This window comes from Trachinotus anak, unplaced genomic scaffold (assembly GCF_046630095.1).
Source record: "Trachinotus anak isolate AG129_WGS33_773 ecotype Australia unplaced genomic scaffold, CSIRO_AGI_Tana_v1 ptg000004l, whole genome shotgun sequence".
In the NCBI taxonomy this organism is placed as follows: Eukaryota; Metazoa; Chordata; class Actinopteri; order Carangiformes; family Carangidae; genus Trachinotus; species Trachinotus anak.
The window spans coordinates 17,038,973-17,111,061 of record NW_027273855.1 but is presented as its reverse complement, the minus strand read 5'-3'; the positions used below and the strand labels follow the sequence as shown (position 1 = coordinate 17,111,061).

Genomic DNA, 72,089 nt, shown 5'->3' with positions numbered 1-72,089 from the left:
GCTTTGCAACTGAGAACACATTGCTGTGGAAACAAGGGGCTCATTGTGAGTGCGTGTTCATCTCAACACACCTCATATTTTCTGCAGACCATTGACCTCCACCAGCTCTGCAGCATTTACAATAAAACACCAAGCCGGCAATTAAAGTACTAAGTGTTTGCATGCACGCTCACATGCAGACACTCTTAACATGTGTGACGGCACTTCTATGTGCTGATGTATTACAACAGCCGGTCAAGCTGCTGTATGTCTGTGTTTAGGCACTGAGGAGCGATGTGAAGTCAGTTTGCTTGCTGGAGGATGAAGTACAACATTGTGCTTCTGTGTTTCACTCTGAAAGAGCTGTGCATGATGAGGTATTAAAAATGAGTGCAACTGAAATGTGTGTGTGAGTCTCATGATAGTTCTATGTTGGGTGGTGGTGGTGGTGGTTTGGCTATGATGTAAACCAGATGTGGACTGGATGCAGACTATCGTACCCACTGGAGGGAGAATGAAGCCTATGTGTGTGTGTATGTAAGTTGCAGCATTGATTACAAATCCAATGTAATTTTGCGTTGTACCAACCACATTTGGCAGAGCGTGGATTCTGCGCTAGCTGAAATGAGCTCATGCTTCATATGACTGACCCATAAATCATACAGACTGCATACAGCGACTGCTGTCACAGAGCTCAGTGGTTCAGAGTATATTGATATTATTATGGTCATTTGAAAGCCGTGTTAGATAAACTATGTCAATACACGCTGATTCTGTTTAGCCTATAAACTTCCAGGCCTATGTGTATTACATTTCAGGTGATGTAGAGATTAAGAAATGATCATGAGATTTATTTTAAAGCCATTTTTCTCAGGAAGGCCACCAGAAGAAAAAACATCTGAAACACTAAATGCAATTTAAGAACAAGACTGACTGTTAAAAGCCAAAATTCTTTGCTGAACCTCTGAATTAGGGAAATCTAATCACTATCTACCCTGGACAGAGTGCACTGTGTTCAACTGTAGAACCACTCTGATAGCACTGACATTAGTACAATGCCACATGTGTATTTGAGCACAACTCCAATTGCCAATCTCTTCAAATTGATGTATCCTGCATTAGTTCTATTTTCAGAAAACACTGTTGGAAGAGAAAGAATAGACTCATTCAAGTGGTCAGATGCTTTCAACTCATGAGAAAACAAGACCAAGGACAGCATGAATGAACTGGGATAGCTGTGACCAAACTCACATGGAACATATTCAGCATTATATGAATACAGAGTCAGTTTAGTGCATGTGCAGCTTTTATTTTGAGTCTGTTCTCTGACCTCATCACTGTCTACAAGAACCCACGCGGTAAACCCCCTCTGTGTGGGCTGGATGCTGTGTGGCTACCTCCAGCCACTGAGGAAAATATACTGCAGAGAGAATTATTATGTAAGAAATAGCAATCAATAGCTTACATGCCAAAACTGACAAGACATGCAACTATACAGCAGTTAATGATTAACTGATGCACTCTGGAGCAGACAGTCTCTTCCTATTAAGTCTTTTGCTGTGATGATAATCAGCAGATGACCATCAGCACATGGATACAGTCTTCAGGTTAGTATTGAGGACAAGGGTATTAGAGCAGAAGCAAAATCTGTGGAACAGGAAAATTGGCCATTTAGATCTAATAATGACTTTAAGAACAGGCCATTATATAAACACAATGTTAAGTATTTCTCTATGTGTGTGGGGAAAATGTGAATTTCTACCCATCATATGAGTGACACAGAATTTTCCTTGAGGATCACATTGCAGGAAAATTATTACGTGAATGGGCTGTGTATTTACATCACCAAAGTCAAATACACAGTGTTACCCTTTATTAGAGTGAGCCAATGGGAACCCCACCCTCAAACAACACTATATGTAAATATACCCATGATCGGTTCAGCACAAGTGTAAATATTACCATTCATATCAGCATGAAAAATATCACAATCATAAGGAACCTGTCAAATACCATCCAAAAGAAAAATTACATCAGCTGCTACCAGCGATGGACTGAAAGTGAAAAGTGGTCTGAATTTTTGTCTCAGAGCAGCAGCTCACTCCATTTGATTCTCCCCCTTGGAAAATTTCTGGTCACTTCAACAAATTAATTTACAATTGATGCAAATAGCTGGTTATATGAAGATACAGCTGCCTGAAAAGAGCAGGATTTTACGGGCAGGAAACCAATGCTTTGTTCACAAGCTGATCAGAGCGCAACTAAGCCTCATAGGTGAGAAACAGCCACCAACTTTGCCTGCTAACTACTTTGTCAAGCACACAAACTACTGCTGAACTGATACAACATCCATTCAGGAGAGGCATGCTAGCAGGAGCAGCAAAGTTAAATCGTGATATTGAGAATTTCAGTGAAGATACACGATTAAGATGCAAGAACAGCCCAGTACAGCATTTTCCACCTCACAATTTACGTCCAGTGACTACATTCAGTGCCAGGGCTGGACACATATGGCTCATATGAAGCAAATAAGACTCTGGAAGTTTGGGTGGGGGCAGCACAGTGGTGCAGTGGTTAGCGCCGTCTCCTGGGTTCAAACTGTTCAAAATTTAGAGCAAAGATCTATTGCAGACTATGACCAGCTTCCTTATTTCTCCCTGTTGTTGTCACAGTCTCGCAGCCAAGATGCTGCTGCCACCATAGAGTCAAAGAAGTGAAGAGAACATACGACCTTCCCTCTCTCGCTCTCTCTTTCTCTGTGGCCCATTCACACACTTTTGCTCTTATTTGAAGACCTGGGCAGACGGTAAACACCAGTGCATACCTGACACGGAGTGGCAATGACACTGAGAGCTGCTTTGGGACTTGCGTGGATGCAGAGAGAAGAGGAAAAAGTGACTGTGTACACTCTGAAATGCCATTCCATTCCCACACCTACATCTTTATGAGTTCATATTCTCCTGGTCCCATTGTGGAAATAGAAGCTGTTTCCATCACAGCAAGGCCCCTTTGACCCCTGTGAAAATCTTGTTTTGTTTGTTCCCCTTATTTGAGAGCCTGTAATGGCTCAATCCACAATGCTTGCTCTTTGCTGTGTTGTTTGAAAGGACCACACTTCAAAATGAGATGCAATTGTTTCTCTCAAATAGTTTAAATAGGATTTATTTAAGATCAAAGCCTTTTTTCATGAGTATCAAAGATTAAGTTCCCATTTTTCCTTGATGTTAAAATCACCTCATGTGTTCTTGGGACGATGCGTTTTTTTGGTACACTCCATGTGAAATCTTACCATCCTCAAGCCAATACAGAATACTTCCTCTCTCTTTGGTTGGAACCAACTGGTGGGTGTTTACTGCCCACAGAGTGGAGAGGGTGGTTAATTTATCACCAGCCATCTTGAACTGTGGTAGATGGAGGCCTGATTTTACTGCTGGTGTCACATGTTAACAAGCAGGTTTTACAGTGGAAGTGATGGAGGGTCACACCACCTTGGCCTTAACACACCAAGTGGCTTAATTGCATGAAAATTTCTTTTAGTAGAGGTCGGGTGGTTTTTACTTAAACTGCCTCACCTTGCTCGTTGGCAGAAGCTCTAGCATATCTTTGACTCTTAGAGATGACTTTGTGTACACATGTGCACCAACTCTTGTGTCTTGAGAATAGAAAAATAAATGACGACTATTCTCCTCGTCTTCATTTCTTTATGAAGTTTGGGCTGCTTCCCAGGTCACTACTGTAAGAAAGGATCAAGTGTCCTTCTCATTGCTAAGTAGCTGATGTCACTACACTGGAATTCATCCATTTTCTCTGCTTCTCCCTCACTATGTCTGTGCCCCTGTGCCTAAATCTAATAAAAGTGTGTCCTGTAAAAAATCCTGGAGAGGACTGATAGCAAATGATGGGGATGGTTCATGGAGGGGTTAGGGCAATGAAACTAATTGAGCGGTGTCTTGTTTCACTAGAGTGGATTCATTAACTTTGTATCTTATCACTGCTGGACCAGAGAAAAAACTGGACACAGGCTATAGACTATGTCACTTGGAACAGGATACTACTCTCAGTTGTCAGTTTATTAGGTACACCTAGCTAAAACTAATGCAGTCTAATACAACAGTGCTGCAATAAAATCTCTCTCGTCATCAAGGCTGTAATGTTCAGTTTTTGCATTAAAGAGGCGTTAATGTTGGGTGCCTCGGTGGATCACCTGGTAAGAGCGCACACCATTGGGGCTTGTACCTGGCCGCAGGTTCGGGTCCGACCCGCAGCCCGTTGCTGCGCGTCGTCCCCTCTCTCTCTCCCCAGCTTTCCTATCTGTCCTAACTAATAAGGGCACTAAAAAAAAAAACCCAAAAGAGGTGTTAATGTGATCATTTTTGAGCCTGCAATTTGTTCAACTGTATAATGTTATGTTGACACACCTCTTTGCATAATGCAATACAGTTCAACTGCACCACAAATTGCAGCCTTCAGCATGATAATACACTTGACACAACACTGAGTGTAATCCTCATAAGGAAATTGCACATCGTGCAGTTTAATATTTTTGGTAACTGTCACTGACTTGAATTCAGTACACAGGGCAGAGTATTATATTAGCTCAATGCTCAAAAGGTTAGAGATTTTTGAAAAGGTGCATGCATTTCTTCTCCGATTTCCATCCAGGATATGGAATTAGTCAAGGGGAGCAGATAAGGATACTTATCTGAAACTACTCACAGATGTAGCTCAAAAGCCATTAAGTCCAATACTGGCAGAATGACCATCTATTCTACACAGAACACTTGGAAATGAAAAAAGAAGAGAAGAAGAAACGAAACAAACCCAGACTCATGGGTCTGATAGCCAACAAAAACTGTTTTGGTTCACCAATTAATAATTCAAGGTGAATGTGAGTGCATTAAACACTATAAATTATCATAAACTGGCATAGGTGAGAGATTCACTGATATCACTCCCTTTTCCTTAACATCTGGACAGTGTGCTGGAACACACATCTGTTTAAAATTGTGCCAGTCATTTCTGTGAAAAATGGTATTTCAGAGCAGAGTTGTCTGCCAGAATAGACAAAGATTTAGAATAGTTTCCTTCTCACTGTTTCACTGCTTATGTGAGGTGACAGTTTCTGAGGCAGCTGGATGAATCTTCAGCAGTACGCAAAACACTTCAGCTTCTCACACTAAAGATGTTTGAATCAGTCCAGCAAAAACACAAAACTGCAACAAGGTAAATATGATTCCACACTATAGTACATATCCTGGAATAAGATGAAAACTACAACCCACTTTGCTTGATAGATCCATCATTTCCTTGGCTGTTTGAGTGCTCTTGGGTGTATATTTGGGAACTCTTCCACTTACGTGAAGTGCCTCTTTGCATACCGGGAAGCTGTGTGTTGTTCTTTCACACTGACCTTTAAATGAAGAGTAAATAGAGAAGGGTAAATGATGCATAGTCCACACACAGGTGAGAAGGACCGTCCAAACAAAGAGGTCCATTCAGAAACCTGCCTCTTCCTACAGCTTTTCCTTCTCAGGTTTGCTTTGAAAATCAGTCACACACATCAGCTCCCCATCTGGTCACTGCCTACTTGTCCAGCATGAGAACTGAGGAAAGACAAACCAGTTAACAGTGACATTTCAAATGATTTCAACATTGTGAAACACTTTGATTGGTGACCCAGTTTTATGTATCCCGGCAACATTTTGCCGCACACAAATATGTTCGATACCAAAGAAGTCATTATGTCCACTTTGCTACTTCCTGGGCACTAGAAATTCTGGACTGAGGATTTGTGTAGAGTGGACTAAAGATAGGACTAAAAGATATTCCTGAAGGGGATAAATATTATTGTAATCAGAATGTACTTTTATAAATTGGGTTTCTTCCCAAACTGTGTCTGTGACAAGTCATGAGTGGGTATTAAAAAAATCAGCTTCAAAACTGGGAGGGAAAAAAAAGCCGTTAACAATCTCATTTCCCTTGTAGTAAAGATTTAGAGAAATCCTTTAGAGTTCAACCACCATTCATTCAGACACTGACCAAACACTGACACTGTCTTTTATAGGAACTGAACTGGTTTGCGTAATTCCCACAGCAAACTGTCTGAAAGACACAGGAGGCAGTTAAGCATGAATTCAAGAACTACAGCAGAAGCGCGGTACGACATAAGCAGGGGGTCAGGGTGTGGACCGCAACCGAAGCTGTGGCTGGGATTTTTAATGACTGACCGCGGTGAAGCAAGGAGGAGGTCCATTGTGTCCAGCTCTGCAGCATCTTAGCCGGCTGCGGCCACAGCCATGCACAGGGCACTGAATGAACACTGGTGCTGTGCTTTGATGTACAGCCGCTCCCACAGGGGATGGAAAAAAGAAAAGGAGAGGGTAAAGAAATAAAATTGTTAAAGGATTAAAGAGATTTAAAAAAAAAAAACAAAAAAAAAACTGAGAATTGTTGGAGACTGGATGGATATGAGAAAGAAGATGATAAAAAGAAACAGAAAAAAACTTTGTATTTCAGAATCTGATTTCAAGGTGTGTACTTATATGTGTTTGTATTTGTGTGTGAGAGAGAAAGAGGGAAAGAGTCACCAAATCATATTAGCAGCCACCCCACCCCCCCACCCCACTTTTGCAGAGCAGCCAGGCTGGAGTTGGGGTGGGATATGCAAATCCAGGCTGCCTGTCTGCCGGCCCCTTCAGAGGCAGCAGAGCAGCACACTGCTTCTTGTACACACACCCTCACTCATGCACAGTGCAGAGGACTTGGAGGGCCGAGCATAGTCAGCAGGTCTCACACTAGCTTGTGTGTGTGTGTGTGTGTGTGTGTGTATGGAGCTGAAACTTTCCTAGAGACATACTCACAAGTTCTCTTCCCTCCTTCTTTCCTCTGTCCTGCTCCCCTATTTCTCCTTTCCCCTCCTCCAGCACACCTTTGTGTTGTTTTTCCTTGCCCCTCTTCCTCTCCCCTCCCTCTTCAGCCTCACTAGTTTTCCCTCTTCTCTGTCCTATGTGCTCAGAGTGTGGTTAGTTGCTGAGCTGAAGGCACACAGGGCAAGATGCTGCTGATGCTACAGCTGTTTGGGCTCCATGTCTCCTTCAGGGCCCACTGAAGAAGACAAGACTGCACGTGTGCCGGGAAGCTTCAACGCAACACCCTGAGGAACCTACAACTATCACTTTTACCCCGTTTTCTTCTTCAGCCTGTTGCTTTTTTTTTTTTAAAGAAAAAAACAATGAGGACCAAGTTGTGTCAACTGGTTGCACAGTTCTTTCTCTTAGGAGTGTTGCTATCTGTGGTGGACAGCAAAGGAACTTTCTATGGAGGCCATGTCAGCCCCTTCTATGGAAACAGATACAACCTGTTCAAGGCTGGACTCAACCCTCACCACTTACCAAACAAGCCTATGACCCGTCACAAGTAAGTGCTCTGTTTTGGACATGTCACAGGCACTAATGCACATTTTATTTCCCTTCCTATGCTGCAGGAGATTGAATTCAAAAAGAATTCCAAATATCTAGAGTGCTTGGAAGGAGGACCCACCTCATACTGTATTCCCCCTGAGAAACACATGTCACCAGCGAGTTGCAGAAATATGGTTTTAGTTAGGGAATCGGCTTGGTAACAGACCCTTGAATTGACTCTCTGTTCCTCTCTTACTCACTATCAGCGCTTTTCTGTGGTTCACACCTAAAACCATCTGTGGCTGGGGATAAACATCGTGGAGCAACAATGACATGCAGCGTTATTATGAAAACAAAGCCGTCATTATGGTCTTTACGGTGCAGAGAGGCGGGTGCTGAGTTGATGACAAGGGTATAGATACATCGCAGCCGCTGTGTATGTGTGTGTGTATGTGTGTGTGTGTGTGTGGCGAGAGGGGGGCTCAATTAGAGGCAAGACTTACAGTACAGCTGGGCACCCGCAGCCAGAAGGGAGTGGCACAACTAATCCTCAATCGATCCAACTGAATTTACATTGAGATTACTGTTGTAAACTTGTTTTTCTCTCCTTAATTCTTCCAGTCTCAACAAGAAGGATCTTCTTCTGTTTTTAATCAGTGATCTCTGACGTATGTAAATACACTGGACTGATAATTTCAGTACAGTCAAACCACATGAGCAGAGAGGAATAATAATCCCATACTATGCGTGATATTTGAAAGTCATGAAGCTGTGAGATGAAACAGAGCCCCGTGGATATATTTTGGCTGGATAGAGATGGCTGATGTTTGGCCTGCGGGGCTCTTTGGGTTTTTTTCCTCCCTTTTCCCCATCTCTTTTGCTTGGCTTCCCCTGAGAGTTGTTATGTCTTTGGACAGCTCCCCAGCTACCTGCTGCTTCACTCAAACTGCCAAAGAAGACGGCTGATCACCAAACCCTGTTTAGTCTCCCATGTACCTTCACCTCCAGGGAAAAGACTCATCAGCATCCTTCACCCTGAATGCAGTGCCCATGTTCAGTCTTCACCTTCAACTTTCTCACCAACCCTCATCCATCCTTCTTCTTACCTTCATTTCCAATCAGTATATTGTCATGTACACTGTTTAATCTCCCAGCACTACTTCTAAGCCAACGTTTTTCTCACTTGTGATCAAAGTCGGGCAAATTACTTGAAAACTGTAATCAATTACTTATTACAGAACTCAATTTTTTTTTTACTCAGTACAGCTGTGTCAAATATGCATTTAAACAAATACACAGCCACATATGACATATTATTAACATACAGAAACAAAACAATACAGTGTGTGGTGCAAGTAGCCACCATGTTCAAAAATATGTACTGACCACCACCAACTAGCTTGACGTTAGCATCCAATATGCCAGAGGTCTCATCCACATCCTCGTCCAGTCTACTGCATGCTGGTGGCCAATGACATCTGTACATTTTTCATTAGTGGTGCCAAAGAGGTATATTTACATTCACACAAGCCAATATATATAGATACATCTTTAAGCCTGAATCCCAAGATGGATCGATCGGCGAGATGTTACAGATCGCTCTATTTAAAACTGACTGCTGAAGAATGACAGATGGAATGTAATTGCTTGTTGCTAGTAGCTGGTTGATGTTCCCGCACATGTGTCTGTGAGTCCAACTATAGTGTTTATACAAGAGTTGCTGACCCATCTTGGACACAGTGGGCCCCGGGGACGTGTCAGTGTCAGACCACCACTACAGATATATGAGCTCAGTTGTTGTCTGCCTGACTGGTCAGTGGAAATAGAGACTTAAAAATAACACACGTGTTATGACGTGCGTGTGTGTGTGTGTGTTTGTGTGTGTGTACATATATGTATGGATGTATGTTTGTTTGTGTGTGTTTTTGTGAACTCATGCTTTTACAGCTTGTTGATGCTTACTCTTGTTTCTTACCAACCACGCTGTCACACGGACAAAACACGCCTGTTTTTAGTGAAACATTTAAAAAATTCTCAGCTGTTGATCCACCAAAGACTTTTTTTCTACATGTTGAATTATTATGTGTATTTTGGCAGCAAAGTGAGTGAATTGATTTCACAGTCATTCCTTCATTCAATACAACCACTTGCTGTAATAGCCTCTGGTCACTCTGGACTGTCACATGTCAGAGTATCTACAGTTACAATACTCTACTTACCACTCTATTAACTGCGCCATGGCTAAAACTGTGCATGGATGGAGAGTTCAGATTTACTGAAGTGTGTTTTGGTCAATTTTTGAAGTTATCAATAGCAAATTATATAAGTCTATATTATGTGTAACACATGCACAACATAACTGAATACATCAAAAAGGAAAAGAACAAATATAAAGATGTGCCTAGCATCTCACAAGCATCTCTCTCCATGTTGCACTCTAACATACCACTATAGCGCAAAATGCACACCAACAGGTGAAACATAATGCAAGACCCATATACCCATTTCTGGGAAATGGGTGTTGTATAAATCAATTAAGAGCCCAGCAGATGTCACAAGTCTTCACTGATCAGATTAGAGACATATCTGAGGGCTTTTCAATGATGTATGAGACAGAGGTCAAGGGAGAAAGGTCAGTGAGTTGGCCAAGGTTAGAGGTTATGGGTTGCTGTTGTAAGTTTGTGTTGAGTGTCCAGTGGAGGACAAGAATGGAGCCAGTCTCCTGCTAAGGGTCACAGAGGCTGGGCAGTAAACTCCCAAACTCCCAATCAACATGTATTTATGTTACTTGCTTCTTTCACTGACCTTTCTGCTAAAATATTTGGGATTTTTATGCAGTGGATGTGGATTTTATCAATTAAAGGTTATTCTAATGAACTATACAATATTAGAGTTTCAAGTGAGGCTGTACGACTATTCAGCATTATTGTTCATTATATTTTAATATCTAAATGAAATTGTCATATAGTATTGAAGATGCTTCCAAATTTTAATTAAAAACTGTCAAAATTTTTGATTTTGACCTTCTGGTCACTTTCTTGCAAACAATTATCTAAGAAGATTGATGCCACTCTCATACCCGTTCATTAAATATTGTGCTACAGCTAGTCGTGATTAGCTTCACTAAGTATAAAATATAAAACAAAAAACTAGATACAACATGTTAATAAGTGAGCTTTAGAAGTGTTGCTAGGCAGATTTTTGTTTACCTTTGGGACAGCTGTTCCCTCTGCTTCCAGTCTCTAAGATGAGATGAGCTAAAATAATAGCTGTGCCAGTATATTTAGCTATCATACAGATGAGTGGTGTCCATCTTCTCATCAAACTCAGCAAGTGTATTGCCTAAAATATTCCTTTAAGTTTTTCAGATATATAACATATACCATACTACATACGTACATAAGTACATAAGTACATAAGTAAATAAGTAACGTAATATATAACAATGGAAAAATATCACAAGGTAGGATACATATTAGATAGCGCCTAGTGTTTTTAATATTTTTAAAATAAAGCATATTTTTTGTCGTGTCTGAACATTACCTCAGTGTTATGCTGTGATTGATCATACTCTCATATTTCAGCAGTGTTGCATTGGTTTGCTCAGCATCTACTGTCTGCACACCTTAGTAAAGCATCACGACCCAATGCTAATGATTTCACTCCCAAGGTATATACAGTACAGTGAGTGTAACAAATCTAGCAATTCTGTCTGAAAACCCTTTTATTTAAAAAGTACAGAGAGCCATTCTTACTCAAAGAAGATTATGTGCTTTAGGAAATGCCTGAGGGTAAGTCATTGGTGTGTTTTTTCACTACTGGTGTTTGAGCTGCTTTCTGTTTTCCAAGAGAAAAGTACAAGTCAACAAAACTTCATGAAGACAAAAGCAAGTCCAATAAAGCAAGTGAAATTTTGTGTTTATCCAATTATAAGAACTAAAAGTAATCTATATTGAATAGGAGCTAACACAACTGATGATTTCATTGCTGCAACAATGAAATTTTGGCCGATAGCCCAAATTTTAGCACATGTAAAAGTAATGGTCTGCCTTTAAGCTATAGTAACCAGAGCTGGCTCAGATCTGACCCTGTCTATGAATGAAAGAGTGATCCCCTTGGTCCTAGAGCTGGGAGTATCACGTCTTTCCTTTAACCCTAATCAGTAGCCACATGAGCAGCGTCAATCAACCCTGCACCATGGGACCCTCAAGACCTGCCAGTTGGCCCGAAATAGGATTCATTAAAAGCATATATGGAAAGACATGGGCCCTGGAGGAGAGCTGTTAGCTCACAGACACGGTTGTTAAAGCTCCTATTAAAGATTGCATGGTTTTCTATCTGGCCTGCTCCAGTCATAAATCTGTCAGAGGCAACAGCAGTGGCCTGAGTTCAAACAGTCAGGAACCCTGCAGGTGAGAGAGCGGTTAGTAATGAGGAGGGTTAGCCCTTTAGTGCCACAGTGTCAAAACAAGCAGGGCGAGGGTTGGAAAAGTGGCAGGTTGAATGGCTTGAGATGTCAGGGGCATGATTAGGTAGCACAGAGAGGCTTCACAAAAAGTAGAAAGCAGACGAAAAAAGATAATATTAGAAAAAAGGCAAGGGAAGGATGGTATGCTTAGATAATTAAACAGAGATAACCTGCAGTTTGCAGATTTTGCAGGAAAAAAGGGTGAGGAAGGTTACAAGAAAAAATGGATGGAAAGGTGAATTGTTTTGGTCCCAGCAGAGGGCAGAGGTCTAGCAGTAATAATATTTGCTGAAAACGCTCCACATGAGAATCTGAGATGGGAATTCTGCTTTCCCCCTGGGAGGCTGTGAAGTGATTTTGACTGGAAATATTTACAGTGGGACCATACTAGCAGTCAAAAAGTGTCATGCTCTAATGACAGAAAAAAGACAATATTTTGGTGTTAAGGGGGGAGGTGCGTTAGGAGAGAGAGAGAGAGAGAGAGAGAGAGATAGAGGAACAGAGAGAGGCAAATGAGACGAGAGGAATAGTAAGTGTGGCTTTCCTGTCATGGCAAAAGGAGGTGAAGAGTTTTTGATATTCACTGGAGAGGAAGAGAGTAAGGTCAGATGAGGGTGGGAGGTGCACAAGAGAGTTAAATACACTGAAGAATTTGAATCAGTTTAGGTCAGTTGGGGTTGGGTGGTTCAGCGAGGGTGGATGCAGCTTCTAAGTTTCATATAACACACAAAAGAGAAGTGTGGAAAAAAGGAAAATGTCACATATCATCAGAAACATTTCCTTTCACATTTACATTTGCATTATTGGGGAATAAAGAGCATTTGTACAGTGAAGGAGTCAAATAGGCAATGAATAACATTTGTCTCTGACCTGGGTCAGTTAGTATGAGGAATCTTCAAGGCCTAATTTTGTTTCAAACTGCTAACCAGACAAGTGGAATGTAATCACATTAGATAAAAAAGGTTGGTAACTTCAGTCAGAGAAAGCATACTAATCTGAAGGAGTTAGTGCTTGTGGTGTGGATCTTGGGATGGCAATGTCGGTTGATACTGATACTGCCATCATCATGTCAGAGTCTTCTTTTCTACAATACTTGTTCCTGGTTTGATTATGGTTCATAATCAAACACATGCAAAACTAATGACATTCCCATCAGCCTCAACTGTATTTTTGTATGTAGTGCTAATTAGCAAATGTTAGCATGCTAAAGCTCTAAACTGAGACGGTGTGACATAGTAAACATTATAACTATTATTATAGATACTAAACATCAGCATGTTAACATTGTCATTGTGAGCATGTTAGTATGCTGATGTTAGCATTTAGCTCAAAGCACAATTGTGGCTAATTGCAGCCTCACAGAGCCTCTAGCGCGGCTGTAGCCTCTGCTTGTCATGATTTATGAGGTATGTTTGCAACTTCCTATTCTTCCGACCTTCTTCACTGTTTCACCTCTGGGTCACTTAGATCCTCTGACCAGAGGATCTAAAAGAGTTTGTCCCACAGGCACAGTTAAAGTTGAAGGTTCATCATACCTTTGCTGTTGTTGTCCCAAAGCTGAGGCTAAAGCTAAATATTTCACCTAATGCCCTCGGATTTGACATTTAAAAAACTTAAAGCTTAATCCAGTCACTTTAATTTTATATCAAACAATCCCAATGTCTGTTTTTACTGTGACTCCACTTGTGTAGCATTGTGACCAATGCTCATTTCTAAATGTGAGTCATAAATAAATTTGAGGTGACCTAAGTGACATTTACTGTCTAACACTCACTGGGTTATTCTGTGTGGCCAACCCCTCCCACCTGTCACCCACGAGAGCTAAAACAAACATGAGAAAGTAACACCAGTCTCCTTGTGCCACATTAGTCAAGAGATGAGGTGTGAAAATAGCTCAGAGTGGGCCAGTGCGTCTCTCTCTCCTCTTCTCCTTCCTCTCCATATTCCCCTGATCTCAGATCATACTGGATCAAGACTTCGCATCCTTTTTCCGCCCCAAGTGTCCATAGTAGCACTGCCTTTTGCAGGCTGAAGATCTTCCTACACAAGCAGCCTAAACAAAGTTCTCACCTACCCTGCAGCAGCTGCGCCTGGCTGAGACAATAATAAACACTAAAGATGGCCCTATTTTTCTCACATATGTCCACTCACGCATAATGGGTTCATATTTCTGGCGATAAAGCTTGTGTAATCCTCATCCCGCAGAGCTGTGTGGTCTCTGTGGATCTGAGATGAAAGGGCCAAGAGCTCCACCTTGGATGTGTAAAATGTTCACATGTGTGAGTGTCTATACAGCTCAAACACAATATCTCTATCTCTCAAGTTGAAACTTAACATTCGCCCTATAAAGATGTGTTTTTTCACAACAGAGGAGGTGACCTGCTGTTGGCCTGACAGACACTGCAGCGCAGAGGGACAGGATTTATCTCAGCACTCAACGTTGATTCACATAAAGCCAGAACCCCTCTGTCTGTAAGACACCGAGGATAAAATATCACTCACAAACCCAAATGACATTGACAGATCTGTGAAAACAGTCAAAGAGCGGGCTGCGGGGAGAGAAAGAGAGGCAGAAACAGAGACCTATGCACAGGAGAAACTTTTTTTTTTTCTTCTCATGTACATCTGGATTCCTGCACTTTTCAGCCATTGTGTGTGAGTCTGAAGGTCACTGGCTCGTCCCAGATGTGCACCTGACAAACAAATCGGTGAACATGGTCACTTTTCACTCCGCTGACCGGCCCTGTGTGTAAAATGAGAGGAATCACACACTTACTGTGCTGTATATATACGCACACACTCATGCACTGAGTCTGCTCTGTATCCGCTGTCACAAATCCTTGAATGCCTATAGAAGCTTTCCCCCAACTCTTCCTTACACAAAAACAAGTCATAAAGCTCCTTATTGCTGTCGATAAATCTGTCATTTATGAAGAGGGAACCATGAAACACTATTTAGATTTTACAATATAATACTTAAAGCACTTAGTGAAGTGTTGATATTCTCTGGATGAAAGTATCATCACTTTGTCTTAATCCAGGAATCTCTACGACCACCATGTGACTGTGATCTTGTACAAGCATATTTGTGCCAGACTTCTCGCATGTTAAAAACTGGAGAAAAAATTTCATTTATTTTTGTGCCAGAGGGTTTGTGTATTCTGTGAGCAGCAGATGAGAGCAGAGGGGGTGATCAGTCTTAACCCCATCCCCTCAGGGATCATAAACAAAAGAGCTTGCAGGTGGGGTGGTGGTGAAACAAATGTAAATAGAACATTATTTGGAGCGATGTAACAGTACACGAGTCAATCTATTTGTTAGCAGTTTAAGGGAGAAGAAAAATATACCAGAAATGATGATGCGGCACAATTTGTGTCATCAGATAAAGCATGCAATTTCAATCCATATGCATATAAACCACATGACACATCAAATCAAAGTTTCCATCCACATTTCCTTATTTTTCTTATACTAAAAAATCCTCTGCAGCGACCAGTAAATTGCCTGTGTGAGTTTGAAGTGCTTTAAGAACTCCCATCATACCACATCAGTTCAGGTCGTAACCACCACTTCCTTAACGTCTGACCTGGCAGCATGTTGTCAGGCTGGTATGAAAGGAGCTCTGTCATTCTGACTGCTGCCCTTTTCCTTCCACTGCTATTAACATATGTCAACACAGGGAGAGTGGTGACACACACACAAACGCTGTCAACACAGTCAGCAATTTGCAGAAAGTGGCGGCGGCAGCGGCGGCAGCAGCAGCAGCAGCAGCAGCAGCGCCACGGTGGTTTCTCACAGACTCTGACAGGCCGTGCTGTCTGTTAGCCCTCTGAACCTGTTAACTTGGCTTGTAGACCCTCCTCAGCCCCCGTGTCCCTCCCTGCTCCTCAAAACACTTCTATTTGTCCTGAAACAGCTGTGGAGCAACGTTAAGTACTGCATGTGCTGCTAAATGCTCCCTTCTGAATGTAAGAAATGCTTCACATGTGAGCCTAAAGAGCCCAGATCATCATTTCCTGTGTTGCACAGGGGCCAGGGGAACATTTAGCAGTTGCTATAGCTGCACTGGCAATGAGGAAAGAGGAGAGAGAAGGTCCAGCTTCAGCATGATGCAACAACTGCTCAAAGTAGTTATAGTGAAGCTATTATGTGTTGGAGTCTGGATACATCTGAAAACAGTCTCAGCAATATTTCCTGGTGCTGAATTACCTCAAGTAAAACGAAGCAAAAGGCATATGAAAAGCTCCCAGCAAACATCCTCTGTCATCATTCTGACTAATGCCAGTGGTATGCATAAATGTCTATTTCTCAAAATTAAAAAACATCACCCATTATAATTTAACCATATGCAGCATTTAGCTCTTCTGTGAAAACCATTTGAAAGCTTCTAAGATTGAGATGAATAAATATTTTCCAACAGAATTCTTATCTGAGGATTACACAAGATAGAAAAGTTGGATGAAAACTAAACTAATGACACTGAATGAAGGATATGAAAATGAGCAGAACCAAGTGTAACACTGTACAACAGGACATACAACAGTATAGTAAAACTTAGTAAAACACAGACTGAGCTCAAAGGAGGCTTGAATAACATATTTGTCGGGAAGAACTGTTGATGCAACGTTACATCTATCATGCTGGTATGAGCAGTATTATGGTGGCTAATGTTGCTAAATTAAGAAAGATGCTGTGTAACTACCACTCCTGAGTGAGTTAACCAATGCCATGACTCCTGACACATTTTATTGTTTACCCTCATCAGTCACTTGTAGCTAAATTGGTTGCTGTTCAGCAAAAACTATGCAGACTCACAGATGCAGAGCAAAAGACGGGCTGTTGTCATAAATCAGAGGTATTCTAGCGTTTATTTGTCAGTAATGTAAGTTATTTAACTTCCCACAGAAACCACTGTGCCTACGTGGTCCAGAAGAACATCACATGCACAATGCAAGATGGAGTGTCTACCTATGTGAAGGCTGAGTACACCACCAAGTGCATCTGGGGTCAGAAGTGTCCTGTTGTCATGTAAGTTTTTCAACAAAAAAAAAAAAAGAAAAAAAAAATGCAAACAATGTCAAATGGGACAAAGTTTCTCAATTCAGCTTGAGTTCTACTACTTTGGTTGCAAGGATTTAAATGTGCATGGCACACATTGTAGAATATACTCTATATCAATGCTGCCCTCTAGTGTTCACCTGATATGCTGTTCAGGCAATAGTTGTGCAGCCCCTCTGCTGCATGTTTCCACAGAGAGATGTCACTTGGGGGGTATGGGGTTAATGTTTTCAATTTTAATAAATCCTTTGATTGTTTATTCAACTGGTTAAGATAAGTTCAAAGGTCACTGGTTATTAGCACCATTTCTTTTTCAGCAGATTAAAAATGTTAAAAGCCCCTCCTCATTAATTGATTATTCAGGTTTAGATGTAGTTACACTTGCTTCTTACCTGCCCACCTACCTTTATGAAAACAACACAAAAGAAACAATAATTAGAATAATGTAATTAATGAATCATGAAACAAACTGTTGTCTGAAGTAAGATGAGATCTTTAAGCTAGTGTGTGTGATTTTGTAATTATTTTTAATGTGCCCCCACACAGGGGAACTTAAAGGAGTAGATTTTCGCCTAAAAAAGAATGAATCACTGTGTGTGTGTGAGAGAGAGAGAAGGAGAATTTGATTCATAATCAAAATTCGGTTTATACAAGATAACGCTGAAGTTCAGTGCTCACCCTGGTTCAATCCCCTGATACCACGTCATTTACACTACACTTTATCTTAATCTCCTAATCTTTCTCTAATCCACATTTAATCCCATAGAGAACAAATTCATCCCTTTATTTCTGCTCGCCAACGCCCATCTTTTCATCCTCGGCCCTGGTTTTGTGCTCTTAATTATTGAAAACAACTGCAATGCTTCTGATATACTTTATAATTATAACTCGATACTCTTCTGATAGTAAACATGTTTTTTTTGTTTTCATGTTTCCTTCAGGTACAGGACATTCTACAAACCAAAGTACAAAGTGGGTTTTAAGACAGTGACTGAGCTGGAGTGGCGATGTTGTCCTGGCTACTCTGGAGAAAACTGCTATGATGGACCCACGCCATCGCCTGACGCCATGATACCACCTTTCAAAGGTGCTGGTTTTCCCCATCGCCCCGGGATGAAGGGCTTCCCCCATGGCCCTAGACCCCCCGTGGACCAGAGGCCTGGAGGAGGCCAGCTGGAGCCAGGCAAACCTTTCCCCAGTGTGCCTGACCACAGACCAATACCCACAGGACAGCTGCCTGCTGGAAGTGGAAAACCAAACTATGGTGAGAATAGACTCCAACTTTACTGTTAAGCTCATACAGTTTAAACCTCCACTACTGCTGTTTTTGTGTGGAAGTGCATGTTTTTGTGCATCTGAAAGTATTTTCAACTCACTGTAACCCTCTGAGCTGCATCGTTTCCTCTTCAGTACTGACACACTCTTTCATTTCTTCTTTTATCTTTGGAAATACAGGAAACAAATTTGGGATCTCTGGAGTAACTGGTGAACGTTTGGACCGCATGGAGGAGGACCTGCGTCGCCTCACCCAGGGTCTAGACACTCTCAATGGGGTGGTAGTGGGCCTTGAGGAGCGACTGCGTACATCCCTCCGAGAGGATACCAACAAAATCCTTGTGTCTCTTTTGCCCAACGGTGCCCGGGTGCCTGACTCTAGTGTGGGATTTGGGGTGATCCCAGATGGGACTCCTGATGGGCTGGACAGAGGAGAAAGATTCCCTGGATTTGGAGACTTAGCAGGGAGAGTGACAGAAGTGAGGGATGAGCTGCGAGCCAAGACTCACATCTTAGAGGAGATCCAGGTACTTTGTAGAGTATATCTGCACAGTTTGATCAAATATGACCTCAGTTTCTCTCTCCTTCCTTTATTGAATGCTTTTTTTTCTCCTTCTCTTCAGGGAATGGTCCTAGGTCACGATGGCCAGCTAAAAAGGCTGCTGGAGGGAGCTAGAGGCAGGCCCATCCCTGGCCCCGGCTCCACTGCTAATGTTGATGAGATCCTGGATGCCAGGCTGGCTGACATGCGCACTGAGATCCTGGATGGCTTTGAACGTCGCCTGACCAGCCTGGAGAACCAATGTGAGCAGAAGATTGGAGAGGTGCAGAAGCAGTGTCATAGGGAGCACATGGATGGCCAGGAGCAGATGCAGCAGTCTCTGGATGGAAGAGAGACTGGGCTCAGGGAGGAGTTGGGTTCCTTACAGGCTCAGATCCAGGGCCTGACTCTGACTGAGAGCTGCTGTGGGCAGGTATGATATAAATGGGTGTGATATGATCAGCATGCAGTAAATGCATCTAATTTGTCAAGTGAACAGCACTTCAATGAATTTATTTGTGTGATTTTGATTCAGGCTATGCCCTAAGGTAACTTGGACGCTTGGTATTTAAAAATTAAATTAAATTAAATTAAAATTAATTTAAAATTATCTTTATTTAAACTCACTTCTGTACATTTCAGATTACGCTACTTAAAGAACAACATGACTACACTGTAATCGCATGTGATCTGACTTTTTATTGGGTCACTAATGAACTAATAAGTTATTGATTATTGCAGGTTAACAGTCTGTCCCAGCGTGTGCTGCTGCTGGAGGAGTCAGTGAAAGGTTTGACAGAATCTCAGCGACAGCTCCAGACTGCCCTCACTGACCAAAGCATCCACGTGGAGACGCTGATCGAGACCCGTTTGGTGGACATAGAGGGCCGCCTCAATGCCACCGAGGGTGGACCTGATGGAGTAGGAGGGCTCCCGGGTGGTCTGGATGGCTTCAAGACCATGCTGGAGGACAAGTTGAAGACTCTGGAGGAGAGAGTGTTTGTGGCTGTGGAGGAGCTGAGTAATGCCACGGCCCCTGCACTCCTGGAGGGCCAGGTGGTCCCAGCACTGGAGACGGAGATCGAGTCTGTGAGGAGGAGAGTGGAGGGGGACCTGGACGGCATTCAGAAACAGTTGATAGACCTAGAGCTCCTCTGTACCTCTTCCTGCTCGCCTGCCACACCACCAGCAGGGGGTGTCAGTGTCACTGAAGTGGAGGAGGAGTGTGAAGGGATGGAGAAGAAGATGAAAGACCGTCTAGACACCCATTCTAAACAGCTGGACCGCTTAAACAACACCCTGCAGAATCTGCTCTTCAGGATTGCCCAGGAGGACACAGAGGGCACAGTCCAGGGAGAGATCACCTTGCTGAAGGTCAATATCAACTCTGTGAACCGCACTCTGAAGGGCCTAAAGGACTCTATAAGCTTCATTGCCAGTGAGGTGGGCCACGCTAACGCCACCTGGGAGCAGAGAGAGCACCAGCTTGTCAACCAGGTGCAAGGAATCACCAAACTAGTGGGCCACCAAGCCTCCCTCCTGGGGGCCGGGGAGAGGCGGCTGGCCCAGCTCAAGGGAGAACTCGTGGCTTTGAAGAGACGGCTGGCCGGGGAGCTGCTGGGCTGCAGGAGCACAGCAATAGAAGTACAGAGAGAGGTGAAGGACTTTGATAGCAGGGTGAGCCAGGTCGAGGGCCAGTGCAGCAGCCTGGGAGAGCTGGCAGAGCACCTGGAAAGGATCAGGGCAGAGCTTGAGAGACACTCAGACTCGTACCTGGCCCAGGTGAATGGTACCCTGGATGTCCATTCAGAGCAGCTAGCTGAGCTGAAAGGAGAGGTCAAAGACTGCGTGGCCAAGGAAGCAGCCAACCAAAAAGTAGACGAGTAGCATCTGAGCTACAAAATTTTTAAGACAGACTTAATGTGTGCTTCTCATTAGGCTCAAGTGACTTCCTCTGCTTCTCTCCTCTCTTTTTCAAATCCCATCTGCACAGATGCAAATTAACTGAACCGGTGAAAGTCATTTCCCATAAGCTCCCCAGCCCAGTGCCTCCAGATGTCCTGGGTATTTAGTTTAGTGAAGTGAGGAGAAGCAGACACAGAATACAAAGACATACCTATGGTTGTATAGCTGGGTAATATTTTCCCTTGAGATTTTATTCTATAGGGCATTTGTTTTTTTTCTCCGATCATGATTGTTTTGTTTTCATATTTTACCTTTTTTTTTAACTTATATGAAGTGACTGCATTGTTATGATGTTAAACTGTTTGTATTAGAAAAATAATAACAAAACAAAGTGAATGATATGGGACTAATACGCTGCTACGGGTTTCTACTGACCAGCACACTCGACATCCCCTGTGTGGACACTCGTCTGGTCTTTCTAAAGAATACTGTATGTCAACTTGGTGCTATTTACATTTTTTGTAAACTCCTGTTTTACACATGTTTAAAAATGATATATGTATTTCTGCTTTGACAGTTTTGTTTGTTTCCTGCCGCATTGCTCCAAGTTGCAGAGAAGTTCCATAATTCACCATTGGGGGACAGTGACAACACATTACATGGCATGGTAGATGGAAAAGAAATAAAATCTAAAACACTCAAGGGCTGTGTTTAGAATGGAAGTGATTTTTTATACACTGTTGTGGTTCTTTTTTCAAAATTCATGTGGGTTGTGGGTTATGTTCTGACTAAGACAATTCATTCAGATCAATGCAATACCACTCTATTTATCCATGTAAGGAATTGTATGCAGTAGCTGGCCTGGGAAGTGAATGTGAAGTCTATTATGAAGGTATTTGGAGTTAAAATTAACTCTATCCTTCCCTTTCATTTATAGCGTGCCAACAAATACACATATAAATAGGAGAAATAAAATTTAAAAAAAAACACTGTTAGTCACAAAGTTAAAACAGTGAAGGGCTATAAGGTTAAAAACTATAAGATAAATTGATCATAAATGTATTAATAAACCAACAGAAATATACAGAAATATCTCAAAACACAGAAACCAATTAAGAATATATATAAAAATCATCTAGCTGAGAGGAGATATTGGTGTTACACCAAAGACTGTGACCCATTTTCAGCTTCAGTGTATTGCCATTACAAACATTGTTTTGTTTTTTTTTCTATTTTTGACAGCAACTCTGACTAAGGATTGTGCCTCCAAAGTGTTTAGACAGGGTCACAAATTTTGAGAGCAGTAAAGAAAAACACAAATGACAGCAGTGCTAGCACAAACACTATAGGTGTCACCGCTCTTTATGTAATGACTCCTCTAATGTTGTGTATATCAGAATACCAAATCTGTCACAACTTGTCAACATATTATGGCACCACGTCTGGTTACAGCTAAGTAAATAAAGCCTTACAGTAGTAAGTATTATGTGATGATGAAAACGTCTGCAGTGGCCGATGGAAATTATTTATTAGTTCACAGAATACAAAAGGTTACAGAATTTGGTGTAACACCAGCATGACTACTATTTTCTCACAAGTAAATCTATCGACTGAATGTTTGATTAGCTATTTAAAAAATGTTGTAAAAACTGACAAAGAGTTTCCGGGAAGTGAAAGTGGACTGTCATCAATGAAAGTAGTTAATGTTCAAAAACTACAACTAGTGGCTGAAAATGAGTTCTACAAAAAAGCTGCATACATTTATTTCAATTCATATCAATATCACAGAATGAGGACAGCAAACAGAGTCTGAATTATGACTAAGCCTGTAGTCAGGCTGCACTGTCTGCAGGTTTCACAGAACATCAGCACACAGTTTAAGACAGCAACATCTCTCACTGATTAACTGGATGTCAGCCTGTACTAGGGACCAGAAATGTAACATTCATATATATCGTGCAGCATATTAGCTGGAGGAATGAGTCTGAGGTGTGACTGCACTGAGTAAGCAGTTTTTTTTTTTTCTCTGAGGAATTCACTTTTGTGCAAAACCCCTGACTTTACCAAACTGATACATAAAAGAGACTGTGCTCATTTCAAAAGAACGTAATTGTAAATCACATCTTACTAAAGTTGCAAAAACACACAAGTTCACAAGACTGTGGTCACATGAAGCACACAGATGATAAGATGAGGTCATTAGGGGAAAGTGTAGAGGATATTAAAGTGTTTGTAGAGTCAGAGGTTAGGCAAGACTCAATGATAATGAATGAAGCTGAGTGAAATGAGTTGAAAAAATGAGTTGACCTTGCACCGGTGAAGCACTGTCAGCAGGTCTTCTGTGTAGCATCAGCACATAGTTTTTAAAGACAACATCTCTCAGTAACCACAACAGGATGGAGCAATCACAGCATAATGAAAACCAGAGGTTAGACATAAAAATAAAAACGCTGGAGTGGCAATACAGAGTGGATAGAGAGGGTGGAGGTCACAGGCGAAGGCAAATATGGATGTATGGGGAGACAGAGTTGGCTCCTGGAACAGGAAGGGATGACAATTGAGAGCATGTAGGATAGATGTAATGAGAAATAAAAAAAAAATAGTACAGTAATAAAGTGTCAGAGAGAAAAATGAGATGAGACAATGGATGAGTATGGCTGTGACAGTCGGTGTAGGATGGAGGCGAGCTGAGAAGATGAGCCCAGCTCGCTGAGGAAGAACACTCGAGCTGAAAGACGGGGATGTGACAAGGGCAGGGCGGGTAGGAGAGCAAAGGATGAACATTGACACAGAGAGCACAGCAGTGTCAAGGAGGATGAAGAACGTGAGAAGTGGAGGCAGATGTGTTTACAGCCTCCTCGTCCCTGGGCTGTATCCTTTACATTCTGACAGGGAGGCAGGCAGGAGTCACAACAGGAGCTGGAGAAAACACATGTCTGCTCACACACATATGTGCAAGTGCACAACACAAACAGTACTCCACAGCAGGCCGAACAGCAGCAGCGTAAGTTTAAACCCCAGGGCCCGACAGCAGCTGGAGGCTCTGCCGTCCCTTGGGAAGCAGCGCCGCACAACAATGGACTGTCCTGTCGGTGACCCGGAGAAGACACAGCAGACGGGGGAGTGTGATGAAAGGAAGGGGAGCAGGATGCTGTAATGCTGGGCAATGCTTTTACCTGAAACCATGACAAATAGTTATGTAACACCAAGCCATGTTGCAAACTCATGTCATGTGGCGACGTCCCTCCTGTACTTCTTGTCATTGCACATGCATGAGACAGCACACATTCCTACACATGTGCACACACAAAACCACATACACAACATCCTGTAAGCCACAGTTGTTCCCTGTTATTCAAAGCTCTGATTTAACCAGAAATGAGAACATGGGTCCCCGGTTGCATGTTGTTAGCACATATACTGTAGAAGGTACACACCCGGCTCACAACTGTGGAAAGCTAAAGGGAATGTCTCTCTGGTTGTTTCTAAGTGTGGAGCCTGTGTTTAGAGGAGGCACACACACACATACAGTGCAGTCTGAGACCGTTTAAGAAGTGTGGATGAAGAGTGTGACACCATTCTGCACAGCTGAAAGACACAAATTCAGTTATTCAGCCATTTCCTGATGCAGATGCCAGTTTAATACGCTCTGTGGGGAGAAGCGCACTAAAACAGACACACAAGCGGCACACAAAGGCAAAGGCGCCACAGATGACATCAAAGCCTTTGAGTGGCACAATACTCAAGGGGGTGCAAGTGGATAAATTAACAACGGATGTGTGTGAGAGAGAGAGAGAGAGCCATAACAGTGGTAGTGTGTGTGTGTGTGTGTGTGTGTGTGTGTGTGTGTGTGTATATGTGTGTTGCCTGGCATGTGTTGTACACATGCCAAGGGAACTCTTGAGATCTTAAGAGCTGCCCTCTGTGTGTGTCTGACAGCTATGTGACACTGGTGTTAGCATACCAAAGCCTTGTGTTTCCCAGACTCCATTAAGATGAGGCTACTCCAGCCAGGCTCTGTGTCTCTGCCAAGGCTCTCTCTCACACACACACACACACACACACACACACACTGCAACCCCGAACACAGGACAGAAGCAGGGGTGTTTTCACTGAGGATAAATGGAGGTGTTCTTGCACGCTTTCAAAAACAATCCATCATATTAATTACGGCTATAAATGCCTTTATTTCTGTTTTGGTTTTTTTATGCTAAGGAAAACACTGTAGTACATGTTGCACAAATTCTGTGGAATATATTTAAACTCCCACGTAGATATCCCATCCCTGCCACTTAGCATTTCCTTTTTCCAAGAGCATAATTAAATTATCAGCTGTCACTTCAGTTAACTGGCAGAGATGTGCGGTTAATGTGCTAAATGCCACAGGGCTGGAGCTGCTCTGATTCAATGAGTGACCTCTGGTCAAAGAATCTCACTCTGCTCTCTTTTTTTTTCCCCTCTCTGGATGACAGGCTGAACAACCCCAACAAGCATCATCTTTGTCTCAAGATCCGGATGTACCCACACACTCACACACTGTCAACAGTCAGATTGATAAGAGTGGAAAGTTGGGCTATTAAAAGAAGTGTAATAAAACTGAAGAATCTGTTGTCCAGATGCTGGGATTTTGTTAGCAGCTGTGGATCACAAATGCCACAGCCCTGGTGTCTGAGACAAAAACACAGACAATAATCCTCTGTTTGGGTGTGGGTGAGTGTTTAAGAGGAGACGTGATACTATATATATATATCTCTGCTCACAGTGCAAAACCTCACTGGTGCTCACACAGGAATTCGCGCCTCAGACTGTAGTTAATGTTCCTCACATAGATATCATTGGTGGACTCAAAAACAAGTTATGTCATAATATAAAGGGAATGAGAGAACTCTTTTAAATTTTTGCAGAACATCCTCTTGGACGCACTCAGCAACCATCTCCCAATCTACTGTAATTCCCTCTTACAGTCCATGCATGATACAGAAAGTGACAGCAGTTGAAACCACAGTATAATCCTCCACTGGCAGCTCACGCTCTGTGGCCTGTTTGCACCCACCCAGCGTTCTGTTCAAGTGATGGGTGTGCTTACACTTGCAGTGCAAAAGTGGCGGTTTGCAGCGTGACCTGACATTATTTTTCTGAACATTCAAAAGTCATTGACCACAGTGTGAAAAAACAAGGCAGAGGCAGCAGTTTCCTGGAAGCATGCGCACGCGCGCGCACACACACACGCACAGGCAGGACAGAGATACTGTATGTTTACAAGGTGTACTTTATTGGTGTACTTTGACAATAACAATGATGGTATAAAAGAAAATCTCCATCATACAAATTTCAATAATCAAAAGATAATATGCCGATACACAAACAGATCCACGTAAGGCTGACATCAAGTTTTGACAAGTGGCTTCAAATGGCTTCAATTCAAGGAGAATTTCCCTCCTTACAATCAGAGAAGATAGATTTGAAATTTAGCAATCTGTATCCTTTTTCTTTTTTTTTTTTTTTTTTAAAGTAGTTAGCTTTCATACAAAAGAAAAATTAATCTGTGTAGAATTTGGAGTAGATTGTGTCGCTGGTTTGGGTGCCTCTGTTTCATTGCATTGTAAGCATATGGTATTTTTGGCTGACACATCGCTATCCTGCAGCGCTTCCCTCGGACCTACACCTTACCCCAACTGCTGTCACTATCAAAGAGACATCACACGCAGAATGGAGGACACTCAGCTTCATCTAGAGACTGAAGCCTGCGTCTGCCGTGATATGTCTCTCCTACTGTTACAGCATATTAAGTACAGGGAGGCCTCTGGAATGCACAACACCTCTGAGATTGTGAGAGGAATCTAAAATTTATAAGATAAAGATATTTTTAATTTAAAAAAAAAAGGCTGTGCTGGGAAGCAGTGATGTAAAAACATTGATGTTGCTGTGTAAGCTTCACTAGCACTTAAAATGGCACCAGATAACCCCACCCCCCTCCCCCCAGCCAAACCCCTCCAAAGCCTTGTTCTTTATGCTAGCATCTGTAGTGATTTAAGACCTTATAGAATTTCTAAAACACTACACACAACAATATTTACAATGATCCTTATGTTGATATGCACTTTTTAAAATTTAAATATTTTTGCTTATAAAAGACAAAACAAGAAAAAAAAAAAAAACAAAAAAAAAAAACTCGAGTGAAAAATCACTGCAATAAATTAAGAAGCTTTAAGGCTGCCAGTCTTGTCAGATGCCCAAAGAATGGTCCCTTCATTTAAACTGGCACAGAATGGGTCAGAGTTGGTGAGATTATGGTACAAGGAAGCCTCTTCAGTGAGCAGCAGGCTTGGTCTTGGTCTGGATTGAGACCATATACAGGTTATATATAACAGGAACAGGACTAGCCAGCATGCTCTTATCACCAGCTGAAAACGACTTCCTGTTTCAGATAAAAGCAAGAGACTGATTCGCTCCTGTTACTAAGACATCTAGTGGACAAAGCTCTAGCAGTCATAGAAAAGTCATCTTTTTGAATACGCTGTGATGAAGCTGCTCGTTCTACATTGTGGAGACTAGAGCCTAATACTGACCCTAAGAATAGCTGTCATCCAGAGGGGCCTCCTAATAGAAGAGGTCCCTCGAGATCGGAATCTTCACCTGATCACTCAAACTAAAACCATCTAGCTTTTGCTATATGTCAATCTAGCTTTTAATTTTAAGCAATGAAAAAAAAAAAACAAAAAAAAAATACAGTGTATCATGTAAGTGTGGAGAACTAGATAAGAACCTGCGAGTTGTTCAAAACCAGGTCACTAAAAATCATGTTCTCATCAGTGCTGGAAAACAAAATGAAAAACAAATACCTCAAAATCTAGATGGAGGACAGTTGCACCTCTGAAAGGTTTCGCCATTTCACTCAAACGCACATGGAAAAGAAAACTTAACACAAACGCTGCTACTGTCCATGACTTCAACTGGGCACCTCCTGAGTGACTGGCTTGGAGGTAAACACGTGCTTCTGCTTGTGGCTATGAACCAGAATGACAAATACACATATTAGCTTTACCTGGCAGGATGAAAAGGCATCAGGTTAACAGATGTATGGATGTAAAAAAAAAAAAAAAAAAAAAAACCTATGCCACTTATGTGCAGGTATGAATTGAATGAAATTTGGAAGGATGTTTTTGCCTGTCGATACGAGCCTTTATGATGTCATGATTGGTTCCAGCAAGCACGTAGAAAGAGACTCCCTCAAAAGGAGCTCTGGAGAGTCAGCACCATTGATTATCAATTAGAACAAAGGAGGTGCTCAGTGAAAGACAGTGACCACTAGCATCTTCCGATTAGGTGTCTTGCTCTTCCTGTGGTTGTCACACAAAATGGCCTCCTCCAACGTGTCTGTTTAGCAGATTAATACACACCGGGCTACGGGCCCCCGCTCCATTTCATCAAAACCAGCCATTCCTGTAATCTCTAAAGAGGAACTCTGCGTCCGGATGAAACGGAGCGGCTCCCCGTTTACACAGACCTGAACCTCACAAACCCACACAAACACACATAACTACAAGTTTCAGTGCATCTAACACAGCCTGTCATGTCACCTACTAAATCATCACATCAACCGCAAGAAAAATAAAAACTCAACAATTCCAGAAAATAATTCATAAAAGATCAAATAAATAAAATGAGGTCCAGCCTCTTTACTTTCTATTTCTTTGTGGGAACACAACAGTTTGTCAACCACCCACATTTTCCCCAAAAGATACATCTTAAGAAATGTCTACAAGGCGATTTGTGTGAAATGAAGTAGCTGCATGACTAGAGGACAGCCAGTGAGGAGAGAGTGTTTGCATGTGTGTGTATTGTTTGGTTTTTGTTTTTTTTTTTGTTTTGTTTTTTTTTTTGTTTTTTTTGAACTGGAACTATGTTTACAGTATTGGGATATTTTACTCAAAATCAACACTGTCAAACACACAAATTACTGAGGGACATTTTTAGCAACTGCTCTGTACTGCCTGATGTCAGCCTGTGTCAATGCAGTTAGGCTGCATGCCATCCCACAAAAACCCCACTGAGACCAACTACCCAAAGTCTGATTTACACAAATGAATCCCCTGGCCAAAAAACCTGGCAACAAGTTAACGGAGCTAATCAGTGGTTTATCACCTGACATCTAAGGTAAGCACTGAGATCTGCTTTTCCCTATCCGAGTCTAGATAAAGAAGTGTCAGCCTAAAAAAATAAAGGCAGCCATAGATACGTTTGTTGAAGAGATTTCACAGCACCCATGGTGAAGGAGGGCTGTCTAACAGTATTACAAACACTAGACAATCTGAAAAATAACAAAGCGAAAGCTTCTGTAAACACCAGTGACAGTGACAGCAATCAAGTATTTTCTACCTCCAAATCTCTTCTGTAAAAATGAAGGTGAGTAAACATTGAGGATATGGGATCTAAAAATAAAAACGGCAACTGTTTATCTCTCCCGGGCCTGGACTTGCACACCGCACACAAAGTGATGTCTAAAGACAAGTCAGTCACAGTTTCAGGGGTGAGTCTCCTGGTGGTCACCCCAAAGACCACGCACTGAAAACAGAATACATACAGGCCATTTGCATAGCTCTCCCTCACTTATATACGCACAGACACGCACACAGACACACACACAGGTTCTGAAAAGGGTGGCGTGTTTGCTTAGGCAAAGGTGTGCTGAATGTGAAGTTTGCATACACAGTCACTCCTCCTCCGTAGTCCAATAAGGGTATGCTAGCACCTGTGCTATTGCATCTGTATAGTGAGGAAGTCAGGTCTAGGTTCTGCTGTCTGATATTACAGCTTATTGCTAACAGGATGAGCATTGCTCTCCTACATACAGCCACTTGCAGGCAGCCAGACCATCCAATGTAACTATGCAAACACAAACATCACAGTCTTTAAATGGTATGTTCACAGGACAAAATATAGCAGATAAGAGATGATTAAGATATTAATATTCTCCAAACCAAGGATAAACTATTTTAAATACAGTATATATATGACTGAAAACACTAACTCTTTATATCATTTTCTCTTGCTCTCTTCTCTTGTAGATTTGGCATACCTTCTGCAGAACCAGCTGCAAGAGTCCACTTGCTTAAAGTTGCTGTTTGATGGTGTGTGTGTGTGTGTGTGTGTGTGTGTGTGTGTGTGTGTGGGTTCGGGGGTTTGGGTGCATGCAAATGTTTTCACATGCTTACTGCATTTGTGAAAATAAGAAGAAGTGCAAGAGCAAATTAAAACTCAAAGCCTCAGGGACTACGTCAGCACATGTAAGTCAAACTGTGTGCGTGCATGTGTGGCGTGCGCGTGCACTTGAATGTGCGTATGTATCATGGCCTATTTTAATAGACAAGCACAAGAGTGTAGGGCTGAACTCATCATTGACTGAATAAGAGAATGGATGGATGGATGCTGAAGGCCAAAATGGTGCAAAAGGCATGTGGAGACTGAAGACTAGTTAAGCCCAGATGAGAGGAGTGATGGACTGTAGCACAAACAAGTGCAGCATTTATCCCTATTTTCTTATATGATTTATCCAACATACTTATTTGAGTCTTCATTTTTTTTTTGCATACAAACAAAAGAAACAAAGCAAAGAATAAATCAACTAAAAAGTCTTAAGCAGTGCTGCAACTGGTGAGATATGGCTGATGTCCCAGGGGACTTTGATTCCCAGGTGGTATGCAGTCCAACTGTGCCTACATCAGTAGTCAGCTATGGGTGCAAGCTTTCTGCTCAAGCTGACTGTGATGTTGGTGTAGAGAGGCCTCCTGGACACTATGGGGGAGTAGTTAAGGTTGTTAAGACCATCCACTTTCTGTCTCTCCTTTGAGTGGCGTAGGAGACTGTACCTGCAGGAAGGACAACCAATCAGTGAATGGAGAAGCGAAGAGAAGACAAGACAAAGAAGAGAAGAGAAGAGAAGAGAAGAGAAGAAGCAGAGGAAGAGAGGAGAAAAGAAGAGAAGAGAAGAGAAGAGAAGAGAAGAGAAGAGAAGAGAAGAGAAGAGAAGAGAAGAGAAGAGAAGAGAAGAGAAGAGAAGAGAAGAGAAGAGAAGAGAAGAGAAGAGAAGAGCTTTTCAGTTTCATCATCCTACGGCCGGTTACTACATGGTAACATTGACACTGACAGCATCATTGTTTGTGATTTACACACAAAGTGACACTCGGGCAACATGGGAGTGGTTCTTCACCAGATCACTCCCTCATTGTCAACATGACTACACTGTATTAATCATGAGTATTTCAAAGAAGATTTACCTAAGCACATTGATTTTGGAGAACTAAAGAAACATTTGTTCTTTGGGCTGTTTTAAGTAACTTAGAATTTGAGCAGAGGGAGCATGATTGGAATTCAGCCCTGAAGCATACAAGAATATCACATGCAAAGTCTTTAGAAGAGTTGAAATTCTCTCAAAGTCACTGCTCTAGCTTTTCATGTGACTGGCTTACATCACATGAGCCTAAGCCTCATTCCAATTATCAGCTTCCACTTTTAACCATAGGGTCTGTGTGTGTGTGTGTGTGTGTGTGTGTGTGTGTGTGTGTGTGTGTGTGAGAGAGTGTGTGAAGTGGGTGGAGTGCATACATAGACACTAACCTTCCCAAGAACTGGACTTCCCCACGATGGTGATGTGGAATTGACATGTAGCGTCCCTGCTCTCTGTGTGGTCGACTTACGGATAAATTGGCAAACTGCACCCTACACAAAGATTTTTTTTTTATCATTATATCAGAATGTCCACAGTCAGGCAGGGCAAGCTTTGCAATGATAGAAAGCATAACGATTAACACTCTTATCACCATGACATCAGGCTACATACTGCCAGTAACATGATACATGAAACTACTAGAGAAAAGGGTTTCACAGTAGCTGCACACAAAAGGGATCATTACATAAAGCCACATACACACAAGCCAATCAGTAAGAAATGGCAGTGTATAATAAAGGCTCTGAGTGTGTACAGCTGCCTTTGAACTGCATGGGTGGTGGGAGGGACAACACTGCTGTGTGGCAAAGGCAGAGAGGAAAAAAAAAAAAAAAACACAAATACAAAAGCGCCCCTTACCTGTTCCAGAGGTCATCGTCCTCTCCTCCCCAGCCCCAGAACGCATTAGGAAATCCATTAATCTTTTTGAACTGCTTCACCGTCAGGCCACTGACACCGCCGAAGAACTCATTATACGGAAGCCTTAGAGGGACAATTACACATATTAATTTCATATTAAGTAAGGAATGCTTTTATTGTACATACCCATGGAGACAGAATCGAGACTTACATGTAGGAGTACTTGTCGAGCCTGACCGCAAAGTGTCGGGGCATGTCTGTGCAGCCGTAGTAGTTCCTGTCGTTCTCCATGAGGTGGTCCACATCGTGGAAGACCAGACAGTCCCAGTCCAGGTCCTTCATAGCCTCCTTGAAGCCCACATTGAATAACATGGCTCGGTTAAATGGTTCTGTGCCCCCCTACAGAAAAAAAAGAGATACCACTTAGCCACTCTACTGCAAAGCACTGACAATATTAGCACCTGAGAAGGAGACTCACTTCCTATAGGTGTTTGCATTCACACAGGTGAATTTGTCCGTCCATCCAAATGACTGTAAATACATGTGTGCATACCTGCTCTATCACATAAAAGGCAAACTGGAGTCTCTGTTTCTGCAGCACTGGCACCAGGTGTCTCAGGAGGATTGGTAAATGTTCGTGTCGGTTCCTAAACGGGACTAGGATTGCCACCTGAGGACAAAAAATGGAGCAGAATACAATATATAAATAGATCAAAATAACACATAACATACAAAGAAATGGAGATGTATACACACCAGAGTCACAGAGCAATCTGATCTTTGCAACTAAGTAAACTGTAGTGTTTGCACACAGTGTCCCCGAGTGTCATGATCCCTCAGCAGTAGGTAAATGGGAAAGTGTGGGTGAAGATGGCACCAAAAAAACACCACTAATTGCCATGAGGACTCGTGACAAAGGAGTTCTTGAAGGCAGGATCTTGAAATCTAATTTCCACAATGAGATCCGACATGCATCAATCATAGAAGCACAGAGGCGCTAAACGTCTGTGAAAGGCATTTATTTCTCCCCACAGAGCGGTAGACATAACAGTTCCTCTTGTTTTAAGTTTCCTTTGAAGCTCAATAAAAAGCAAACTGTCACAGAAAGGATAAAAAAGCAAGGGGGTACGGACACAGTGAGTGGACTATTGTGGTAGCTGAGAGAGAGATTGCTGGCTAATGAGAGAGAGAGAGTGTTGGTTATCAGAACATACACAGCCCCCCAGGGCAGCTGAATGTGAGAGACAGACAGACAGATGGCAGGCAAGATTGCACTGCTGGACCAAAAAAGAGTGATAAAATAAGGGAACATAGGAGGAGTCTGGTTCAAGAATGAAACAGTACTGCAGTGCACACATGAAGGCTTGAATTCATGTTTTGTCTTCTTGTACTCAGCGTAATTAGTGATGCATGACTGCACATGTACATTTTTACATGCAAATGTCAGACAGAACAACCTTGTCATGACACTGTCTGTCTGTGTTTCCGGTTTTACACCAGAAAACACTCAAAAACAAACACTATATCCTCTCATGTAGTGTGCAATGTATTTATCTCAGTAGATTCACTGGGATTTGCTAAAGCTTGAGGACATCAGCTGGAGCACACTAGTTTGCGGAGCTCAAAGCAATAATCAGGTCTCATTTCAATATGTTTGAAATCTCTGACAGCAATGTCTGTTTCCAAGCAGAATAGCATCATTACTAACAGTAATTCAGCTTTTTTTGAACTCCTTAGTTATAGCATTGTTGACAGTACTTTATCTGTTATAGGGTCAATGAGAGTGACACTTAATTTGGAAAATGACACTCAGTTGACAGTTTATTAGGTACACCAAGCTAAAACTAATGTCAGTCTAACATATCAGCCCTACCTTATCTACCTGACCTTCATGTTCAGTTTTCATTGAAACAGTTTTAAAGATGAGTTGTCAACTTTATTTGGAGGACGTAGTCTGAGGTGCTGTTGACTTGTATCTGCATTGAATCGCACTGAGAGGGGTTTCTGTCATTTAGCTCATTAGTCATTTCACTGATGTGAACGGGGTGGACAAATTAATGGATACGTTTGATGAACAACATTCTTCCCAAATTCTTCTATTTGCTGTTTGGATGGAGAACACTGTGAACATATTGCTCCAGTATCTCCCATAGGTTTTCAGCTGGATGGTGTTTACACGCGATAACCATGCAGCCACCCCTTGTGTCCTGCATGGAACCATCAACATTCGTTATATTTCTCCACTCATCTGTCTGTATATTTGACAAAGCTATCCAGGGGACAGTCCTTTTAACAATGTCACATCCACACTTACCTTCCAGCGAGGTAAACAGTCTTTGGGCTTCCAGTAGCCTCCTAGGGCCATGCTAGGCTCTCCCTCCAGCAAGGACCTCTCCACCTCCTCCAGGGATACCTCACTCATGTTCACCTGCAATCTGCCCTCTGTGTGTATATGAGAGAGAGAGAGAGAGAGAGAGAGAGAGAGAGAGAGAGAGAGAGACAGAGAGAGAGACAGAGAGAGATAACAGTGGTATGGAGAAGGGGGCAGGAGGGGAGAGAAAAAAAAAAATTGCCAAAGCCTGTTCAGTAATCTGGAACGTACATTTCTGGGTAAAGCTATTTTGCCATTACAACATATTTGCATGCATCATCAATCAAAGCTGAAAGAAAACACAAAGTCAGACCCATTTCACTACTCATTATAAGAACAAATATGTACAGTGGCACTACGAAATTCGCTTAAGCAAACATTTTACAAGCCAAGAAAACCAGACAAACAATTGTTTAAAGTGTAGTGTTGTAAAAGGCCTGAGAGACCTTTTCTCAGATACAGTATATTACAGAATCATGAGTCAGGAGCAAAGCATTAAATCTTAGCTTTCCATCTTAACTTTAGGGCCGTACTCACTCATAGAGGGCAGCCTCTCAGGGCAAACCTGTGAGGGGAGGTAGGTGAAGCCCACGGGGATGTATGTGGTGGCAGGAGCATCACTGTCGCTCAAGTTGAAGTCATAGGAATAGTCTGGAATCACATACACATACACAAGCATCACTATCACCATCAAGAGCAGCTTAATCCAGGCTTGACCTGCATGACTTCCACTGTGTGCTTTGTTGTTTTCTATCGCTGCTTTTTATCTTCTCACCTCTACTATGTCACCGTTATCTTAACTTTACACTCTACTGCATATACACATGGATGAGTCGCCAAACTCTTGAATTCTTATTTTCTATAATTTAACTAGGGTGGAAACTACATTTGTACTCATGTAATTGCATAGAAGACAGTGTATGCTACACTAAACATTCCTAATACACCTTATCAGCGAATCAGTGTGTATGTTTTCACCTGTGCCATTGATGCTGTAAGCCCCTCTCACCACCTGCTCCAGAACCTGAGCCCCAATGTTCTTCACGTTCTCTCTGATCTGGATCCCTCTGGCTTGGACCATGAACACATACTCATTCACTGTGGACAGAGGGAAGAAAGACAGAGAGTTAGGTCATTTTATTTCCTGTTCCCACTGTAAACATCACAAGTATTTCTACCCAGCAGACTGAAAACAGCCAATTGTAAAAATCAACTATAGCAGCACCTACAACAAGTTAAATCTAATAATCCATGGTAGTGCATAAATGTCAAATGGGGTTTCTCCATAATCTCGCAGCTCTTTAACTCGTGACCAATATCATCTTCCTCCTCCATGTTGAGAAACAGAGTAGAACAATTCCCATGTTCATGGAAGTTAACCTTGGAGTAACTCTAGTGTAAGAACACTCTTCCACCTGATCTGCCCCAAAGTAATTATCCGCCTTGGTGACTTAATGGAGGGGATTTCCCGACCACATACCAAGGGTCTTTCATTGCAAAGAAGGCAACTATTGGAATGTTAATCTATAATGATGGGGGGGGGGGTGGTAAGAGAAGACACAACTCAAGCTTATTTAAGAAGGAGATAATGAATTCGAATGAATGGTTAATTCCTTCCTTTTGTGCATGGCAACTGCCTTTTTTCCATTTTCAGTCATTATCTGTGCTGTTTGATGTGGATTGTAATTTTTTTTTATGCCTGTATTTGGTAAACGGTTCATGAACTGGGTGCAAATAGGCTGAGAACACAGCAGGCCCACACAGAGCGGAAGCACCAGAGGTTTCAGCCTGAATGTCAGTTTCTGAAAAACACCACAGTGCCGGCCATGCCTGTCATACTTAAAAGTGTGCCATGTTGTATATTTTTTTCCACAATGAACAGCAACATCAACTTTCAATCAAGCACAAGACCTGATTACATCCTCACATCATGGTAGAAATCTCTTCTTACAACTGTTCAGTGGATTTATATGACAGTTATTATTGGGAACTTCTCCAGAGAAGCTTACTGCCAGTTCCACTTAGTGTGGGTTAATCTAAATAATACCACAACATATCTCCATATCCGAACAGTGGAAAAAAGAGAAGGGATGTGGTCAGACTTTGAGTCATCCAGATCTCCTGCACATCTCAACCACATGTCTGTGCACCTAAGTGGGGCAATGCAATGCATGTACAATAAATGACTGTGTGTTGCAGATTTACTTGAAGGGTGACACGCACAATTCCGGAAAACATTTGTCCACAGCTCTCTGAAAAAATTCCATGGTCATAGACTGTTTCTTTATTTAGAGAGTAATGTCAGGACAATGCGTCCACATAGTGGACCTCGGCCTCAGTGAAACTGTATCCAGCTGCACAATCTCTGGCCATTAATCCAATCAACATTTATCTTAAAGCAATGCCAATATGATCCACAGCCATCTACGAACGCATGCAGACGTGTGTCTGTGTATGTGTTACTGTGCGTGTGTGTGAGACTGCTGAGCTAGAAATCTACGGGATGTGATTTGTCTCTAGTAATTCTATTACAGTTTCCATCACATTCATCTTGTTTTATACAAACTGCCTGGCTTGCAGGACTAGAGACTAGTGGCTAAGCGGTAACTGAAATCAATGTTCTCATTTTACTTCTGCAACACGCAAATATTACAGTGCAGCTGGAGATAATATGCAAAGGATAATAATAACAATAATAATGATGATAATAACAAGAACAAGAAAACAAGAACATGGGGTACACACAGAAGTAGATCAACACACATGTCTACATACTGCACAAATCCACACACACACACACACACACACAGGCTCATTGATGCTTTTCTGAGGCGCCATATGATGGAAAAATGCTAAGGGGCTTCTGGAGTGTGATCCAGTCCTGCAGGCACCAACATATTTTGACCTGTTGGTATCTCCCTCTCATGTCTTTTAAATGTATAGAGCTATTATCTATACATATCCCTACCAGGATAAATCTATGGTACATATTGGCCGAACACATGTGTTTAGTACCACACTGAACTGCTTCAACGCCCGCAGAGTGAAGCAAACTGGGATCTCTTCCCTGAAATGTGTTTTTTGGTCTCTGCTGAAAACGTCACTTATCAAGGGTCACGTTGCCACAAGTCTTCAAGCACAGGGATGGAGAATAGGGAACACTTGACCTACTGTATAGAAAGCAGTTGGCATACAGTTCCTCTCTCAACAAACCAGCACTGTATAGACTGGAGTCATGGTTAGTGCCGAGGTATTCAAGGCTACAAACTGTGACAAATGCAATTAGACACGAGGGAACTGGAGTTTAGAGGAAGCTAACGTATGAGGCTACAACACAAGGCCATGAGTGAACATATAAGCAAGGGGGCGGGCAGACACGCACGCACGCACACACACACACACACACAGCATTCTGACACCAACAAAGGATGTTGCATTTAGACACAACTACATGATACACATGTAGACCAGAGAGAGCCCCCCGCCCCCCACCCCCTGCTTCTCAACCTATCACAAACCCCCACTGTAACCCATGAAGCATGACAAGAGACCTTGAACGACCTTGTCCTCTATAGCTCTCACTGTCCGCATGCCAAGCCCGGCCCACCTCTCCCTCTTTCTCTCTCTCTCTCTCTCCCACATCCCTCCATCTTTCCACTTATCTGCCCTTCCCTCTATCTGCCCTCTTCATCTCTCTGTGCTGCTGTCTCTGTGTGATGTGGTTTGTATCACTTTCTGTCAAGTCAGTTTGTTCCTCTCGTTTAAGGAAACAATCTGAATGATGGATTGCAGGCTCACTGGGACAATTCCAGGCACAGATCCTCCACCATACCCGACTGTAACTGAGGTTAATCGGAAAAGGAAAAAGCCAACAAACAAGCAAAAAAAAAAACAAACAAAAAAAACCCAACCACCAACCCCCCCCGCTTTGCCTCTGAAAGGCAATTAACTGCACATTGATAGCTCAGCAGTGGGAGGTGATCGGTCCCGTTCTGCTAGCTCCCTGATAAGAGCTGAAAGGCAGTCCCCCAGCAGAAATGGTTTCTGCATAGACAAGAACACACACCATACACACAGTACATAGAATCATTGCTTTGCGGGTGTAAAGCTGTCACTCTTAGAAAAGGTCATTTTTACTGCCACTGCATATCAGTGACACCCACAGACTCACACATAAATTAAGACAAGCAGGAAGTAGGGCACTATGGACACGAATACACAATTCATCAGTGAATGCTGAATGTGTATTATGTGACTTTAAAAGCCGAATAATGACACTATCAGTAATGTAATGCTGTAAATTGGCCATATGTGATTAAGTAGCCCACTGCAATACCTTATTGGAAAGTAAACAGGCAATTACTCAAAACATTAGCACTAAATCCCTCACAATTAACTGGAACAGCTGTTGTAATTTGAGTGTATTGATCTATTGAGGATATTTAGGATTGGAATGAGATGGGGATGAGGGTTGTAGATTTCTGACTTTTTTTTAGCACATGAAATATGTGTGTTCTTTTTGAACGATTATTGGATCCCAACTGAAGGGATAAGCGTGTTATTACCTCCTTTGACCCTCAAGTGATGCCAAGAAACCCTGAGGCTATGGTGGATCAATACACACGCATGCATGCATGCACGCACGCACGCACACACAGAGCAGCCTTCTAGTCAATGCACACACACACACACACACACACACACACACACACACACACACACACACACACACACACACACACACACACACACACACACACACACACACCGTGGGCAAATCCATGTATTACCGTACAGAAAAAACACATTTTTCCTTAATGACTTAAAAAATTATTGAATTAAAAATCTGCAGTTGTCATTTTAATCTCATCTGTACAAACAAACTCCTTCATGAAGCAATGAATGCGCAACACAATCTCGTCTGTAATATGGTGTCTCTTTAGCTACCATTGTGAAAATAAACCACTGTAAAAGTGTTTTGTTTTCTGCACAGACACAGAGTCAGTTCTGAGAGAAGAATGTAGTAAGTGAGTTAGTTTGATAGTCAGATGAAGACTTCCTGTTTACATGCCAACATCAGTCAATCAAAACCACACCCTCTTACCTCCACCAAACACTCAACCCAAACACTCTCTTCCTCTGTTTGACTCCTTTCTAACAGAGAGCATATAGAGCATTTCAGAGTCAAACACTGATCCCTAAAGACTGGCTGAGTTCATCTGAGTATTTTCACAAAATACTCATGAGCTAAAGCAATTCTTATTCTTAGGGGATTATTTTGTTGAAATACTGAGTGAAACCTCAGGGAACATCATCCTAGAGTCTTAGTTCACGAGTATTTAGATAAAAGACCAGCACTGTGTGTAAATCCACAGTACTGTTAATAGATTCCCTTTCAACCCCCCCCCCCCCGACCTTCAAAGCTATACCAAGTGAGGAAACCTGCACACCTACGTTATCTATAAATATGTATTTTACTGATTAGATGCCATTTCCGCTCTTGTTTTGGTACCATTGGATCCATCATTCTTACATATTTCCGGTTGACAGGAAGAGAAGTAACTACGTCAGACAAAGTGCTTAATTTATCTCATCTTGCACTCTCATGGAAAAAAGATCTCTATGGTGGGACTTCTCACTTCCCTTTTTCATTTATGTGTTCACTCTCACTCACTGTCTCTTATCTTGGTCTTTATTTATCTTTCCCTCTGCTTTCTCTTTATATCTTGCTAGCTCCTACCCCCCCCCACCCATTCCTGTTGTCATGGGTAACTTAAGGTTATGTAAGCAGCAATTCGTAATGCTTTCCCAAGAGGCCTTTCTGTGCCCAGCTCGAGAGACACATACATGCAAAGGCATAAACTTCATGTATCCTAATTGGTTGACAAAAATATACACATCAATGCAGAGGAACAAAGTGCTGCTATGTGGTGTGACTGAACCGTTTTCACAAAGCTCATTTACCGTCACACTGGGATCACAACTATATAAATGCTGGTAAAGAAGCAACTCAATTCATTTTATTTAGATCAGACTGATAGTCCTCTAAAGAAAAAGACAAAAGGTAAAAGATTAGAAGAAAAAAGATGGTTACACATTCTCAAAATGGACAACTCTCATGCCAGAGTTGCCACAACTCTAATACCTTGTGCAAAGTTCACTTAATAATTCCCTAATGCACTAAAAATGAATTAAATGAATTAGTGAACTTAAAATAGTTCACCAATAATAAAACATGGACTTAGACTTAGTCAAGATTCTTGACACCCTTTTCCTCTACATGATCTGTCTAGCACTGTAAATAGGACAACTTTTCTGTTATTTAGCCTAACCTCTTTGATATGAATGGAGTGGACAAAATAACAGAAACACCTGTCTACATATAGCAATACAATTCAACAGCACCTCAAACTGCAGCCTCCAAAATTACGATAAAGTTGAATCAACACTTCTTTAATACAGTTTCGATACAGACTGAACATTATGACCTCCATGAAGGAGGACATTATTACAGGACTGTTGTAATAGACAGCGTTGGTTTTAACCCGGTGTTCCTTAACTGCCAACTGACTGTTTAGCCTGCAGTTTTTACAACAGATGGAAAGTCTCTCTTTCGCTTCGTTTGTCATGTGATACTCCCAATTAGTTGATGGTAAGGTCACACTCACACGTACTACGGATTGGCTTATTATTACAGGCATGAATCAGATCATCTGTCAAGATCTGGCCACACTACTCTCCTTCCACAGGAAGGAAGGAGAGGAGGTCAGAAGCAAGGAAAAGAGGGAGGGTGGACCTATTAGAGGCAGCATACTAAACTTCTGCCAAGAGAGGTTTGTGGCAGGAGTTGGGTTTTCTGATTGTTAACTTGCAGACTAACAAACATGAACTTGAGCAGTTGCAGCTGAAAATGAGGACAATATTTGTCCAGTGCTAGTTGTGGTCACATGACACTAAGTCATAAGTAGATCATGAGGCTTCGTCTAAACCCACAGTTGCACTGTATACACAGGCACATGTGAGAGCGCGCACACACACACACATACACACAGAGCCCCTTTCATACCACACCCAAACTGCCTGAAAATAACAGTGTGTGTGGAAATACAATTACAGGAAAACCATCATGACTGCATTAACCAGAATCCTCATCATGTGCAGAGGAATTCAGGAATGACTCAAATACAGAAGATGGAGAAAGCAAGAGTCCATGACAGGAAAAACTGTCACTAAAAAAAAAAAAAAGACACTAAGGAAAAAAGCTTCTCAGAGCAGATGTCTTTTTGACAGGCTGAGTACTCCTCATTTACTGCAACAAAAATGATGTCAGCACTCATCATAGGCTCTGGCATGCAGCTCGTTTCCTGAGAGCATCGAAGCCACTTTTATTCCCGTCATGCTTGCGCCACACTTCCTCTCCCACAGTCAGTTTCATTGATTCACTCGTTCAGCTGTCATCTCTCTTCCAAGTCTTGCTCTTCATTGCTTTTCTCCACTCTGTGCAAAACTTCTACCTGTGAGAGACCTGTACAAACAATGATTTTTAAAAAATCTCCTTCAAGGAAAATATCAGGTTTTTAATAGTATAGTAAATACTTATGACCGATGTATGCTATTTTCTTTGATTTATCAATTTTATTTCACCATTTTTCTGAAACACAGACAAGAAAAGCACCCATGTGATATCAAAGCGAATGTATGTGCAAGAGCATCCCCATGTGTCAATAAGGGAAAAGAATGAACAAAACCCTGAACAAACCAGCATTTAGAAATCTAGGGACTTCCCTAAACTCTTCATGAGTTACACTACACGCTGTAAGCTGCTATTCATCTCCATGCTGCTTTTTGTTGCTTCAAACCACAAGCAGAAGGGAACCAAGCACACACAAACCCAGATGTTCATACATTTGCACAGATATAGTGGTTTCAGAAAGTATTTCGACTTTTTACCTTCTGCAGACCTTATTCTCTTGCAGATTTTATTTTAAATGGATAAATTTTGCAGACCATCTTTGAGTGGCCCAGCCAAAGCCCAGACTTTGACCCATAGAGTATCTATGGAGAGACCTGATGTGTGGCAGCTCACAGACACTCCCAGTCTAATGTGACAGACCCTGAGGGGATCTGCCAGGAAGAATGTGATAAACTGCCCAAATCCAGGTGTGCAAAGCTTAACAGAAAAGAGAAGAGGCTGTCAAAGGGGCTTCTACAAAGTAGTCACTGCACATCCACAAACACACAGACACCACATTGTCCTGAAACACTGTGCTTCTACTTTTTCACATTTTATCCATGTGCAAGGGTGAGATTTCAGATAATAGAATGATTACATAATCTAGGGCCACATTCTTCAGGCTTGCCACTGCCAAAGGTCGGCATGAGCCTGCAGGCGTAACGGTGATGGAGGGCTGCTTTTGTGCACATGAAAACACCTTAGTAATAGTTTAGGTTCATTGTGCCGCTACAAAGTGATTGCAACCTAACTTCCACACTGTTGTGAAAAAATAGATTAAAAATTTGTTAGTGTGCAAAGTAAGAAAAATGTCAACGCATTGCAAAACATTAAAAAACCCTTTTTAGGTATAACGTGTTAGTTTCATCCACTGAGCCTCCAGAATTTTCTGGGAACAAACAGAACATGCATTTAGGTATGTAAAAGTAGACATTGTTTTCATGTGACAACTTCATGTAGATATGTATTGAGATAGTCAAAATAGTCAAATAAAGTATTGCTGGTAATTCTAATGTGTAAAAATAAAACTATCCTTTGCAAATGCCAGGTGCTGTGGTGCCAGGCAACAGACATGTTCTGTCTGTCCGACTTGTTCTGTATTTGAGGCCTATGTCTGAATGACCAAAACCACTACTACAACTGAAAAACTGATGCTGGTGATGCTGCAGGCTCCAAGTCAGAAGAGCTCATGAGAATATGCACAATAGATTTAATCGCCTACAAAAAGTCTGATAACATGTACTTCTTTGTATCAGCTCTACTGATTCAATTCTTTTGAAATGCATGATGGGGTGCAAACATGGTGTTGCGGTAATAGCTAACTGGTGGTCACTTCTCAGCAGCATTATACTTAGCCCTACTTTACCTAGTTATTCTTGGGTATGGGCAGAGCAGCTTCCAGTTAAAAAAAGGAAGGAAGCCAGAATATGCTTACGGTTTAACAGCTCTTTGCAGTGTACTGTTTGTCTAACTCAGCCTCCTTACAGAGATTTCCGTCTTCCTTAACCTCTCAGCTTTAAGGCTGTTTTGAACTGCCCTGGTTAATCAATAACACTAATCGATTGATTAACCTCCAGACACAGAGAAAACAGACTACATGTTCTTAGCTGAGAAAATGCAGTGTTGCACTTGTTACCGTGAAGACTGTTGCACTGTTCCCGCTGACGCTTCCAACTACCAAAGATAGAAGACAAGGTGGAGCTGGTAACATACATTTAGAATGGTATTTAGAATAGTGATATAATGTGCCATGATGTGCAGTGTAATCGGAAACTCCACGTAATGGAAGATGTATAGCGGGAGATAAAAAACTTGCCCAACAGCATATCACACATAGACACAGCCCACACCAACACATGCCAGCAGGGACAGCATGGGGTCTAGTTTGAGTTCATTTTTGGTCTTGCACTAGTCACTCTGCCCCTCCATCTGCTCTGCTGTCCAATGTGTGTGTGTGTGTGTGTGTGTGTGTGTGTGTGTGTGTGTGTGTGCGCATATCCCGCCTGTTTCTGTGCATGTGTGACCCTCCCTTGAGTCAGTGTGTCTGCCGAGCTACTACATGGCAGAGAAACACAGGGACCAGACGCTGCGAGGAGAATTACATAAACGACACAGTGGTGCCAGGACCCCTTGTTTTCACTCTGCTGCAAGCAAATACTGGAAAACAGATCTGAGGGCGGGAAAGTGAGAGATGGGAGATGAGAGTGGGAGACAGACATATTGTGTATATGTATGTGTGTGAGCTTGAGGAAGATTCATTCTGCAGCATGACAGTGACCCTCAAACATACAGCTAAAGTCATGGAAAACCACCTTCACCGACCATAAGAACAAGGAGTCCTCCCGCAGATGGTCTAGCCCCCATAGAGCCCTGATCTCAGCATCATGGAGTCAGTCTGGAACAACCCACCTGCCAAGTACCTTGAAAAATTGTGTGCAGGTGTACCTGGGAGAATTAGTGCTTTTTTAAAAGGCAAAGGGTGGTCACGCCAAATATTGATACTGAATAATGAAAAAAAATAGAACATCTTTTTGGCTGAGGTGCTCTCTGGGTGCTATCAGGGTGTCATCTGCTAGAGTAGATGATCATACTATGATCTGCCTCTGTTATGCAACTGTTGCAGCTGCTACATCAAAATACATTGTTTCAAGATTTAAATGGCTATAATCAATATTTTTTTATAATAACTGTATGAAATGACAATGTGAATAAGGTCGCTTGTACTGATGAACCTGCAGCCTACAGACAATTATCATCATCAGCTTTACAGAGAGCATTTTAGATCATTGTGTAGCCAATCGGACCCACAACTGTTTTGGTTCACTCTCACCACTTCGGCCACTGCACACTATCTGCAAAGCACCACACAGCAGACAGACACCATTAGCACCTAGCTGGTGAACATAGTGGAGCATTTATAAGCTAGACAGGTGAATATATTTTCCCTGGGAGTTGGTAGAGAGCAAAAATGGAGCTAAAAGTAGAATGAATATTGGATTTACAGTCACCAGGTGGTGAGAAGCACAACTCTAAACGACTGGTAATGTTACTTGGTAACTGTTTGGATGTGTAATTAGGCAACTGCTTACAAGTTTGCCTTATCATCTCGAAAGATGATACATCACTGTTGTTTTCACAAATTGTTTCCACTGCAGGTTACAAAAGTATGCGCCCATCAGAGCTTCATTCACTTTTTATTTCCTTGTAGAGGCATTCCCAGTTCTGTGGGGATGAGTAAAGCTGAGGGTGAAAAACATAATTACTCATAGAGGGTCATTGCTTTCAGGTTTTGTTTTGCATGATCTGCAGCCGCTGAAGTAATCGAAATCTCCAGCATTCAAACTTCACAGAGCAGACAGAGACAGGTGCATGCAGGAACACTGGTGAGGAACAACAAGGCTCTACGTCTTGGAGCTCGTCTAGTCTGTTGGATGGTTTTCCAGTGGCTCTTGGCTGCTGTGATAAGTGTGCCTGCCGGTGGTGGTGAACCCCCGCCGTCACCCCCACCCACCCTCTTTCTCTCCTGCCTTCTCTCTCTTTCCCACTGCTGCTCCACATGCCTATTTGATTGCATTTTTTTTTTATAGTGGAGTTTTTATAGTGGAGAGTTTGGAGTAGGACAGAAACTGCAGGTTACATTGCCCTTTAACTCTGAGCAGCTCCTGCCAAATGCAACTACACTGCAGGTCATTAAATCAACTCAGGATTCATTTCAGTCTCTTCTTGTGTCCTCTCTGTTTCATCTCTCTCCACAGTTTTTTATTCTCTCTGTTACCTAAGACTTAATTTGCTAACCCAGCCCTGTCTCATCCTTTCACAAGCTAAGATTTCAAAAATAAATAGTGCTTATTACTACATGAATTTACACAATATGTGCAGTCGTGGTGAAACCAGTTAACTCCCTTGAACTAATACTATGTAACAACTACTGCACAATAAGTCCTGTCCCAGTCAACGGGCGTCCACTAAGTGACAGTTGGTTGCTGGCCTGGTGAGTAGTGATTCATTTCTGCAGTGCCCTCTACGCTCCCTTCTGCCAGCCCATTTCCGCCTGCTTTTAAATTTGGCGGCTGTCCAGAGCATTCTTGTGTCATTGGAGTGAACCTGGTGTACAGAGGAAATGCATAGACAGGTACGGACACGCACACAAACACACAAGTTCCTCAGAACACCCGCCACACACAGTCACATATATCATACCGCCTCTGCCTATTTTCTCCTGCTTGCTCTATTTTCCTATCCCCGCCCCCAGCAGAAAGATGAGGTCTCCTCACAGCTGGAGGTTACTCCTGTTGACTGAACAAATGGGCTAGTATAGCACACCGCCACCGCAGCTACATACAGATGAGCAGGATGCAGAAAAACCACACATATGGAGAAGAGTCTGAGAATTTATCAGCTCTATCTATCCATCATCAGCTGACAGTTCATCACCTGCCTTACAAGTCCTCATGGGTCAGTTAAGGTGTAACGAGTTAATGAAGTTCTAAAGCTTCAAAAGTAGGAGGGTGCCCAATATTTTGCAAATGCCATTTTTCATTTCTGTTGGCTGCAGGCGAAGTACCATAAAACTAAATTAATAGCCCAGATGTGCTTCAGACACTGAATTCAGCCAGCCTATATTTGTGACAGGCGTCTACATGGGACAGGCCTTTAATTCCTTTCACAGAAAACTTGTGCAGCATAGATAGGAAATACTATGAAATTGATTAATTAAACCAGTATGAATATCAATCTTGTAAATATTACCAGGCTATCAAATAACATATTACGAATCATTCATTTGATCTAGCTCTGAAGGCCAGCACAGAGAGACACACACACAGAGACAGAGACAGAGACAGAGAGAGAGAGAGAGAGAGAGAGAGAGAGACTATAGACTATAGACTATATCACAGGTAGCCTACCTTAGAAAGAATGAAAGCCGAAGGTTACCATAGTTATTTAAACCTTAATTTGCATGAGCAAATTTGATTACTGACAGTTTATATTTCATGTCACACCTTTTTCCTTTTGTCCCCATGGTTTTTGAACATAAGGATTGTTCACTCTCGCGACTATACCATAGACTGTGTGTAAAAATACATACATATACAAAATAATACTTCCAAAGAATTGGGCGTCTAATTGAGACCCGTGTTTATTTGACAAAATGTGCAGCCACACCAGGCCAGTAAAAGGGAATGGTGTTTAATTGGGACTCGGCTTCTAATTGAAGTTTTATGGTATCTACTTTTTTCACTTCAAAAATCAACAAAATATGTAATTTGTACAGGGGCTGTTGTACTTAAATCCTTCTTCTCTATTACACTAAGTACATCAATTGGCTCATCACTAGATCAACAATCGCAAGATAAGGACTAAGTAAATTGTGCAGTGTAAATGGTATAAGCTAAATAGTATAAGCTATGCATCCCAGCACTGTGTTGTATTATACTGAATGTATTAAATACTTATGTGTGTAGTCGCTGAAAAAGAAATATTAACAAATTGTGAAAGCTTGGTAGCTGCAGTTGGTGCATAACTCATAGTGGCAGTAAACTGATTAAGGAAGTTCAAAGTTAAGGTACAAATCAATTCATTTCTGCCCACGTGAATCCAGGTTATGACACTGATTCTATTGAAAAAAAAAACAGGAAATGCTAGTCTCTCTTAAAGTGACATTCAAAGTCAAAGAGTCAAAAGCCGAAGAGGGTATTTCAGACTCAGAAAATGATACAGGAAAAATAAACACTTAATCTAGCCTGTTGGAAGCCTTTAGAAATGAATTGAGGTTTCTCAACATCTAATCGCCATTTAAGAACTATTAAAATTATTTTGTGCAGCTCGAGCTGTTTGAGCTAACTCTAACTGAAGATCTAATGAATAGTTTCTCATCTTGTCACTTCAGCTTGTAGCTTCTACTCTTAGTGGCCACAGCCAAGTATAATATAAAAGCAACTGGTAATTAGCACTCATTCAATTTGTGCTATCATTATACAGTGGCTGTAAATCAGCTCCAGCCACGGCTGTGCTTTGTTAATCAACTAAGCTGCCCTCCTGAGGTTCCATTAGAGGAGCCTTCTATCAAAGCTCCAGCATAGGTTCTCTGCTAATTGTTTGCATTTGCTGCTATGGCCACCTTAAAGTGTTACTCTGGATACCTGAGAATAAGGCATGTGTGTGGTAGAGGGCAACATCATGACATTCACAGCATCAGTTAGGTGGTGCTTCAAATATATGTAGTAATTTTAAAAGGGACAACAGCAGTAACAACAGCACAAAAAGGGCATGCAGTGTCATCCAGCAGAAGGCTACAGAGCCCAGTTGAATAGGCGTAAGCTCCCAATGCAGGTAGAGGACATTGTAGCATGTACTACCATTGCACTGTCTGCATGCCTTATACAGAAGCTGCTGTGATAACTTAACTAAAGAGTAGAATCTGCTGTGCAGTGTCTTGGCATCTGGTAAAACTTCAGTCTGGATTGAGTGGTTAGTAGGCTATTGCACACTGTAGTCACACCAACACAACCACACCAGCATAGCCCCTACGTTTATACAGTGCTATTTTTGGTCATAGCCTTGTTCTTGTGTATTTATTTGGTTTAAAAATACATAAATACATAAAAACAGTTAAGAAATATGACAAAGAGATCATATTCCATGTCTGAAAGATCGTGGATATTTGTCACATGGTTTCAAATTATGATTACATTACAATTAGATTCCTGGGGAATTTTTCTGCAACCAACATTTAGCTAACTGTTCCTGGATTTCCAGAAATGGATTTTCTTTCACTTTGCTGGCAAACACTTGACTGTTCAGACATCCAGAAAGGTTGTAGCAAGGCAATAGGTATAATATTTCAGATATTCAATGACCATCAGCTTCTGTGTAATGCAATTTCTTTAATTATGCTGTGTGTACATCAGGGCTGAAACTATTTAAAGATTCCTAGTTGTATTTTATTGCACTACTCAGAAGTAGAAATTTAAATTGCATTGCACTATTGTGCATTCTATTCAATTCTATTCTCCCACTGTCCGACAGTGTAGTACCTATCCAACAGGTATTTGAGTCTCATGCCATTGAGTGTGAATAAATAGTTTAACGCTGAAGGAAAACAATAATAACATCCTCATATTTAAAGCGTCATCGGTCACTGTAACCATTCCTATTTTCCATACTGACCCTGAAGAGAGCCCTTTTGAATGTGATTCCAATCTAAGACATGGCGGACAAAACCCACAGTCTTTGTTTTATGGCACCTATAGAAGTAAATACAAAGCTTCAGAAGACTGGTATAGCCAAATCAAGAAGATTTTACAAAGTACTAGTCTTTTGAGAAGGAAATTCCTTTTGCGTTACACTCCCTCCTCTGTGGCTACAACAGGAAACTCTGTCGACAACAAGGGAATTACATACTACAAGAGAAACTAACCCAAAAGATCTAATTTTGATTTGGAGTTTTTGAAGTTTCAAAAGTATTTTTCCAAGGAACAAGAACATTAAAATCTGGAAGGGATACCTGCATGGCCAGTATGGACAGCAGGTGGAATTAGAGCAATCAAGTATGATTGAGTGAAGATTGATGAAGGGAAAATTTAAGCCTAAATATTTTCTGAATGTACTCAGCACTCATTGAATTAATTGTAGATATGCAAAAATATGAGATCTCTATGGAAAACAACAGGCTATAAACACCTGGCCAGAGGTAAAGTTTAGACAGTCTACACTTGCTTTCATTAAGCATTTATTGCGGGCAAACCTTAAAACAGGAGCAGTCCTGATCCCTATAAGCATCACTCCACCCATCATCTACATTGTTACCAACGTTGCCTTTTGGATTAAGCCTCTCTGGCAACATCACTGCTGTGCAGCAGCTCGTCACAAGTTATAGTTTGACTGCCCTCAAACACATGACCAAAGTAACCATGGTAACAGTGTCAATAACAAAGGGAGGCCCAGACCAGGTCAACAAAGACTGGGATTCTCCTGATGGATGATTAGGTTACATAAATGATTAGTGCCTCAACACAAGACCTTCAGTCTGCCTCTGAAATGACTCACAACTCTCCATCTTAACGCTAATACACTGCCACTCCTCACCTCTACTGCTCTCAGCTCCGCCATCTGTCTGCGGTCAAATATCCAGACTATAGGGGCTGGACATGGGTCATTTTACAGACAACAGTATAAGACATAAGAGTAGCGTTGCTATGTGCATAGGGATCACTTCTCGATCCCCTATGGTTGCCATGTCTTTCTACTGGTAGGCCAAACACACTTCAATCCCAGTTACAGTAGGAACAGAAACTTAGATAGCAGGAAGCTGGGGTTATATACAGTTTAAAAATTGAAGAAGCTAATTCAATCTGTGGGAAACTCTTGCTACATAGGGTCTGAGGACTTTTTAGCGTGAACATCTGTACAATCAATACCCTAATGAGCTAGTAAACACACAACTATCAGAAGTAAAATAAATGAAGTAATGATGCAATTCTCAACTTGGAGGTTGAGAATCAAACAGGAATCACAAAAAGATGGTTGAAAAAACATACTTCTGCTATAAAAATTTATGACTACTTTTCACTCATGTGCTATAAGAATTTATTAAACTGAGAAGGGAAGTGGTTCAACACTTTGCCTGTCCATGCCACAGAATTATCACATTAGCTGGTAAAAAGCCAAAAGGATAGAGAACTCATGGAGTAATGTGCCTGCATTGTACCTTTTTTTGTTAATTAACAGGCTGTAAGAGGATTGATGTGGTTGACTATTCAAACAACAATATTAGAAATACCTTCAATAAACACAGCAACATTAACAGCTGAAATATCTGGAAGCACTTTGATCACTGTGTACACAGTGTCTAGAATTTTCCATAAAGGAGAGCCTATTTCATCGATGAGGCAGGCCAAATCAATGAATTAATCATATTTCAGTGTGTACCGGGAAAAACAAAGCTGGCTGTTACTCATAAATTGGACGCTGCTTCTTCAGTAAAATGAGACAAACCCACTAGGGCTGGGTGATTGGATAAATATATCAGCTATGAGAAAGCCTGTCTTTACAGTTTACTGGTTATCAAAAGGTCTCAAGGTGTTTTTTATTAGGTTTAATTGAAGAATAGTAACCGATAACATGTAATGTTTCAGTAAAATTAGATTTTCACAGATGACAGATGGATGACAGAGGATAACGTCAAGGCAAATTTATTCAAACAGACTATACACACCTGTGTGAATATATCACTGGTTGTTGGACTGACAGTGGCTGGTTGGAACATTTTCACATATGGCCCAACCCTAATACCCAGACAAATGTTCATAAGGTTTGTCTTTAAGTTTAAAGTACTATACTGTGAAGTACAGCAGTGATGCAGAAACATCCACTATAAACAAGAGACTCACATAAAGTTTATAACAAAGTAACCAAGTAAATATTATAATGCATCTGCACTAACTGGTCAAAAGCATTGGTTCAAAGCTGATCCTCAGTGGATCTGTACATATCACATTTGAGATCAGACTAATCTCTTCTTTCCTGCCATTGGCTAAGGCATTTACAAAGATCCACAAATACACACTGAATTGTCTTGAAAACATTGGCTAAATCCAGGTGTACAGACAAAATCAAGAATTTAGTGTCTCTTTTATGCTGCAGTAACAGAGGACAGGATGTTTTAGATTGTACAGTGTCACAATCAAAACAGTTACATAATCCATGTGCCTTTTTTTAGGGAGGCCCTCAGCGCTCCTGCATATTCTAGTAAACCATATTTGGAGTGTACAGTAGGTGTGTGTGTGTTTATGATAGGGGATAGCAGGTAGGGCACCATGCGGTCAATGAAAGGTTTTAAGCTTGTGACTCTGACTCACAGGGTGCAATGAACTCCCACTCTATTGATGTTTAACTAAATTCCTTTGTTAATAGAGTATTTAGAGACACATGTCCTTAGACTGTGCACTCACATTTACAATACAGCGTCATAACAGACTGCTTCAGCAGGCAGATTTACGCAAGTGTAAAAGGTCTAGGCGGAAGCAGAAATAACAATTTTGACGTGTTTATTTAAATAACGTGGCAAGTGTTGTTCTGACCTGTCAGCGGTAAAGAGCAAGAAAAATCTGGCATTCTTTGAAGTTATTTATACTACTTGTAATGACCTGTTTACAGCGTACAGATTTTCTAGACAAAGACACAGTCCATGGCTCTGTCTCAAGACAACTGTAATGACTGTGTCCCTTGGGATTTGTTGTCACACAGATCATCATGGGAACAAGGATGGCATGTTACTGTGGTTGCCTTGACAATAAAAAGGAGTCAGTCCTGGATGGGAACAAGCCCTTAGGGAACCATAGCAACTGCAGTGAAAATGTCAAAAGCCAGATCTCAAGTGCTCCAGCCAGAGGAATTTCAGCGATTGAACTGCTGGGCATCCAGCTTTCTATTTTTCCTTTAATTCTTATTTTACTAAATCAAGATGTTCCGTTTTCTCTTTGGCTGAAGAATTCTACAGAAGTTAAAAAAGGGAGGCTGTATAATTTGTAGCATGCTTGTTTATTCACAATGGAATCTATCTGAGGCAGCTTGGCACCAAGTTAATATTTCACTCTGGCTATCCAGATAGCCTCTGGAAATTAGCCTTGGGAGGCTGGCTGAACTGAACTAAATGGATGGATCAATTAAGCAGCAGAAGGGGGGGGGGGCACTACAGTGGGCCTTGAGGACCAGAAATGGATGGCTGAAGCAGCAGACCCACCAAGCACACATGGGCACAAGTACTTCCTTTGACACCAACCTGTACTTTCTGTGGACACTTCTACACTCATACGTGCATAAATACAAACATACTCATTCACCACTGCAGTGCACAAACACAAGCACCGCTATTACTACAGTAAGTGGATTTGTGCTGGTACTCTGGCCAATGCTGAGCACTATGGTCACCACTAACAATGCCATAATTTTTCCTGCGTATAAACTTAAACAGCAACTTTACAAGACTTAAACAAATTACAGACAGTAAAAAGTAGAGAGCAAATGTTGTTTATTTATCTGACAGTGCAGATTTAACTGAACCTTCTGGCATCATAAACAAAAGTTCAATGTGCAGTAAGTTAAACACTATGTCTTCCTCCTCAACAAAGCTAATGATTTACTCCCATTAAGCCTGCCAGTGTTGCCGCAAACACGTGATGATGTTGGCCAGTGGTTCTCAACTTCTTCTGCCCCCCCCCCCCCCCCCCCCTCCGGGATCATTCACAATGACAGGGGAACATTAAAATTGATAGGGGAAGCAACTGATAAAAATGGATCCATGTTGAATTTTAGTAAAATAAAGGTCAGCACAATAGTATCACCAAACTCCTGTTTGTTTATTTTCCCTACATAAATCATATTCATTCAACTGAGTTTCACCTGGTCACCACACCCCCCTCCCCTAACCCCACAGCCCTTCAGCAGCTCTAGGCCAAGGCTGGCTACATGACGACTTTTTCATTTTCCTCTAATGCAAAGCACAAAACTGCATAGCACCAAACATAATCTGTCTGATCTTGACAAGAACATTCCCACTTTAATGCCTCTCTCCCTCAAGTGCCAGTTTTTACTCAAATTAGGATTCAAATGTTCCTGGGGTAAGGAGGCCACTATTGTTACACTGCAAATTCTGCTTGGCAGGAAGTGGCTGCACAAACAAAAAGACACAGGGGTGGAGGGACAATCTTATATGTTCACACTCGTACACAGCTGGGTGGGTGTGCCCAAAAGGAAATGTAAAAACTGCTCTGAGAAAACAGCTTTGTCTGAAACACAGTTGATGGAAAGCGGCCTGCCCAGTCGTGGTGAGGTAAATGCACAGTGCCATTAGGACTGAGAGTGATAGCACAGAAGAGGCCTGTGATATCTTTGCCATGAAGGTGATGACAAGGTATGGTAGAGGCAGGGTAGGCAAGCACAAATCAAAAACATGGTCCATCTCCCAAAATAAATCCCTTGAGGCAGGGTAGGAAGACTGAGACATCATATAACATTAAAATCTCAAACTAAATACATTTTAACAGAAAACCTTTACAGTGGGACCAGGCATCACAGAATAACTCATGCCATGACAGCATCTTGATATTGTTTCACATCACAGATTTGTAATATACTGCAAGAAAGTCAAATGTGATGCATTGCAACATCTATGTGACTGAACAATAACCCTAAAATACTAAAAATATTTTTTTTTCAACCATCATCAGTTATACATATATGTACTATGAGGTACCTTTACGTGGCATAAACTGCAAAAGGCTGAAATACCAGAAGGCAGCACAGGTTCCAAGCTAAAATGCATTTAGCAAAAGGAAAGATGCACCCCTGGCTCATTATTCAATTGCTGTACTAACCCTAGTGACCCACCCCTAATTTATAAAACTGTTTCTTTTTCTTTAAGTTTTCAATAAGTATCTTTCACTGTTTTAGTCAAAAGGCATATACTACAGATAGAGTTGAAAATATTGCATAGCAAGCTGTAAAAGCAGAGCAGGAACATAATGGGATGCTTTAGCAGTCAAAGACTGAGCTTCACAGGTTGCTTATACATTACTTAGGAAGAGCCATTCTAAATATCTGTGGAAATCAATACTAATTTTGTCAGCTAAAATATATTTTGAAATTTTTGTTATGTGATAACATGTTTTACACACCTTTCATGTCTTCACACTGAATTTATCATTCTACTAGAGGGGTATATTCCCAAAAGTCTGAAAATAAGGGTCAGGCAAAATTGCACTGGGTAGCAGATAATATGTTTATCATTAGTTATTCTCACCATGATGAGAGCAGACCTGTTCATAAAGCAGACCTGCCTGAAGACATGACCCTTGCAATCTACAATTATTTTCTAGCTGTAAGACAAGGGGATGGGCTTACATCCAAGGACACTGACTATCATTTTCTTTTGAGACATGCACTTACTGGCAGTCTCCGCCCTCATCATAGTTCTGTGGATAGGATGACATGGAGATGAGGCAATGTGTGGGTGTCAACAAACTGATAATGAGCTTACGGTACCATAAGGTTGCTTCAAAGCCAAAAATGTCTAATTACTATGTATATAAAAGCTAATATTACTGTGAGCAAGTGACTTGCTGTTACTTGTTGAGCAAAGGTGAAAACTCATTCCTCACCTTTGTATTGTTTGACAAACCATGTACAATGCTTCAAAGCTACTTGAAAACATGAGCAGATCTCTACATTCCTTAAAGGTTATGTGTCTGGATTGTTTCACGTTGTGATGCAACTTGGAAAAAACGCCATCAAGACTCTGCACTGGCTGTCAGCATGCCACACCTAGAAATATATCAGGCACACACCAAGATATATTACAGACAAATATGCACAAGCCTAACACCCATCCACCTACACACCATTCAGATGATAGCATGAGCCTGGTCTCTGGAGAGAAAGGGAAGCACCTGGCTTCTTGTCTTCCTTGCTCTCCCCGGATGTGGAGGTGTGTGTGTGTGTGTGTGTTTGCATCTGTGTTCAAACCTATAAATAGAGCCTGTGTCTTCCCTAGCTCTCGCTCCAGTGGGATCCTCTCATGTTTTAATTAAATAAACTGCTGCAATCAGGCCCAGCTGTGCCCTGCATCCCCAGCCTGCATCAGTCAGCATCCATGCTCAGGGGCAACATAGAGGCTGGGGTGTTGTTGCCTATGAGTACATGGAGTCAGAGAAAGTGAGCGAGGGAGATAGGGGCAGTCAGTGAGGGAGAGAGAGAGAGAGAGAGGAAAATGGACTAAGCTGTGAAATTGGGGCATTCTACACTGAAGCCACCTGGGTATCATAGGAAGCCCTACTCAGGTGTTCAGGATGGGTTCCCCGATGTGCAAACCAGCAGAAGGAAAGGAGCTCGGCTTATCTCTTTCATCCTTCGTTCTCCATTTCCCATTCCTCCTCCCCTTGCCCCTCTCTTTTTTTTTTATTTCCTCTTTTTACTGAATTATTCTGCTAATTCTTTGCAGTGCCCCCTCCTATATGACCCCTTTCAGCAAAACTGCTCACATTCAAAGTGTGGCTGCTGTAAGACAGCTGTGACCCACACTCCCATTTGAATTTGATGAGATGTACAGTATAGTCTATTGCTATAGGAAGATGGCAACTCATGTTTTATGCTGGGTGAAAATAATGGGAATGGGGAATGCTAGAGTTTTGTTTTTTAATACACTCTACATGGGCTAATTTATGGAGAATGTAGCTACAGTGTGGTTAAAATGAAGGATCCACTAGCATCTTTGAACTGCACTCTGACAACTATCTCTGTCTTCATCTGCACTTAAAGAGGCAGATTTACTTATTGAGGGTAGTACTGATGTACAGGCATTAGCTCAAGCTAACAGTAGTACTCAGTAGTACTGTGGACACTTAGTGGTACTCAATACTTTTAAACACCCACTACAGGATGCAGAATCATGTATGTCTGATTGTGTGTCTGTTTCATTTGTCGAATATGTCCACATTAGCGAGAAATCTGAGAGGAGATTCAAGCAGAGACACTATGGAGATGATGTATTCTGATTGGGGATAGTTAAATTGAGTGCTAATGCTGCATTGTGGTTTAAAATGATTTTTTAACTTGATCCATTTACGACTGTTTGTCTATCTGACAAGCTGCGGGCTCACTGGTGCTACTCTGACCACAGGAGCTGAAACCTCAGCTAATGTCCATGCATCAATATGACTACCAGAGAGTAAATCATACCACCTAATGTCAAAAAATACAAACTATTACTTTTAAGCACCATCTCCCAACCCCCACCTGATTTCCCTGTGTAAACCTGCTGCTAGAACTCACCCAGGCACCCCAAGTGTAAAAGACTAAACTGTAGCTTTTAGTAACAGCAGCAGAAGCCGCCTTGCTCCTGGTTACCATTTATAATTAATGGACTGGTGCTGCTTCGTTGTTCTGTTTCTGAACTAACCACCAGTAAGCCACATGGCCATTACAGCCCTACAACGGTCAACACCCAGAAGGATGTATAGCACAGCTCTCAGTCAGTTACCAGACACCATCAATAGCTGAGCTGGAAAAATAGTGAACAAGTGAATAAAGGATTATTTTTACCCGAGTTACTCAACAATTTATTGTTTCACATTTAGAGGAATCATTGCTCTCCATTATTGGGACTTACACTGGCTATTCCTGTCAGTAATGTGTTCTCCATATGAGAATTGATTCAATTATTGATTAAGTTGTCCACAGCAGGTAAAAAGCGTGAATGGATCAATACCCATTTTGATGAGTAAGAAGGACCAGCTTTCTCTTTGATGTTTTAGCTACACTTGTATGACATAAACACTATTTCACTCATACAGCCTTCCATCTTCCAACAATGACAGGCTCTCATTTTAGGCAGTGAAAAGCTGCTACCTATTGATTGTAAATGTGTTGGAAATTGAGGTGTTTTTAACTTATTTCTGACAACCTGACACTAGTCTCCTCTCAGAGTGTATTGTTTTTAGAGGAGCATTTACGTTATAACAATGTTTCAAGGAAGCCCAACCTCAACTAGCAAGCACAACAGGATATCCAAGCAATGCTGGCTTAAGCAGTAAATAGGAAAAAGGTAAAAGTAGCCAAATTAAACTACACCCTGCGTTTCATCGAACATTTCCTCTTGAGCTTTCCTCTTCTGCTGCCAAAATATAAATATATAGGCAACCATGTTATTGTTGCTCATTTGCACATTCATCAATGTTCTGAAATAGGGCCAATGGAAAGTTATTACAGATCTGGTGGGCACAGAGTCAAGGACAGAGGCAGGTTAAAGTCCCAGTTTTACAATAACTGCTATTCATCCAGATAAGCTCTGCCCATTTTCCTACAATAAAGTAATTGATATATGGCCATCACATAGGTGATACTAACCAAAACAGCAAGCATTATTAGCCTTACATATCTAAGCTGATAGGGTGAGCGTACCATGGCCTGGGATAGAAGGCCTCAAAGAGAGGATGAGTGAGGTATTAAGACTGAGGTGTCCACACACACATTCAATTAGAGACTAAGAGTAACACAAAAAAAAGAGAAAAAAAGAGGATGATAGGACACATTAATGAATTAATGATAGGAGGGATTCGGGACATGTGATATTACACAACTGCATGTGACTTACAGGCAGCAAACAGTGTGGGAAGTGATCTCTATGCTCAGGTTGACACCAAAAATGTAATACAGGCCTGTGAATCTCTGCCTCATGCCGTGACCTCTGACAGGGTTTTTGGCCTGTCAGATAGGGTGAGGTTTGTGACATAGATATGGGTCAACTTTGACCAGTCTATGGATTTCAACGATGAACCCGAAAATGAAAGCTAAAACGTATCTATATTTTGCTTGTGGCCCCATTCGTTACTATAAGTATTATAATCATAGCTGTTAGGCCTACTAACACCAGCATGATTATAGTCGCTATGACGCTCATTAGTGGCACTATTATTACCATGTTAAGGTGCATGGATATTATAGGATTGAGCTTCGGCATGCAGCTTAGTCTCATCATCGACTGGGAGAGATCTAGGCTCAGCAGAGGCGCATGGCCCCATCGCTTGTCTACACTCCCCATGGCAAGCCGAGCTGTCACACACAACGTAGCAGCCCATACAAACAGCCTCACCTCATCCTAACGTCTGACCATTTCAAATAATTCCGTCGATTTGAGGTGACTTACCAATTCCGGGGGCGGAGTAGATGAAGTACAATGCGGAGGTGGACAGTGAAAAAAGGAATAAAAGCCCAAGGAATGACCTTCTCCGGAACCGCAAATGTGTCGGCATTATACAGGCAGCGAAAAACACACACACACACACACAGGCACGTTTGCGTGTCGACAACGACGATGAGCCAGTTCCGATGAGTCCAGATGCCTGTAGTCCGCGGACGCTCTGGGTTTAATGAGACGAGTAGTGTGGTCTTTCTGCGGCAGCGTTGAGGAGACTAGGAAGTCAGTCTATTTCCGCGGCAGGTCGAGCTGAGGAGGGGACCTCCAATATTCAGTCAAGACATTCAAAATCCATTCCTGAGAAGGACGGTTTCTGGTGTAGCTCAGCGTTTGGCCGATGACGAAACGGCTGACAATTACAGCGCGGTTTAACCTGGCCTGGTGTTTTCAGTGAGAAACCATCCTCTGGCTCACACACTACGTCGTGTTTGGCCGCCCCAGCGGTTTGCTTGCCTGCCTACCAGCTCTATGAATGGATCTGCCCCTCCGCAAAAAAAAAGAAAAAAGAAAAAGAGCAACACCTAAAGTGGGCGTAACGTTGGTACGTTCACACCACGATAACCGGCGTAACCTGGCGACCAAAGATTCGGAGCATAGCAACGTAGTCTGGCAACCTTCGCGACGTCGTCGTAATGTTACCGCATATAGCATGATATAAAAAATAATTAAAATGAATGGAAATTATAAACTAGCTATTTAGCTTAACAACCAGACAAAGCTAAAATACTGTAACCACATATTTAGTCAAAACTGAGCTGAAACTAGAATCTGAACGATAGAATGGACAGAATCTTTTTTTTTTTTTTTTTTTTTTTTTTTTTTTTTTACATCTGTTTTACCATATAACTATAATGCCACAGAAATGTGTAAACTTGTGCATGCATTCTGGGTTAAGTGCAGTCTCAGTTACCGATAGCTAATTAACCAAGGATGATGCTAAGTAGCCTGATCTGTTTCCTATAATTAGCCTACAACCAGTTTTTATGCTCTGATATTTTATAAGATAACTAGAAGTATTAAGGTTTTACAACTTATATGTCTGGGTCCTATATCTGTTTGGCTGAGAAGCCACAATTTCTTTCTCAACTTCAAAGTTTCTGTTGTTCCTCCTGTCTCACTGGGTCCAATTTATGATTAATCAAAGCAATAATTCAATTGCCAGCTCATTTATCTTCAATTTTACAATGAAACTCAATTTAGGTTTAGGCCTACATACCATGAGGTAATAATGGTAATAATGTGGGGGTTTTTTTGTGGCCCTGGTAAACTATTGCATTATAGATGCTTCTACTATTTTGCCCACAAAAGCAGAATACTAGAAACCTACAAAATGGCCGTTAAATTGATTAACAACTGTAAAACAGTTCCAATAAAAACTGAATACTTACTCGATTATTGTATGTCTTATTGCAGGGCTGTTGTCTTAGTTTTACCAAAGTGTACCTAATATTTTGGGTGAAATCTTGCAGTAGCGCACTCATGAATGTACGTCTTCATAACAATGGAGATGTAGGATATACACATTTTTACATCTTCCCATAAATATTTATATTTATTAATTTTCATACATTTTAATTATAAATAATCATAATATTTTCCTATTGGTGTCCAACAAATATGACTCATTGCAAGGTAGCAGGTGTCGATTGAGTTTCGTATATCGCAATTGGTGCAGGCTAAAATAAAACTACAATATCCATGAAACAGCAGACTACAGTGCAATGACTCATGGGAAAACGAGTATAACAATTACTGTGAGCATCGACATTTGATTTAAACCATCGAAAGTGAAATGTTATCCACTGTGACAAAAACAACACACGTTTTTTTTTTTTAAACAACAGTTGCATCGCATTGCATGTGGTTGTTTCGTTGCCCTTCTTCAATGCTGTCCTTGCAACGTAAAGACTACAACTCCCTGCTAAAGGCTCACCAGGAAATGGAGACGTGATGTCAACAGATACATGGAGCTGTCGACATGGAACTGCCTGTCTTTTTTATTACAAAACGCTGATTTGGGGTCTAAACTGACTGGTTTGAGAATGAAGGGCGTTGGCCATAAAGTTTTGTTGCTGTCCGTTTTGTTGTTATTCGTGAATCCGTGCGCGCTAGAGCGAGTTGAGAGAGAAGACTCGTTGAACCTGCCTCAGGGAGATGACGGCGGAGGAGAGGGGAAACAGGATTCAGCTGAACACCAGCAAGCATTAATAATACATGAAAAAGGACATGGACCCGATTCAAACGACCCACTGAAGGATGGACAGTCTGTCAGGTCTGTGACAACAAATACTGATTACAGTGTTCTGTCTAAGGGATAACTTGGCCCAATGTTCTGTAGCTAGTTAGCTATAGCTTCATTTGTAATGCTACAAAACAGGTTTCCTGTGTACTGCACTACAAACAGTTGTCATTCATCAGTTATGTATGATGTATCATTATGGTTTCTTTTTTTAGCCCGTGTTATAGCACACACTTTTATATCAGCTAAGGCAGGAGATTAACATTAATCAGCAAAAACCCAAATATCCCAATATGTAAAGATACCAAAATCTAACAGCATAAGTTGACCTCATGCAAATATGAATAGCCTACATATAATTTCCTACGAGATATCCATGAATGGAAATTAAATAAATATATACTCACAGCCTTACAAGTATAATATACATATATAAACATAAATAACCTAAACAAAACAAAATCTACACATGTATCTGTTTATGTCAGTTAAAATACAGTATACGCATGATTCAGATCATGAATAAATACTCCGTAATCCATTCAAACAACAAGGATTTTATGCATCACAAGTTATTTCTCTCCTCCTTGTCTATGCTGTAGAAATATATTTAGTTTTACCCAAGGGCCCTTCATTTGAGTCGCAGTAGTTCAGTGGTTTTAACCCTTTATGTTTGAAATTATACCTTTAAAAATATCATTATCTATCCATCTATCTATCCGTACATATATATATATATATATATATATATATCCATCTCTATTGACTGTATGTCTCACATCAATGTGCTTTTGCTCCTGACTGTCTCCTTACAGCAAGTCCAATGACACAGATAACTACAGCAATGACACCCTCCACTCTACAACACCTGTGGTCAAGCCAACGACCCCGGCACCCCCAACCCCCAAGCCCATTCTGCCCGTGCAGACAGGGGTCAAGGCCCAAGAAGAAGAGCAGTCCAGTGGGTTGACTATATTCTTCAGCCTGCTGGTTATTGGTAGGTAGCCTCCCTGTTACTGCGTTACTGATTATCTGCCTGACTCTTTTCCGGCTTTTCTTTTTTTTTTTCTGTCTATGTTTCAATCTGTTACTGCCAACATAAATGTGGCTCATGCAAAATGCATAACTTAGACCTCCTACAGCTAATAATAGAGGGCAAATGTACAGCCACTTGAGTGTTTCATTAAATCAAGTGTGTGGATGGTGATTCAGGATGAAGGAAGTGGATGAAGAAAAGGATGTGGTTACACATTAATATGAGTAAGGTCATGAAATGCTTCTCCGGGCACACAAAGTGCCCATTATGCACTTTAGTTCACTGCAGTTTAAGTCACATGCTTACCACTGTAAGGGTTTAGAGCAAGGAAATGGCATAAATCATGCACAAGGTTACCAATTAAACCAATTCACTTTGTAGACACATAAAAATGTTATTTTGTCTTGAACCAAATATTTGATTGTGACAAACATTTGTTGGTTTCAAGAGGCACAACGTGCAGGAAATCATAGTCATTTGTTCTCAGAAGTTAATATCAACTCATCAGTGGTTTGACTGTGGTCATTAATGAGAAACCGCCTCAGAGTACAATCAAGGAAAATACACATTAGTTCTAAAGAGCACTTCCTGTAAATCATATTAACATGATATTCCCGTTTATGTGTGTGTATGCTTTAATTAGGCCTTAATGTAACATCTCCCTTATGACAACACAGTCCAGCTTTGATGAACCGATCTCTCCTAGCTTCGGTCTTGCATACACTTTCTCTTACGATTTTCTCATTTACTGCACAGCATTTTTACCAAATGTAAGAATTGCTCTTTACTTCACTGTGGCCTTGGGGTTTGTCATCATAATTATGCTAATATGCGTAAGCACTGATTTAGCACATTGATATACATGATCGCCTATGGTACTGTCACAAGCTAATTTTATGTTTTAATTTGGGGCAATTATCTTTTTATTGTACAGTCTCAGAACTATAATTTGTATGTCAAGCAACTGCTTTGTAGTCATATTTATGTCAAGCGAGTGTATTTGAATTAATTTGCATAAGATATGTATATAGCTAGTCTAATGTGAATTCAAGTGTGAGTTGTATGCATTTAGGGTTTCTGTGAGGGGAAGTTAGAGCTAGATGATATGTTTGTCATAGACATCTATGGCCTGTCTGTGGTGGGTTATGTGAAGGAAAGCAGCCAGAGAAAAGATCTTAACACTATATGATGTGGGGGCTATTTTTGGGCTGATCTAATTTGGTTTGACATGGTGGTCCTGACATGAATGCATCTGTCCTAAATCTTCTTTTTGCTCTCCCCACCGAAACCAGGTATCTGCATCATATTGGTGCACTTGCTCATCAAGTTCAAGCTGCATTTTCTTCCAGAGAGTGTGGCTGTTGTGTCCCTTGGTGAGTACTTCTTATATAACATGTTGATCTGCACGGGCAGAGTCAAATTTATAATGGTTCAGCATTCTAGAGCTCTCTAGGAAATCCTAATTTCTTTTCTTTTTTTTGGGTTGGGGGTTGGCGGTGTTGGGGAGGGAACCTTTCCCAGAGATACAGATTTGCTTATTGAGTGATGTCACCTCAGGTTAATTCTACTTCCTCTAAATCCTTCCATTGTCTCCCTATTTACATGTTTGTGCTATTACACTCGCTCAAACTCAGTGACACACATCTGTCCTGACCCTGAGGGCCTTTTCCTCTTGCGTGCCCTGCATGCTGCATATGAGACGGAGCCCCTCTCAGTGTTTGGAGCAGGGGACTCTGCTGAAGAGAGATAACACTCTGCTTACAAACCAAGAAGAACTGCTTTTCCTTCCTCATCACTTCCTCTCTCTCATCCAGTCATTGTCAGTGTCTTCCTCTGCACTATCCCATTCCACCACCTGTATAGCTGGGCCTTACACAGTGCTTTGATGCTTATACTCAGTTTCTTTTTCCATCTTATCGCTCTCTTTCCCTCTGCCCCTTACACGTCTTTGTGTTTTCCTCGCCCTTTTAATTAATGTCCTTCTGGGCTGTGTAACAAGAGAGCTGAAGGCCCAAGGGAACTTTCTCAAAGACAAAAACTATGACTGACTATGACTATGCCCCTCTGTATCTAATTTATCTCTGAACTATGGTGGACTTTGCCAGATATCCATTTGTTTTAACCACTAAATTAGCACTTTGCCTCAGGTTTTCACCCCATCTGTGCAGTTACTGTATTGAAATGTTCATACGAAGTAGTAAAATATTTAAACGGTGGTATTGTTTCTCATGTATCCTTCCTCTTTCCAGGGATTCTAATGGGTGGCTTCATCAAGATTATTGAGTTCCAGGAACTAGCCAACTGGAAGGTATGGTGTTTGATTGTTCGCACACTGCTCCACACTCTTCCTCTTGTATCCACACTGCACTGGCCACAATTAGTGTTCACAGTTAAGACATAATTAGCAATTAATGTCGCTCAGTTTGGTTTGATTCATTTAGCATGAAGAAAAACAACCACATTCCTGTACACACAAAACATGAACAGCATGCACACACATATGCAGGTGTCCTCTGTGTAGATATGGCGTCTTATTCAGTGTAATAAGAGGAAGTTGTTTCAAACCCATCAACAAAAGAACTACACTCACTGCATTCTTGATATTAAATGTAAGTCAGAGGTCAGGGAGAAACTGCTGACATTTTGGCTTACTGAAAAACATGCTTTTCCCAGTTCTTGATGCAATTTATCCCACAGCAAATTTCCCGGGAACCCCCCACTCACCCCACCCCAGCCCAGTAAACATCTGTCGTCCCTGTGCTGCAGTTATTTTAGCTCTCTCTCTGTGCCCGTCTTTTTCCCCAGTCATTCATTTCCTGCCCGCTGTTTTTGCTACAAATCTCATCTCTCCATCTCTGTTACCTAGCCATACTGACGCACACCATTATTTGCTTGGTATCTTTCCCTCGGTGTCCCTGTGAGCCCTCCTTTTTTTCCCCTGGATCTCAGCCCTTAATTAACATTCCTTGTTCTCTGCCAGTGAGTGAGAGAACAAATGAACAAGGGAGGTAGAAAGATAGAGATGTAGAGTGAGGGGGAGGGAGGAAAAGGGGACAGGTTGTGTCAGTGTTTCTTTCACACAGGGGCCCATTGTTTTTTAGCCTGGGGGCCCCAGGGTGTTGCTGAGTCATTGGCACTAGTAACCAGAACCCCAGGAGCCCCTTTCCTCCATTTGCCCCTATCATGTGAATCTTTAGACTGCTATATCCGTGTTTGTGTTGAACTTACAGCGAGCGGACCTGCTCACCTGTCCACATACTGTAGGCAGTAGCTTCACGATCTGTTGTCTCTAACCAGCTTCATAAAAACTGTCTGAGTAGAGTGCAATGAAGTTACACTTTGATATGAGCAGCTTCTTTGCAGGAGCATGGATATGCGTGTTTTATAGGCCGGTGGAGTCTTCAAAAGACCCAGGCCATGATGCAAATCCATTATGTCTGACCTATTTGTTTTTCAGAGAGCCCCTAAGAGCAGGGTGCACCACGTAACCTGTTCAGTGAGTAACACAGCCAGTGGCAAAACTGTGATTCGGTCAGCATCACTTTTTTTCATCTGCAACTCTTTTGAAATTGTGCATACAGTGCACTTACTTAAAGGTCCATGTTTTACCATCAGAGTTAATGGTAGGGATCTGTCCCCCCTGATCAACTGCTGTCACAGTTGGTCTCTTTTTTTTGAATCACAAGCTCCTTCTGCAGGTTTAAACCGGATGCTTGTAGCGACCTTTTTTTCATGGCTTGTGTCATCTCCCCCAGCTAACATGTTTCTGACGCTGGCCCACTTGGCTAATCTAGCAAGCCTCCAGGGAAGCCTTCCAAAACACCAAGGGTGTGCAAACCCCTCAGGCAGAGCCCTCGCCTTTCACCACCAATCTGCTTTCTTGCCTTTTTCCTACCAACCCCTCCCTACGATGCAGCATATGAAGAGAACCTCTTCCCGTATGTGCTTTTGTGGTACTATTCTACTCACTGCTGTTCCTTTTCCCTCTTCTGCCCATCTCTCCCCTGCGCTCTGACACAGATTGAAGAAGAAATAGCATGCTGGTACGAAGCAACACGCTAGCAGCACTTTGTCTCCTAGGCGAAGCACAGAGAGAGATACATGGGTGAATGTATTTTCATCTACAGCGTACTTCAGATGATAATTTAGTTTTCTTTCTGTTTTGGCATTCTAGCATGCACTGTATAATCTGGGCTCATCGTTTTTCCTCAGTGACTGCAGTGGTGTGTTTTAAGCCCCAAAGGGCAGCACATACTTTTAATAGATCTCTCCCACGCCGCAGAGAGAGAGAGAGACACAAGGAGAGCAGTTTTAATTGTGGTTTCAGGGGCCTTTTTCCCATGTGGTGATGTCACAGTATGTCAAAGCTGAGCCTCCAGGGAGCCTGTACTCTGAGCGAAGGTCTCTCCATCGTTCCCCCTCATATTTTTCTGTTATCTCTCGACCCTCTTTTAACTGTGTTCCCTTCATCTTTGGCATTCATCTTTTCTCATTTAGTTCAAGCTCTGTCTCAGCACTTCCCTAGAGTATGCACATCCTCTGCTCTCTGGATTTATCCATTTCATCTTACCTTCTTTTACAACATATACTTCTCTGCTGTCTTTCAGTATCGGTGCTCCTTAAATCTCATTACCCCATGTCAGTCCACAACCTTTCCTCAAGGTTTCAGGTTTAGTTAATCAACAGAGCATTAATAAACAACAGTTTTCACAATTGATCATGTTGGAGTTATTTATCAAGCCAGTTTGGAAACATTTGCTGGTTTCAGCTTCTTAAATGTGATGATTTGCTGCTTTTCTTTGTTTTATATCATTGTGAAATTTTATATCTGGGCTTTGGACTGTTTGCCTGAAGCAACCACCAATTTGAAGATTCCACCTTTAGAATTCTTTTCTGACATTTTATAAATGATTATTCAAATGAGTAATTGAAAGGTTAATTGATAATGATTTTAACCCTTAATTGCAGCCCTACTAAAATCAATCTCTTATCGACAAATTGTCAGAAGTACTAGCTTGTAGAAGTCTCCTTATTCAAATCTGTGTAAATATGTATATGCAAAGTCTGTGCGTGCTTGTCCAGTGAATTCTTATATGTGGCGGGAAACCTATGCATACAGGCATACAGGAGTACGGCTGTAGATGCCAGATTGTAGTGCATGCCTGGCATACCTTCCTCTCTCTCAGGTGTTAATATTCATTCCTGACCTTTCACCTGACCTGAAGGGTAGAGTTCTGCTGGAGATAAATGTAAAAAAAAAAGTATTAACCTGGAAGCATTTCTTGCTGGCCTACTTTTCCTGATATTTGAATGCATAATGAGACAAAGTAAGCAGGAGCCTCGCTTTTTACTCAAGCATACATCCTCTATAGGCTATCCTCTATGCCTGACCCATTTTTAAGAGCTTCTTTCTGGAATAGTGTAGGTTGGTGTCACCCAAATTTATCACTGGAGCCAAAGCCATCTTGACAGGCAAAAGTCAGCGCACTGCATGGTCTTTAATTAAATAGTGTGCTGTGGTATTGTCTCATCTCATTTGCCAATAACTTCATGCCCTTTTGGGCCTTGAATAATTAGTTAGATGGGAAGAAATAGATTATAAATTCGAAGAAGAAGATTAGATTATGAAACTAATCATGTAATTTTGCAAGTGCTAAAACTATCTTGTTTGTACTTTTGCATTTGATCCATTCAAACTTTGGTGATTTATGTCAAATAACAGATAATTGTGGATTAAAACTGGTTTTCAGAAGAAAGTGAATCGCACTATCTGTCTCACAGCAGTAATTCTTTGTAAAGGTATAGCAAATCATTCCTCAGTGATTTTTACAGCAGTTTTTACAGAAATGGATCATTTTTAGGGAACATGCTTCAAATGAGGAAGTGATTGTCTTCTGCTTGTGTCATTATTGCAGTTGAAAGTCAGGATCTTCCAACTGTCAAAACTGGCTCCCATAAAACCATGAGAGCGACTGTTGACTGGATGGAGTAAATGTGGGCCTGCTCTCTTCTTTCACACACACACACACACACACACACACACACACACACACACACACACACACACACACACACACACACACACACACACACACACACACTCACTCTCTCTCTCTCTCTCTCTCTCTCTCTCTCTCTCTCTTCCATATTGGCTTTTACAAGAACACATGGTGCATCATGCACAGACACATTGGCAGCCAGAGCGTAATGCACAGGCACATGATGCCTACGCCTCATCTGGGAGGCTGGCCCATTTAGCTAAGAAGCAACAATGATTTCATTATATTGCCGAGATCACTGGAATACTCTCTGTATGTGTGTAAGGGTGTGTGTGTTTGAGAGACACCGAGAGATAAGAAAAGAGGCTTATGTAGGTATTCACACCCTTTTTAAAGTATGTGTGAGAGAGCGTCTCAGTAGCAGTGTTTAAATGCATACATGAATTGGCTGGCAGGCAAGCATTCCCCCTGACAAGCACCGTGTGTGTGTGTCTGTGTGTGTGTGTGTGTGTGTGTGTGTGTGTGTGTGTGTGTGTGTGTGTCATCCTGGAGTCAACATCTAAATGTGTTTTTTCAGATTAAGGGCTGTTACTAACAGCTCAGGCATGGCCTCCCCCATCACCCTTCCCCTCTTCCATGACTAAGTATAAAGTCAGCAGATGATCACTGAACCAACTTTTATTAAGACGACAAAAGAATTTTGGTTTGATTTTTGTTTGGATTAAGAACCACTGTAGCTTCAAGATGACAAATCCAGACAGAATGTGTAACAACCCAGTCCAAGTAATTTGTTCAGTGAATAATGTTTCCTGTTCACCGTATTGAATAAACTACATTCCCCTTTCCAAATCAGAACATTTCCATTTGATGCTGATTTGTAATTTATATTATGCCTCTGCGCCAGAGACACTATGTTTCTGGATTGTCTGTCTCAATTTTAGTTAGTTTAATTTAATTAAGCTCAATTTAATTTGATGGAGTAAATTAATTTATAATGTAAATTTTATTTGATATAAAATGTGTGAGTTTATTAACATAAATAAATTAATTTAACTTAATTTTATTTAATGGAATGACATTGATTCGAATTATTTATAACAATTAGATTTAATTGAGTCGTTTTTACACTAATTTCAATCAATTTCAGTGAGCCAATGTAATTTAATTTGATTGCATAAACCTAACTCAAGGCGTTAATTCTAGTTCAATCTAAAAGGGACTTCTTATTCTACTCCCACGTGCACACTAGTACATTTTCCCTGTACCTCTTCAGTTTGTTAGTATCAGCCAGCATGCGGCTCATAGCTGAGGTTAGAGTCACAAGTCTGGCACGTGACCACTGCTGCTTTTGTACTATTGAAATGTAGACTGTATGTCATTTTTTTGCTTCTCTAAAAGGAGGAGGAAATGTTCCGGCCAAACATGTTCTTCCTGTTGCTGCTGCCGCCCATCATCTTTGAATCTGGATACTCTTTACATAAGGTAGAGTGTGTGCATGAAGAAGAATGTACAAGTCTCAAGACCTTCAGTTGAAAGACAACTCTAGGCACATTATGATTGTGATTCACTCAGAAGTAACCAGCATACATATTTAAACATAATATTTAGGTATATGAATCAGTTTTTTAACAGTTTTTTTTAATGTGCACAAGAAGAACAACAGAAACACTTAGTCACCAAAAGAAAAGAAAAATGCCATAAGGTGACTTGAAATATTTTATTATTTAATTCTTACAATCTTAATTGTCTTGTTGTTCTTCTCCATTCACTGATACCTCATAGAGGTTTAAAAGGCAAAAGTCCTGTTCAGATACAATCCTGTTCCATTACTTGCAGTGTAATTTTCTGTACCTGTACTGTGCCCTACTTTCCATTTTAATAATGGCTACATTTTGTATGACACTATGTAACTTCAAATGTCACGTTACTAAGCCTATGAATACTTAAGGTGTGTGTCCATGTACGTTCAGGGGAACTTCTTCCAGAACATCGGTTCCATTACCCTCTTTGCTGTCATTGGCACAGCTATCTCTGCCTTCATAGTTGGGGGAGGTATTTATTTCCTTGGGCAGGTAAGAATTTTAGTGGTATCTGTTGTGTAACTCCGGCATTGCTGGGGCCTGTTCAGATAAAGAGTGTGAACTTGTCCCTGTGTTTTGATGAAGTACTTTCAGACTGTCTTAGAACAGCAAAATTAATACAGAGAATGTTTAATCACATACTGTATGAGATATATTCAAAAATGTGTAACCATTAATACATTCTTCGTTGTTTAGAGTGTTGCACTATACTTGTGTGAATATCTGTGTCTTCATGTTTATTTCTAAGGCCGATGTGATCTACAAGATGACCATGACTGATAGGTGAGTGTTAGTTTACCACTCTAACTAGCATTAATATGCTTCTTACATCCCTGTATGAGAATAACAAGATATCTCCAAACCTCCAGGGATTTAACTTTTGTACTTGTAAGCTCTTCACATTAAGAACTCTGCCTGTACAAAATGACTTCAATGCAAACTGGACAGTTGTATTTAATAGTAGCATCACCCACTGTCAACTGTAAAGTTTGATACAAGACTCTTGAACCCTTAAGACTCTTACGAAGTCTATTAGCAGACTGACAGGTTCCAGACTGCTAGCTACACAGTAACTGACACATAAGAAGCATGCTACTCCACACACATTCGTGTTCTTAAGAGGAACTTGGGATTGTTATTGTGCACATGTATATCCTGTATCCTTGCTGGTGCTCACTGCTCAGTCAGCGTGAGTGTCAGAGTGTGTCATGTGTTGAAGTAGGGCTTTAACCTATCAATTTCCTTCACCAACAAGAATGTTTTTTCATTCTTATTTGTCTGTCTAGCGGAAACTACTCAAATACTTAAACTTTTTGTCCTTCCTGGATTGTACTGTATCTATGAACCCATTTCTGCCCACGCGGATTTTTATCCATCTACAGTAATTTAATCCAAACTTAAGCAAATTTGGCACACGATATATGTCTCCTTTAGTAATAGTACGGGAGCAATATTCACCTAATTCTTACAACAATTCAAAGCCTATTTGCGTGGCCTTATTTACTGAATATGATTGGGGCACATTTCCTGTCTCCTATGTTGATGTTTCGTCCCTGCTCATAAGTGTTTGTTTCTTAAGTATGTGCATGCCTGTAAATGTGTTTTTTTTTCTTTTCATCACTATTAAACTGTTGGCCTCCACTCATTCTCTCTCCCTCCTGCCCTGCTGTAGCTTTGCCTTTGGTTCCCTGATCTCTGCTGTGGACCCTGTAGCTACCATCGCCATCTTTAACGCCCTCAACGTAGACCCCGTCCTCAACATGCTGGTGTTTGGAGAAAGTATTCTCAATGATGCTGTCTCCATTGTCCTCACTAAGTAAGTCTTGATCAGCTCCCTTGTGGCTTTTTTAGTCTCCAGGAAGCACATTTACATTTTCCTATACATGGTCTTTACACAGCTTTTCACCACAAGCGCCCCTAAAGAGGATGTGTATCACAGTTCTGCTAGCCACAGAAAAACCATCTCAGAGTCAGGCACATGCACACACTGACTGTGATGATAAATAAGAAGAAGGTTAAGAGGCATCTGAGAGGCACCAACATACTTTCTTACATGTGTTAGCTAGATAAAGAAAACGCCATCACCGACAGTTAAATAGTCTTATTGTTTAACATGGGGCAATCATTTCAGCAGTAAGCCATCATCAGCGCAGGAAACAGTAGTAGATCAGACAATTTATATACAGGTGAGGTTTAAACGTGATTGCTTGATGAGGTATGTCTGTGAATGAATCAACTAGGAACTGAATCTTTATAGGGGGGGATGTGTGGCTGGAACCTGAATATTCAATAGATTGGGAGATGTGGCTACAAGAACAAACTCCTACATCAACAACTGTTTGCAACTGCTGCACAGCAAACAGAAGTAAATACAAATAAAAATAAAAACACATAACAATGTGTTAGATAAGCTCTGAGTTAGTCAGGCTAATGCACCTTGGACTATACAGTGACCACCAAAGTGTTTCGACAGCTGTAGTATTTATAATTCATTTTAGCTTTCTATAATCAGAACTACCCAGCACAGTCTCTCAGAATTACTTGTTGACAAGATTTAGTATTTTTATTTCATGCTGTGAGCGCTAGTATTCTCCTACAGGGAACAAGTATTTGCCACAAGGCAGTAAACTTGACACACAAACAGTGACACACAGCAATGTAAATGTT

General features: G+C 41.4%; 3 protein-coding genes across 3 annotated transcripts in view; 2 read left to right on the top strand and 1 right to left on the bottom strand.

Moving 5' to 3' along the window:
- Positions 1-6,718: 6,718 nt before the first annotated feature.
- emilin3b (elastin microfibril interfacer 3b) lies at positions 6,719-21,328 on the top strand. Its single transcript, XM_071476457.1, has 6 exons — positions 6,719-7,395; positions 16,753-16,875; positions 17,847-18,169; positions 18,361-18,707; positions 18,804-19,154; positions 19,463-21,328. The coding sequence occupies exons 1-6, from the start codon at positions 7,211-7,213 to the stop codon at positions 20,606-20,608; spliced, it is 2,475 nt and encodes an 824-aa protein (XP_071332558.1). The 5' UTR covers positions 6,719-7,210; the 3' UTR covers positions 20,609-21,328.
- A 7,147-nt stretch (positions 21,329-28,475) lies between these two features.
- On the bottom strand, positions 28,476-59,038 carry b4galt5 (UDP-Gal:betaGlcNAc beta 1,4- galactosyltransferase, polypeptide 5). The gene is made up of 9 exons (XM_071476459.1): positions 58,518-59,038; positions 35,062-35,181; positions 34,621-34,734; positions 34,027-34,154; positions 32,266-32,382; positions 31,924-32,111; positions 31,713-31,835; positions 31,244-31,345; positions 28,476-30,495 (listed from the first exon to the last, which is right to left on the bottom strand). Exons 1-9 carry the CDS (start codon positions 58,621-58,623, stop codon positions 30,348-30,350), a joined length of 1,146 nt encoding a protein of 381 aa, XP_071332560.1. The 5' UTR covers positions 58,624-59,038; the 3' UTR covers positions 28,476-30,347.
- A 1,467-nt stretch (positions 59,039-60,505) lies between these two features.
- slc9a8 (solute carrier family 9 member 8) overlaps positions 60,506-72,089 on the top strand; it is a 19,643-nt gene continuing 8,059 nt past the window's right edge. The window contains exons 1-8 of the mRNA XM_071476458.1: positions 60,506-60,840; positions 61,623-61,804; positions 63,136-63,216; positions 64,093-64,151; positions 69,241-69,324; positions 69,813-69,914; positions 70,171-70,205; positions 71,095-71,238. Coding sequence (XP_071332559.1) covers positions 60,533-60,840; positions 61,623-61,804; positions 63,136-63,216; positions 64,093-64,151; positions 69,241-69,324; positions 69,813-69,914; positions 70,171-70,205; positions 71,095-71,238 — 995 coding nt within the window. The 5' untranslated portion in view covers positions 60,506-60,532. The remainder of the gene's footprint in view (positions 60,841-61,622; positions 61,805-63,135; positions 63,217-64,092; positions 64,152-69,240; positions 69,325-69,812; positions 69,915-70,170; positions 70,206-71,094; positions 71,239-72,089) is intronic.

Excerpts from the sequence above, each read along its gene's own strand:
- emilin3b (XM_071476457.1), top strand. The coding sequence starts at position 7,211 with ATGAGGACCAAGTTGTGTCAACTGGTTGCACAGTTCTTTCTCTTAGGA. Across the intron at positions 16,876-17,846 it reads CAGAAGTGTCCTGTTGTCAT|GTACAGGACATTCTACAAAC; the intron begins GTAAGTTTTTCA and ends TGTTTCCTTCAG. Across the intron at positions 19,155-19,462 it reads CTGAGAGCTGCTGTGGGCAG|GTTAACAGTCTGTCCCAGCG; the intron begins GTATGATATAAA and ends TGATTATTGCAG.
- b4galt5 (XM_071476459.1), bottom strand. The coding sequence starts at position 58,623 with ATGCCGACACATTTGCGGTTCCGGAGAAGGTCATTCCTTGGGCTTTTA. Across the intron at positions 35,182-58,517 it reads CTACTCCGCCCCCGGAATTG|TGAATGAGTATGTGTTCATG; the intron begins GTAAGTCACCTC and ends CTCTGTCCACAG. Across the intron at positions 32,112-32,265 it reads CCTTTTATGTGATAGAGCAG|GGGGGCACAGAACCATTTAA; the intron begins GTATGCACACAT and ends TTTTTTCTGTAG.